Genomic DNA, 72089 nt, shown 5'->3' with positions numbered 1-72089 from the left:
AGGGAAACTACTCAAAATGGCCAGTAGAGTTTTGTGATGACCTGATGCTCCTCCATACCGCCTCCGAATGACGCCACATCCAGGTGATGACTCGGTGCCCTGTTGGCACTGCATCAGAGGCAGCATGCATAGCTGAAACTCGACTACATTACACTGTCCAGTCACATAAATGTGACCACCTGTCAAAAGCCTGAACAATCGCCTTCTGCAGGGTGGACCACTGTGAGGAGATGAGGAGGAGAGTCAGTGAGGTTCTGGAAGTTACTGACAGGAATGTGGAGCCACGGCCAACTGCGCTAGGTTTCTCGGATGAAGAGCCCGATCGAGATGGGTTTAAATCTGAGCATTTCGGTGGCCAGTGGAGTACGCTAAACTTATTCTTAGAACCACGCACTTACACTGTGAGCTGTGTGACACGTTCCATTGTCTTGGTGATAGATAACGCAGTGCTGAGGAAAAACAAACTGCATGTAGGGGTGGACATGGTCCCTAAGGATAGATGCATACATACGTTAGTCCATTTTGCCTTCCACAGTGACGATATCACCCATGGAATGCCACGAAAACATTCCCCATATCATAACGGTCCCTTCTTCGGCCTAGACGCCTCACTTTCAGATATATCACCCTCTACGCCAATAGCCATCTCCCTGATGGGGCATAATACGTGATTCGTCTGAAAAGGCCGCTTGTTGCCACTCAGCGGACCCCCAGTGCAGTAGCAGCGTGAAAATTTTTGCCTTCATCGCCGACGGATAACAGTCAACATGGGTGCATAAATCAGGCGACTCGTGCGGAGGCCCATAAACGGCTACGTTACTTAAACGGTTGCTGAGGGCCCCTTGGTTCATCCCAGTGATCGGCTGCTCAACACCTGCACGTCTGTTCGCCCGTTCATATCCCCGTACCCGTCGTTCACCACAGTTGCCTAGGCGGCGGTATATTTTAACTACGACGACACTCGAACAGTTTACGAAATTAGTCATTTACGAAATACTTATACTCTTAGCTCCAACGCCAATGATCGTGGCCTTCTGGAAGTCGGATAAATCTCTCCGTTTCTGCAATACGACAACGACTGCATTGCTTTCCGTGTCCCCCCCTTCCCCGAGACAGTTCATATACCCTCCCATGATAGTGCTCCCCTTGCCGTCTTTGAGAGATTATTGCGCTTTGACATGGAACAGCCGGCCTGTCTGGCCGAGCGGTTCTAGGCGCTTCAGTCTGGAACCGCACAACCACTGTAAGTAGGCTGTTTAGATTTTTATATTGGTAATGCCACGTAGCGCTCTGTATGAAAATCACTGGCTGTGCTGTGTGCAGTCTGTGGCTAGTTTGCATTGTTGTCTGCCATTGTAGAGGGGCAGCTGGACGTGAACAGCGCGTAGCGTTGCGCAGTGGGAGGTGAGCCGCCAGCAGTGGTGGATGTGGGGAGAGAGATGGCGGAGTTTTGAAATTTGTCATGAACTGCTATATATATTATGACTATTAAGGTAAATACATTGTTTGTTCTTTATTAAAATCTTTCATTTGCTAACTATGCCTATCAGTAGTTAGTGCCTTCCGTAGTTTGATTCTTTTATTTAGCTGGCAGTAGTGGCGCTCGCTGTATTGCAGTAGTTCGAGTAACGAAGATTTTTGTGAGGTAAGTGATTTGTGAAAGGTATAGGTTAATGTTAGTCAGGGCTATTCTGTTGCAGGGATTTTTGAAAGTCAGATTGCGTTGCGCTAAAAATATTGTGTGTCAGTTTAAGCACAGTCTTGTATAAATTTTTCTAAGGAGACGTTTCACCACTACGGTCGCAGGTTCGAATCCCGCCTTTGGCATGGATGTGTGTGATGTACTTATAAGTTATAGGGGACTGATGACCTCAGATGTTAAGTCCCATAGTGCTCAGAGCCATTTGAACCATTTTGACATGGAACATTGGTAGCGGTCATATTAATGTGACTGGACTGCCTATTTACAGCATACTGCAACATATTTTGAAACCTGATATTATTCCAGCAATCTTATTGTACTTTGTGAACTTAAAGGATTATATTTCACCGTCGTCATTATTACAATTTTTCCATAATGATATTTATTCCACTCACCCAAACAACGTTCCCTACGTTCAGATTCTGTGTCATTGTTGTATTTATTATTACAATTCCCATTTTCGGTTTGTACCGCATTTATCACAGTTCGTACTTTTGTCATTTTCTATTCAGAATAGGCTGCTGATTAGTTCATATCTTAGTATAATTAGTTTCTGTACGCTTCATTAAAATTTTTCAAATAAGGAATCGAAGATTAGAGTTTAATGTCCCGTCAAAGAAGATGCCATTACAGACGGAGCAAAAGGACGGAGTGTGGATAGAAGGGGAGAGAAGCTGTGTCTTTCCGAAGTTTGCCTTAAGTATAATGGAAAAACTAACCTTCCGAAGAAACCATTCCGGTATTTGCCTTAAGTATAATAGAAAACCTAAGTATATGTTGCCGGGCCTGAAGTTGAACACTGGTACTCCTAAGTACTACTTCTATGCCTTAATAACTGCTGCGGTTTTCTCGGTTTGAATTTTAAAGCGGCGCCTATTCGAAAAATGATTGCTGAAACTTTCGCTTTCTATCCATGCATCCAACATAAACCTATTATGAATTTGTATTCTGAAATAAATGTTACATTCCAGCGAGAACATCGATCTAGATGCTGCATACAAATAAGTAAACAATTATTTTGCTCGGATGCTCTATTCAGATAAAACCTCACAGGGACTTATAATGTGACCTGATTCACTCGAGTCTAATATAGTTGATAGGCTTTTCTTGATTTTCCATCGTTTTGGTGCAAAAAGCTGACACGTAGGTGTCACGGTGCATTTGTTTGCCATCGTTTCTCTGAGACGGTAAATTTTCGTTCTTGTACCAGTGATCCAATAATGACTGGAGAGAACAAAGAACTGCCGCGCTAAATACCACTTAGGCTACGGGATGATACCAAGTGTAAATAAATGGGAACGGGGAAGCGACACAAATTGCTTAACGCGCCTTGACTGTAATTAATTGCAGGGAGGCAAGCGGCTGCAACGAATGGAATCAATATTAGAAAGGATCGCGGTAGGCGCAGATGCTATCTGCTTAACAATGCTCCTGGCTCTGACCTTCATAAAACAGAACATCGGGGCCAGACGGAATTACGCCACAGTTCAGCTTCAGGCCGCATTATGGCAGTCCAACATTTTAATAATTGGGTCTGGAGATTAATGTTCTTTGTTTGTGAATTAAGATGTTGAATGGGTCAGTCCGAGACGCTTTATTGGGAGCGCCTGGTTCAAGGTTTCTCGTGTTTACATCATCTTCCGGCGGAATTGTTTCTGCTGGTGAAACAGTAGTGTGGCCGATATTGCACTTTCCATCAGCACACGATTCCAGGGGTGTTGAAACCCCGAATTTACAGGAACAGGATGAAATATATTTGATTGTAATTGGCTGGATATCTGTGTAACGAGGAGGGCGGGTGGTCTACTCATTTCGTCATACCTAAGATCATTTCACAAGCAGCTTCTTTAAACCGGTGACAAAGTCTCCGTTCAAAAAAGAAGTATTTTTATCAACACCACTGGGAGAAAGACGCTTGTCTTCTACGTTTCTAACTTTTAGTACTTTATGCTGCGTCTTTCTATAGTTATATTATTTAGAAAAGCGTGGTATCAATAATTGCAATAGTTATATTATTTAGAAAAGCGTGGTATCAATAATTGTACGAACACAAGGAGAGAAATAAATAGTGGTATTTTATCTGAACAATACCGTCAGATATTGAGTGTTATGTATCCAAAGTTGACAAATTAAAAGTAAATCATCAAGGCAGCTGACCCGAAATTCACACATTTCAAAGTTATAGTAATCATTCTGTTATGTTTTTCAGTATCGTTGATAAAATATAGTAAAACATAATTTGCAATGATTTAATGACATAAATTATCAGTGGATATTAAGCGCTATAATGGCAGTATCCATATGTTACAAAATTACTTATTTAGTCTGAAAAGGTATTTATCATAATTATCAAGCTTTAAAATTTATAGCCAGAAGCAGTTGAGGATACTGGAAAGGAAAACTGAGTAAGACTTGAAGGCTACATTTGGCAAGAAACAATACTTCCATTATGTTCCAACTTGTAGTAGAAATATGTAAAGAACTTCAGACGTAGACTTCATTAGAGAACATGAAACATCGCCTTTGTTTTTAAGGAATAAGGTGTTTACAGAATATAAACTAAAGGTGGTAAAACGTGTGCACAGGCAAAAATCAATTAATTACGCTAAGAGTTTGTTTTTCGGCCACCAGCAAAACTGAGGAATTTACTGCGCTACGTCAAAGACGACGTTGGCGTTAGGAGAGGCTTCGTCAGAAGAAGCTAATGAGAAATTTAAAAGGAGAGGAACACAAAAATCATAAATCCCTTCTACCTTACAGAATCTCTTAACAAATGATTTTCACCAAAGGACAAAGTTAATTCAGTTTCCTTCCTATATCATCCAACCGATATCAAACAAGTTTGCTGACTGATTCATAAAGTGCACTTCATTGGTTTCCATAGACAAACGAAAATTTCAAAAAATTACAGACATTTAAACATTTAAAATGATGAAACGAAAGTGCGAAAACGTGTCTCTGAATAAAATAAACGGAAAAACGCTTGTAATCTGACTTAGGACATGATGGAATTGTATAGGATGGGTGTTCTTTACTTTTTTTTTTTTTGTTCATCAAGACAACGACAACATAAAGTGTTACAATTCACAGTAAACAATAACGCGATACATGGCGCTCTCTACAGAACAATTCCTTTGCGACGCTGATACAGCTCGTAATAGACAGAAACAAATGTTAAGAATGCGACTTTTCAGGCTTTCACCACGAATCTGTGGCAAACGCACTTCTCGGATTTGCTGACAGGTGGTGCATAATTGAAAACCTGCGTCCCTATTGATAAAACTGTCCGCCGTACGGATGTGTATAGCCTCCGTAAGAACACAGCTGGGGACAAAATATCGGGTTTTTCGTACGACTTTGCGATTCGCTGTGTCCATGCAATGCTCCGCTACCGCCGATTTATCCGGTTGCCCCAGGCGTGTATGACGATGGTGTTCGACACGACATCAAGTTTGTTTTTCGGCCACCAGCAAAACTGAGGAATTTACTGCGCTACGTCAAAGACGACGTTGGCATTAAAAAACGTGGCGTGTGTAAGACCCCATGCCAAAGTGGAAAATCTTTTCTTGGGCAGACACACCGAACCGAGCAAGAACACTATCATCGTACACGCCTGGGGCAAACTGATAAATCAGCGGTAGCGGAGCATTGCCTGGACAAAGCAAATCGCAAAGTTGTGGGAAAGACTGCTATTTTTTCCTCAGCGTCATCTTTCTGGGACTGTTTTGCTAAGGAGGTCATACATATCCGTACGGTGGACAGTCTTATCAACAGGGATGCAGGTTGTCAATTAAGCACCACCTGCAATCCAACATTGGCTGCCATTAAATCAAAACCTGGAAAACAAGAGCTTCCAGTAAATGACTCGATGCAACGCACTGCTGAGATTTAATTCAGCTTTTAACCACAGGATCGTCCAGCAACGCAGTCGTTGCCCAGAGCGCAATCGTGGAAGGTCTCTCTCTGTGGCTCCCAGCCGGGGGCACTAGGAGTGCCTCTTTCCTCCAACTGCGAGCGTCTTCCCGCGCATTCGTATTGCCTGTTCCCGGTCTGATAAGTTTAGACGCTGCCACGCAATTATCATCAGTCGCATGTTGCAGAAGTGACAGCAGTAACTACCGCCACCTGAAGATGTCGAGCAGTTCCATCGAAGAAATATTGTGCGTTTTACGCAACACGATCCGGCTGGAAACCCGATAAGTGTGTTTGCAAATGCTAAGAATGTTTTAACGATGTAAGAAGTGGATGATTCTGTACATAGTGAGATGTACTGTTTAAATTTCCGTGAGCGAACTTGCTTCGGAGGGCCAATTACTGCTTCCTACTACTTTTATCTCGTGAATAGGCCGACTTTAAAATCAGCGACACGACCTCACACAGATTCTCACTAACAATCGTTCCTTCCGTGCACCATTCACGTCTTAAATAGATAAGAGAGGAAGCGACAGAGGCGCACATAGTGCTTTCCGCTACACACTTTAAGGAGTCTTGTGGAGTATAACCGTTGATCTAGTTTATGTGTTATTCTCCAACTTTCTCTCAAACGCTTTTCCCCTGAATTTGAAGGACCTAAGACGTCGAAGTTTCTAAAGAATAATGCACTTCAGCTTTATGATATAATTTGTGTAATGTGCCACTTCTAGCACGACAGAACAGGCGGGGAAGTCGGTATATCTTTCCAATTTGATCATAGTCTATATCTGCATCAGTAAGCTGTTCATGAAGTTCTTTTTTACCTGCAGGTATCGGAATTAATACTGTCACGTCTTCCAAAAATTCATTTTCGGTATGATTTATGTCTTTCATATATTTACAAACTCTTCATATACCTGAATTGCAGATTTAATTTTATAATACTCGTAATATTTTGTCACCTACAAAACATTAAGAAGAAGAAAAGCAATTGGCTTGTCCCTGTAGTGTCGTAATGGTAATTTTAATATCTTATTCATTAATGGTGTAATTAAGAACGTAAACTTTCTGAAGATCACATTCACAGGAATTTACTCTGTCCCCACTGAGCGGTCCAAATAACACTGAAAAGCATGAAGCCATTTCGGCAGATCAATTTTCTTAATTTTGGTGTACAGATTTTATTTAACATCATTAAGCTTATTCAGCGTGTGCAGAAACGTTCTTCATATTTGATAAAGCAATGCCGGCCGGAGTATCCGAGCGGTTCTAGGCGCTACAGTCTGGAACCGTGCGACCGCTACGGTCGCAGGTTCGAATCCTGCCTCGGGCATGGATGTGTGTGATGTCCTTAGTTTAGTTAGGTTTAAGTAGTTCTAAGTTGTAGGGGACTGATGACCTCAGATGTTAAGTCCCATAGTGCTCAGAGCCATTTGAACCATTTTATGCAACGGTGTCATTATTATTATTATTGTCATCATTATTATTATTCCCTATCATTATTTTGTTATTACCACAGTGATCTGAACATAACTCTTATCAAACCAATGCAGATGTTATTTCAGTTGAAGATAATGGAGATTTTATTCCGGATGAAGAATTCTACACATTGACGCATACGCACACACGCACGCGCGCACACACACACACACACACACACACACACACCAGAGTCACAAAAGCACATGCACTGTTTTCAGATTCTCCCGTAGTTAATAAATAATCCTATATTCCTAATATCAAACTACTAATTAAAATATTAATAGCGTAAAAGCTTATGAAGCTGCAGAAGGCTTACACCCTTGACTTCAAACTCGTGAAAGTAGTGAAATATCGTTGAAAATAAAAATTTGAATTATGTAAAAGAAAAATGCAAGTGTAATGTGACAAGAACTACTCCTAAAGCTCCCACAGGCTTTAACAGCATTTTTCCTTATAAGCTGCGAGCAGCAGCTATAATGTTGTTTTTGCACCTTCTCATGTGTGGGTCGTCGCCGTAATTCATCGACATGAACGTGTGTGCTCCGTTCATTTTAATTGTTGAGGCACATTATTTACAGAGTAATAGTTATAAAGGCTGTCCTTCGGCAGTCTTCTCTTTCCATTTTGGCGAACCATCACGTCTGCACCAGCAAACCGTTCACGAAAGTCTTACCTACTCGCAAGTATATCTACTTCAACAATAAACACGCCTTACAAAAATTCCTATTCCAAAACGCACAAGTCTTCACATCTAATCATAAACATATTAGATGTCAAAACTGTGGTTTAGATGTTACAACAAATTTCAAAAGGAGTAAATATTAACAGAATATTCTTAATACTGTAAAAACATGCAAATACGAGGAGCGTGCATTAAGTAACGCAACAATTTTTTCCGAAAGCAGTTTCGTTTTACACAGGATTCCAATACACCATGTAAGGTGTCAGGCAAATCCAACACCTTCCATGAAAACCCTGACATGATAGCAAATCCGGCAGTATGTCACATAGCTCCGAATAAATCCTGACATTAAATTAACCAAAGTAATACGATCAACTAGTGAGCACATGGAATACCACAGACGCAGACAGACAGGCAAGAACGCCTAAATGCATGTCATACATTCCCACCGTGAAACAGACGCAGTTACGAAGGGAGAAACGAGAACAGAAGCCGAGAGCAGAGTCGTGTAAGCGAGAAGGCCCTACGATAAGGGACGGACACCCAAGTTTCCAGCTGATCGCCAGGACCACCCCCAGCCCATGTTAAAAGATAGAGCCCTCCAGAAGAACAGTATATATCTTACGATAACACTAAAAGGGCCACACCAGTTGCAAGTTTTAGCGTGAGACTTTTTCGCATCTCTGTTACGTTGCAAACGTTAAAAACATTGCCCCACCACGAAAAGTATAACGTTTATCATTGGATAGACAGAATTTTTGTAGGCGGAGCTTAAGGTTAACATTGAGACCCTGCTTGGTCAGTTGAAAACACAGCCAGATAGCTTTTTTTTAAACCAACTGCAGTAAATTGTAGTAAGGAGAAGTTAGGGGAGTTGCTTCCGAGACGGCGAGATGTGTGGAGCTGCGCGCGCCCGCCGCCCCCTGACGCTGCCTAACCAACGACAAGGTAATGAACGCACACGATGCCACATAAGGCTTCACTCAGAACTGCAGAAGTCTCATCTGTTACGCCCCATTTTTGCATAATACTAATGTCGATCGTCAATTAAAGCTCATGGTATTCACATTTGCTACTACAAGTTAAAATCTGAAAGGCGATGATTTTTCTGTTATATAATTATTGAGAAGCCACATCAGCCACTGTAATTTACGACAAGTTAAATAAGTAATTAAAGATAATTGAGGGTCACTGTAGACCATTTTGATAGTTTTCTCTTTTATGAAACTTAACATAAACCTAGATTATAGATGTGATATGGCATAGGTCATCCTTCGATCCGTTGTAGAACTTGGAAACCCATTCAGGGAATATTCGTTCACATTTTTGTTGAATGCAGTTGGTTTTTATTATCCTGTAGTAAAATATTTCCTTTTATCAACAGTGTGATTTATAAACAATGTTTTGTGAGTAGAATAAAATTTCCAATGGTAAACTTAGCTGCTTTTTCGACGTTATTTTACCAGGTAATTAAAAATAGGAAAGCCTTGAACCCCTTCCACTAAATTTAGTCAGTATTAAGATTCCTTTACAGGGAGTGCAGTGGAGCTGACGCTGAAATCATTAAGTATTTGATTATATCATCGCTAGACTCACTGAACTCTTCTGAACTCTACATGTCATGTGTGGTCTGGCGTCTCCTTACCAGCAACAGGTCCCAGGTTCAAACTAGTCAATTCCCCAAAAAACACGCTCAGAGCGTCGTTGCGCGAAAGTGGTAGGGAGACACGACTTAGAACAAACAGACACCACGCAGAATGTTAGAACGATACTGTTATCCACTCTTTTGGCTACTAAGCACTATTTTCAACATAATCTTCGTTCAGCGCGACGACGTTTCGCCACATTACTGGAAGGACCTGTTTGCCAGCAAGGTACCACTGCATAGGTCGACGTCATCCTTGTATTGCTTCCCGTGGGGTTCATCCTTCATTGGCCAAACAGGTGGAAGGCGGAAGATGCGACATCTGGGCTGTAGGGTACAAACAATCATTCATTTTTCTTTGTACATGATTTTGTTTCTCACGCTCTGCTATGTAGAAGTTCTCTCAAGATGTGTGACTCGGAATATGACGGGCTACAAGTGTTTTGTATCATATATGTTTCGAAATAAGTGAAGTTTTGATATCAGTATTAAGGACTTTTTGTTGAAGTGAAATGGAACCAAGTAGGGAGGATTTTCTTACTTTTGACACGCACTAATGTCCTTGAAGTCTGCTGCCTTCATATACAATTTAAATGTAAGAAAGGAAGTCCGATTAGCCAAAAATCGTACAAGCACGACATTTCTGATAATGCAATTTATTCTTTCCATTTATATGTATTTATTCTCCTGCTTTTATTACAACACAAATTCTGGGCAGATGGTCCTTCGGTGCTCTTTATAGTCTTCCACTAGCTGGAGGGGATCTTAGCCGGCATACCCCAGCTGATGGACCAGAGTGTCAGCACTACCAACACACATGTCAAGTTGACTATCGCGGTGTCTGATAGTCATCTGTCATCATATCGAATGAGAGTGTGCGCACCTATCCAACATGGTAGGAGTCATAGCTGCGTGCGGCCGGCCGCATACGGGAGACCGGACACTTTGCGCGAAATTGTTGCAATGATGACAGACGCCTCGCTCAACGACTCGACGTACTTTTGCTCACCACCAGGTCACCGTAGACACTCTGCACTTTCCAATAAATATCGGCGATGCTCCGGTATCCCGCCAAAAGAAACTCAGTGACAGCCTTCTGCTTGGAACGCATCTCCGATACAGAAGCCATCTTGAAGGCTGCGTATAGTGCTGGCAGCTAACGGAACTTCATGAACTGTAGGGGCTGAAGCAAGCATATTCTACGATGTCCCACAACAAATTCCGTATTTTTTCGACTTTAATTGCCAGAGGAAATATGTATTGCATTATTTATTGAATGCCCCATGTAAATTTGTGTGTGCTTTCACTCTATCTGTTTACGGCCATAGCAGTGGGCAAATATTGCACCGTGTTTCTCCGCAAACTAGTATACACGCACAAAAATCCATGGTATTTTGCTGAAATGGATTAGGAAATCAATAGATTTTATTAACTGCTCAGTATTTGACATTCGAAACTCTATGGAAAGACTACAAAAATGATAACAAGGAATTTTCAAGCTAACATTAGATGCAGGCAGATTAGGTGTCAACCATAGACTACATTAGTTGATAGCTGTAACACCTAGTGTAAGAGTCCATGATTGCATTATTGTCACCTAGTGACTTTCAACAATGAAGTGAAAAGAAACCCCCACCTACAGGTATATAAAAGATAACGCTGCTCACAGCTGAGTGAACAAAACAAACTCTGAGTCGAAAAAAACGACGCACCATAGAGAAAACCGGTAAACGTCATTTACATCACAATTTACGTCACAATGAAAAAAAACTGGATAATATACTTGAGAGAAACAGCTTCACAAGTTTGGCAAGTGAATAGCACGTTGTTCCACCTCTGGCCCTTATGCAGGCAGTTACTGAGCTTTTGACTTGCTAACAGAATTGTTGGATCTCCTCCTAAGAGATATCGTGGCAAATTCTGAGCAGACGGCGCGTAAGATCTTCAAAACCCTGTCCTGATTCAATTTAGCTCGTTCGTATCTGGATCGAGACAATAGTATAGTAATGAATATTAAATAAAGATCAATTAAGTTTACGTATTGGTAAAATATGTTTCATACAAACTCACGGCGGTTTAGCATGACTTTTTCTGTTAAAGGCCCGTTCATGTATTTTTAACCGAGTTTCGTCTCTCTGTGTTTTCACTAAAAATCGGATTTCGTAATAAGACAGCAACCGAAGACGACGGTGGATCGGGCTGGACGACTTATTGCTTAGAAGTACGGATCCTTTTGCCATGACAAGTCACCCAACAATCTTACAATGTCTAAAGATACAAAATAAAACATACATAGGTTAGTAATAACAGTATACTCTGAAACAGAACACAATTAAGCTACGACACTTACAATGAGACCTGCATTATGCAATTACGAGTGCCGATTGGTTGCAAGTCGTGAATGTATTAATAAAATAATGTATCATTAATGGCGGTGTGTCAAAATACTTCCGATCTGGACAAGACCTAGAATACAAAAGGTGCCTCTTACTCCGTCAATAATCTGACGATCAAAAAACTTCAAATGTTTCCAGCGGCTGCATACAATGTTTATACAGCCGTGGACTATATATGAGCCGTGGTACGGCTCGCGTTGGTGCCGTTGCTAGGTTGGCATCGTTTAGTTGGTATAGTTACGGCTGTCGTCGTCTTCTTCTTCTTGTGTCCACTAGTGCCACTCCGTTTGCAAGCGTTGTCTGTCCGCTAGTGGCAGCAGTGGCGGTTATCGATATCTAGTAACGGTGGTATTATCTTTGGGGCGACGTTGTGTTATTTCTGGGTGGTGTGAGTCGGGAGTGCGGTTGGGGACGGACGAGCAGCCAGGACGCGCCGCGCGAGAACACGCCGGACAACTGGCACAGGCATGCACTGCCGGATGGAATAAGTAGTGCAACCTCCACTATGTGAGATCTCGCCATTTGCTTGCATGTTGCTTCTAATTTGTGCGCTGGGTGGTGTGTGTGCGTTTTTTTTTTTTTTTCCTTCTCGGGTAGTAGTGGTTCCTTTCTGCTTCCGGATACTCGAAACACCGGAGTCTGAAGACGTAGTGCGGACCGCCGGTGTGTTATTCCATCGTTGCATTGGTTATCGGATGTTAGGTAGATTCGGCAGATGATTATTGGTCAAGCATTTAAACTGCCACTAGCCTGCGTTACCATCTCGTGAAGTGAATGCAACTCTTGGCTGCCTGTCTGATCGCTTGCGAAGTTTTGAGGGACTTTCCCAGGTCGATTCTTGGAGCATCAAATTTCATGATTTTCATACTGTAATTACAAGTTGAAGTTAAATGGTTCTTAAAAGATTGATATTCAGGCCTTCAGCCGTGAAACAGTTTTTAAATTATTACTATTGGGGCCTTCAGCTGAGAAATAATTGAATGTGTTGTCATTAAGGACTTTAGCTGTGAGTGTTACTTATGTTAAAGTTTTAATTAGACAATTGTAGTCTAGCAATGGGACTTCGATGATGGTTCTTTTAAAAATATTTTAATAACTGTAACTGGAAGCTGAAGAATTTAACTGGTTCTCAAGATTGCTATTCAGGCCTCCAGACGTGAAACAGTTTTAAATAATCACTGTTGGAGCCTTCAGCCGAGAAATAGTATGAATTGGTGGTTATTAAGGCCTTCAGCCGTGGAACACTTCCTAATTTATTGTCACCTTTTATTTGTTGTTGTTTCCAAATAAAGTGTACGTGAATGAAAAATAACCTAACGAACAGCAATTAATAACGGTCCCGTCCAGAATCGTAAACCAATGCTACCTTCCTTTGTACCAGGTCTCATTATCTATGACTCAAATTATAGCTTCATTTCATTACTGATAATTACGTTTTCTGCTAATAAAGGCTCAGCACGCAAATGTGCCTTTAAACTTCCTCCTGGAGGGCCCTACCCACAATAGTCCAAAGGTTGTCAATTCGGGAGAGTTCCAGCAGGCTTGCTGGCCAATGTAGGATTTGACAAGGACAAAGACAAGCAGTAGAAACTCTCGCCGTGCGAGAAATGTAAGCTGAAATGTAAGCCTAGGATGGTTCGCCGTGGAAGAGAACAAAACTGGACGTGGAACATCATCGACGTAGCGCTGTGTCGCGGATTACAACCAAAGGGTTCCAGCTATGAAGAGAAATTGCATCCCAGACCATCACTCCTGGCCGTCGTGCTGTATGGCGGGCAATGGTCAGATTTGTATCCCATCGCTTACCGGTGCGTCTCCAGACACGTCTTGGCTGGTCATCGGGGCTAAGTTCGAAAAGCACTCATCAGTGAAGGCAGCTCTGCTCCAGTCACTGAGACTTTAAGCCAAAGACGTGTCTGATGACATCCCATGCATCGATCGAATACAACATGTTGTCGCCCACCGTACGGCCCGCCAGCCATGAATGTCGGTCTGAGGCGCCATTTCTTTTCATAGCAGTTCCCCTTTGGTTTTTATCCGCCGAATCCTTACATCACAGCTGTACTTCGATGATTTTCCACGCTCCGTATTTTTGCCCTTCATGCAAGCCGTACTGGGCCTATATTTCAGCAAAGATAACGTCCACCCGCACACGACGAGTGTTCCTACTTTTTGTCTTCGTCCTTTCCAAACTCCACCTTCGATAGGAAGGTCACCGGATCTCTCCCCAGTTGAGAAAGTTTGGAGCATTATGGATAGGGCCCTCCAACCATCTCGCGATTTTGACGATTTAACTCGCCAGTGGGGAAGAATTTGACACGATACCACTCACTCAGTCAGTGCCAATCCGAATACCTTCTTGCATAAGAGCCGGAGATAGGCCAATGCGTTATTGACTTGCTCAGTTTGTGTAGTTTTTCTCTAAAATAAATCATCCAGTTTTTATGAAACTGTAATCATTTGTTTGTTTGTACCTCTAAATCACATGAGTTACGCCCCATTTGCGTAATCCCTTCGTACTGCTTTGCTTTTATATTCCTTACAGTGTGTTAGTCATTCACAAAAGGGCACTACTGCCACTTTGGGGCGCTGTAGACGGTCTAGAAATGGTATCGGGTGATCATTTGCCGTCCAGTGCTGAAGTAATCATGACAGTGAAGCGGTGTGTTATGCGCCGTTCGGTTGTACGGAAAACATGGGGGTACGGTGGGTCGACGTGGAGACATGACGGAATGGCAGAAAAAGAGACAAGTGCCCGTGTTCTCTCCCTTAATGGAGCTGCCCGACTGGAAAGCGTATCAACGCGGACGGTGTCTACACGGAATGGTGTACCACTCGCCGCCGTGTAACAAGAAGTAAGAGCAAGAGTCGTAAAAACATTATAATCTACAGTGACCAGTAACGAGTAACACCTGGTCAACCACAGTTTCAAATCCTGCAGGAAATGTCTCTCAACTAGTTACCGAGTCAACACTGCGACATGAAGTCGGGTACCTGGCAAGAGGACACTGCTCACAGCGGCACTTAAAGCTGCGCAATCTCAGTTGTTAAACAACACAGAAATTAGTTTGGACCTGTCTGGAGGCATGTAGTTTCGTCCGACGTATGTAACTAACTCCTTGTTCTCTGCGGTTCGATAAACGCCTTGTGGAATCAGTCAATTACCTTAAGAGGAAATTTACCTATTATACATGAAATGTATTCCCAGATGCGAATACGGACAACCATCAGTTGTATAATGAAACGAAAACAAAATTTGTGTCGGACCGAGACTAAAACCCGGTTTTCCCGCTCATAGCGAGCGATCTTCTCCTGACCGAGGGGTTGGGGGGAGGTTGGGAGGGGGGGCAGAGTGAGCAGGGATTGCAACCCGATGCTTGGCCAAGTTGTCCTCGTCACCCCCTGGGGAAAAAGAGAGAAGTGAAGTACACACAAACCAAAAATAAACATAAGTATAGTAGTTTACAGCCACAGAGCAACAACTATGTTAATTTATTGATTATTATTTTTATGTATACATGAAAATCCGTGCTAAGGCGGGAGCGGGGTTCGGGGGGGGGGGGGGGGGGTGTAAGTAACGCTTCTACCGCGTGAGAAACATTGGGGAGGAAACCGAAAACCAAAATAGTGACAGACACGGCATAAGTGAAGCATCTTGGAAGCGACGCCGAATCATCCGACGCGTCTACTCCTTTTAGTCCGTGACATGCCACAATCGTTCGTTTAAGTATGTGATCAGTCATATCAGCTTCTCACGCCACGGGCTTTCCAGCTACTTTGTGGATGGTACAAGACCCCCCATAGGTAATTTAAAAATTGTTCATCGTATTGTGGGTGGCGAACAGTACGGGTATGCCTATCATGAAGATGACACTAGAAATCAAGAACGTCTTTGGGGTCGTCACGGTGTAGATATTTCACGGCCTGGACGTAGATCCACAAGACTGCATTCGTCCGAGTCTTGAGTAGGACGATTCATCCAGTAGAAGGACCATGTGTGCCCCGACACAGAGCACCGTTGCACGTAGGATATACGCTACAACCTGGTACACAAGGTACCACACATGCCCGCATCCCCACAGCTGAGACAGTATTCGTCGGTATCGACTTTGTGAGTGAATTCGCCAGGTGGATCTTACATCGGCGTTAGCGTGTCACACATTTCCTGTTGACAGCCATATACCATGCGGCTTGTGAGTCAGAGTCAAGTAAGGGATGGCGTACCGTTTCCCATACCACTCGCCACCGCGCATTAGGATATTTGGATTCAATCAGTATAGGCCGGCGGTACCGCTGCAGTTCACCGTAGAGTAGTTTTGCCGCGGCCTGAAGTGCGGACGAGGTCACTTGGCGTACAAAACTGTGATCCAAATAGAATGGCCCGAGATGACTGGAGGGAGCCGGGAGGTTTCCTAACACAACTGATGGGTCGAGAGGGGCGGTTCCATCGTATCAATAACGAACTCGTGAGGCTCAATGGGCATCTACGCTGTAGCTTTAGGTGGGCACTGATGTAGAGGGCCACCACCATGCCATAACGTTGACGAGCCCGAAACCCCCCTTGTCCTCAGGTGGGGTGAAGGAGTCATATCTAATTTTAAACAATATCCCTTTGCTCACAAAGGAGACGTAAGCAGTTATGATGCTACGAGCAAGTAGGTGCGTGATGGCCAGAGTTTGTGGGACGCGTAGAAGCCGCAAAGCTGCGTACGCTTTGGCGTAATATTGCTCGTTGTACGATATTTAGGGACCGCAAACGTTGATACACTACGCTGGCCCGCGTCTGTTGCAATAAGCGTCTATAGTTCAACGTTATCGTGCTCCAGGTGTCAGCTGTGAAGTCCACCCCTACGCACCGTAAAGTGTCGATAAACCGAAAGGGGGCAACGCATTCTCGTGACAAACGCGACCCTATAGGCAACGCGAGCGATTTGTCGATGTTGACTTTACTCTCCAATGTCACTCCGTATGCTGAAATCCAAGACACAGACTCTGTCATGTCATCGGCTCCAGGGGTAACGGGCATCGCATAGACGTTCGCCGTGCGCAGGTAAGCTCGACCGCCAAATTGGAGTTCAGTTAACCGTTGGCGCAAGCTACAAAGTAAAGGTTCCACGAGCAAAGCCAGGTAGCCCTGGCGCCCCGGGTGGTTTATGTAGAGGGCACTGTCAGGAGGCCATTAACGAGTACCCGTGACGGCGCCACATGCAGGAAATGCATGTCCGCGCCAATAAAGATATCCGGGTAATGCATATTGCGGAGCACTACATGAAATAGGTGTGGTCGACACGATGAAACGCCTGACTAAAATCCAGTGAGGCCAGCGAGCATGGGAGGCGCTAGGGAGATTGAGTCCCTGCTTTGGCACGGAGCAGCGGAGCAGACCTAATACGGTATCGACCTCCTAGGGAATTTTGGTCCGTGGAGATGACATGGGGGATTGAACGTCGTATACGATTTGCCAGCAGTCGTCTGAAAAAAATGTTCAAGTCACTATTAAGCATCGTCAAAGGTCGGTAGTCTCGTATTTGGTTCCCGCCTTTGGGTTTGTGTATCGGCACTATCAGACCTTTGTGGAAAGCATAACGTGGGCACTTGTTGGGGGACAGCACTTCTCTACAGACTTCAGCCCAACACGGTATCTCTGGAAAGTCCCGTAAAAATCCGACGGGAGCCCGGAGGGCCCTGGAGATTTGTAAGTAGCCCTTTTACAGATAGCGTCGTGAACTTCCTCTCGTCCTGCAGTAAGTCCGTTGTCACATCCGATGGAACTGTACCATGTAGTAATCCGGAAACGGTGAAGATCTGGGCGCTCTGATCTGCCATGTAGAGGCGCCCGTAACGCGCGTGGAAGGCTTCTGCAATGACCTGTTACACTTCTACAAGTTGGCAGTCGTCAGTAACCAAGTTATGCACCAGCGCTCTCGTTCGCTTTTTAAGCTTAACGTTAACGTGGTGCATTGAAGGTCGTTCCGATACCATTAAACTATCCGAGGACGACTCATGGTTAGACCCGAACTTCCATGACACTACAACTATAGTCATACATGCGTTAGGTGTATTTTTGTACAGATGAGACATTTTACTTGAAAATCATATGGCCATCATCGGCGGATAAATACGATATTCCAGTTCCTGTTTATACTGGATTAGGATGCAATGTACACTACGGGTACTACAGCCGATGGTTGTCCATGTTTACAACTAAAAATACATTTCATGCATTTCATAACGGTTGTAGTCGCCAGAGTGCCTGCATGAATTTATGCCTGAAGGAACATTGCATCGTAAATTGGAATAACAGATGCACTGCAATATTGGTTTAACTTTTTATAGGTATTGACATTCGGACTAAACGGGAAACCAGAATGAGCAATCCTGCATTACTGCGGGAGTGACAGGCATACCAGTAGAGGATATCGAGGATACGCTGACAATCAGGGGATTGGCGGCTGAGTGTACGATCGTCAGTACATCTCTGCAGAGCTGCGTGCGGCGACGCAGGTGGAGGGAACCTTCGCAGGCTCCTCGAGACCTCCTAGGAAGACCGAGGCCATAAGTTACCGGCGGGGCCTCACGCAGTATGTTTAAATACAGATGTCCGGAGCACAAAACGCCAGCTGACGTGTAATTTGGAGGAGTAGGAGGGAATCAATTTGTGCGGGGTCCGAGGGCGCAGCTCGGCTCTGGGTCTGCGTGCGACCCGCCCGCACCACCTCGGAGCCCTGCCGGGGCTGGCCTTGTCACGCCAGATTACACGCCGGCCAGATATATGGCGCAATAAAGCACCATTAAGCAGTTACGTCAAGCCCGCAAACTGCACCGTTTACCTATAATTCGCGATTGTTTTTTCGGAGCACACCTTGCATTAAAAGTTGCCCGTAATAAAAACCTGACACCGACTGTTCGTGACCTCTAGCTCTCGCTGCACGTGCTATTCAAAGGAATGAAATGTGAATACGCGAATTTCTGGATGTGCACTGTAGACATGTTGATCTACGTCAGCATACATAAATAATTATGTGAGTTCATACGGAGACGAATGTCCTCTCCCACGGATCCTTCAATCATTTCAAGCGCATGTGGTGAGTCGTGTGCTCTGGATGAGATGAAGAGATGGCAACGTGATTCCTCAGTGCACAATCATGACAGTATGGACGACAAATTTTGGTGTTCAAGTTTCATCCAAGAAGCGTCTCAAAATTTGCTAGCGAATGCGTAGAAACTGCTACAGCGTTAGACCAGCTAAATTGTAGTATATAAGTGGGCTGCGTTTTTGTTTTGGCCGTAGGGATGCATAATGATTGTCTGTAGAACATTCTGAGACACAACTTGAAGGAGCAGCAGTACCTGCTTGAATAAATGTACATGGGTTATCTCCAATTCTGCCTCATCTACCTTTGCGATTGTTATGAAAAGCACTATAGTTTAGTTCTATTCACGGAAACAAATGCTCCTTATATTCCCTATCGCACGTTTTTAAAATACTGTAGCAAGTATTGTTAATAAATGCTGCTGTAAACTCTTTGGCTACAACACATATTCGATCAGCTTCTACTGAAATTATTTTGTTTGTTTTTCACTGTCATATGGCTTTGTATTAGTTCTGCAGCCGTGGGGGAATGGTAGGATTGGGTTACTTACGTCACAACATTCATTAAAAATCACTGCTCAGTATAAAGTCAACGTAGCAGCCATTTAACTTATGGATAACATTAACTTCAAAGAAAAATCTTGTTACAGACAAAGCTCTAGAACAGCACAATTTTACATTATAAAATTATTACATAACATTTAAATACACGGTTAACAATGGAATCGAAACATTCATACAACTTCCATTCATCAAGAAGTGATCCCTCATCATCTTCCCAGTATAATAATGTGTGTAGCTACATGGCCGAGTGTAAGTCTTCCAATTGCACGCTGCTTCAGCGACCTAAGTGTACCTAATCTACCCTGGTTATCCAACCGGGACCTAGATTTAACGGGGAATCCGCACAGTGTGTCGCTCCAAGCGACTCCTCGCACCATTGAAAGCTGAAGATTGCATAAAAGGCAGACTGAAAATTTCTGTAGTCCCAACCGAGATCTGTTCCCGCGATCTTTCTGCTTCCAGGTGCCTGATCTACCACTAGACCACTAGCCCGACATCGTTTCTCGATATTATCCGTTGACATTGGGACACAATTCATATTACAACTAATAATATATCACTGTACCAAAAGACTAAATTAACTGCCTTAAGCCTTTCTCGTATGGAGCGATCCTAATGGGTATATTATCACTGGTAACGAAACCCAACACAAAATGAACATGAAAGTCATGGTGGAGCCCTACCAACTTTGTAAATACTTCCAGCTAGCCCCCAGGTAAAAATCGGCGGTTCTTTATACCCTTGACCTGCTTTCTAAATATGGACAACAAAGCGTCAGCTATTTTAAACAACAAGTACTAATTAGCAGTTTCATACGAATGGAAAAAAAGGAGAAAGAGACAGAAAAAAGTTGAAAGGAAGAGAACTAGAGGAAGAGTACGAGATATGAACAAGGTTCCTTGCCAGGCATGAAATGCGATCCAACACTTTTCAGTTGAATTCGGTAGAAAAAAATTTACGCGAAGGATAATGAGAGTAATATACAGATTACAAATATTTAAAGTCGTAGTAATTAGGCTCGTTAGGGACAAAATGTATTTTTGCACTCAAGGCGTCCCCCTTCACAGAATGGAACCTATTTAATGCTCACTCCATCTCGCTGAACTTTAATGATTGTAGACTGATACGAGTTAGACCAAAATTAAAATAATATGACATATGTCAGTACCTATTAAATACTTATCTAACTAGCGTGTCTCTTTCGTCACAGAACAACACATAAATCATTACGCAGTTAATAGGAATCAAAGCCTTTACGTCCTTGGTTATCACTCTGCTGTACGAATAGTGACCAAAATCTTGAGAGAAACTTAGCAGTGCATGAAACATTGTAAGTAGGCTGTTTATGTTTTCTTATTGGCAACGTTACGTAGCGCTCTGTATGAAAATCACTGGCTGTGCTGTGTGCAGTCTGTGGGTAGTTTGCATTGTTGTCTGCCATTTTAGTGTTGGGCAGCTGGATGTTAACAGCGCATAGCGTTGGGCAGTTGGAGGTGAGCCGCCAGCAGTGGTGGATGTGGGGAGAGAGATGGAGGAGTTTTGAAATTTGTAAGACTGGATGTCATGAACTGCTATATACATTATGACTTTTGAACAATATTAAGGTAAATACATTGTTTGTTCTTTATCAAAACCTTTCATTTGCTAACTATGCCTATCAGCAGTTAGTGCCTTCCGTAGTTTGAATCTTTTAATTAGCTGGCAGTAGTGGTGCTCGCTGTATTGCAGTAGTTCGAGTAATGAAGATTTTTGTGAGGTAAGTGATTTGTGAAAGGTATAGGTTAATGTTAGTCAGGGACATTCTTTTGTAGGGATTTTTGAAAGTCAGATTGCGTTGCGCTAAAAATATTGTGTGTCAGTTTAAGCACAGTCCTGTACAATTTTTCTAAGTGGAAGTTACATAATCCTGGCAGGGTCGCCATATGTAACTTCCCCTTAGAAAAATTGTACAGGACTGTGCTTAAACTGACACACAATATTTTTAGCGCAACGCAATCTGACTTTCAAAAATCCCTACAAAAGAATGGCCCTGACTAACATTAACCTATACCTTTCACAAATCACTTACCTCACAAAAATCTTCATTACTCGAACTACTTCAATACAGCGAGCGCCACTACTGCCAGCTAAATAAAAGATTCAAACTACGGAAGGCACTAACTGCTGATAGGCATAGTTAGCAAATGAAAGGTTTTGATAAAGAACAAACAATGTATTTACCTTAATATTGTTCAAAAGTCATAATGTATATAGCAGTTCATGACATCCAGTCTTACAAATTTCAAAACTCCTCCATCTCTCTCCCCACATCCACCACTGCTGGCAGCTCACCTCCAACTGCCCAACGCTATGCGCTGTTAACATCCAGCTGCCCAACACTACAATGGCAGACAACAATGCAAACTACCCACAGACTGCACACAGCACAGCCAGTGATTTTCATACAGAGCGCTACGTAACGTTGCCAATAAGAAAACATAAACAGCCTACTTACAACATATTTATGATGATGGTGTCTAGTATACGACTAACATTAGAATGTAATTAGTGCAACTACCGTTTGTAGCGCAATAGCTTTTTAAAATTACTTTACATGAGTGCATGCGTAAGTCAAGACAGGACACTTCTAAAGTGTTTTCTTTCATCATAAGTTACAGGTGGCACGATTTGCTGCCACTCACATAAGGATAAATCGGGATCAATGTATTTACATTGCCCACCACGGTAGGATTACTTAAGATAATTTAATTGCGCTAATACCCTCTATAACAAAAACAAAACGGCACCCTGAGGGAGTTATGCAATCTGTTCACAAATTGATGCACAGGTATGGACGAAAAATGAACAGCTGTACACTTTGGCGACAGATGAATGAATGTGTGACGTTGCAGCGTAATTTCGCCGCGCCACTGGCAAGGATAATAAACAGGGGACCTGTCAATACGAGGAAATAAAGTCTTGCCGAATTTCATTCGTGTACTCAGTCGGACAACAATTATGACGGGGCACTTGTGAACAATTTACGCACATGTTGGCATGTGAGTGAGAACGGGTAGTCGGGCTCAAAGAAGCCGGCTGGAATAAAAGGGGGATAATTCTACATTTCAATTGGAGCGATGCCACATTCGACGATACTGCCAGGAATTGGTGAACCGCGGCCGAACACAGCGTCCAGAAGGAAGTGGTTCACCTACAGAGAAGTCAGAAGGAGACAACGAAGCAGTCGTCAGAGGGGCACATGGAGCTTGGGATCCATCATTGTCATCGAGACGACGTGCGACTGGTGCTTCAGTGATCACAAGGACCATTAATAGGCGGCTCACAGAAACGGGGCTGAGCTCACTATGCTCCTTGCACCGTCTACCACCATCCTCTGTATACCAAGAAGCCCGTTTGCAGAGATGTCGGCCACATTTCGTCTGAAACCTCATTGACTGGAGTAGAACTACCTTCACTAATGAATTCTACTTCAAAACGAATCCCGATGGACAGTGAAGACGTGTCTGGAGTCGCCAAGGTCAGTGGTGGATATCAAGACTGTCGATGACCTTACGGCCCGACAGCCAAGAGTGATGATGTAGGGTCGCAAAAAAATGGGACTTAACATCTATGGTCATCAGTCCCTTAGAACTTAGAACTACGTAAACCTAACTAACCTAAGGACATCACACAACACCCAGTCAGCACGAGGTGTAGGGTGGCATTTCATTTCATAGCAGGCCACCTTTGGTTGTCATCCACGGCACCCTTATAGCACAGCTGCGTGTCGACGATACTGTATGCCCAGTTGCGTTGCCCTTCATTGCAAGCCATCGTGGGCCTACATTTCAGCACGATAATGCTCACCCACATACGGCGAGAGTTTCTACTGCTTGTCTTCATGCTTCCCAAACACTACCTTGGCCAACAAAGTCGCCAGATCTCTCCCAATTTTAGTACGTTAGGAGCATTATGGGCAGGGCCCTACAACCAACTCGGGATTTTGACGATCTAACGTGCGAATTCGTCGGAATTTGGCACGATATCGGTCAGAAGGGCACTCAAGAACTTTAGCAATCAATGCCAAACCAAATAACTACTCGCATAAAGGCCAGAGATTACCAACGTGCTATTGACTTACTCAATTTGTGAAGCACTTTCTCTTGAGTGTATCATCCACTTCTTCTGAAACTGCGAGCATTTTTTTGTCTGTACAGTTTTCCGTACTATTCGGATAATTCCTTCGTGATGCGTCGTTCTTTTTTCTTAGAGTGTAATTAGTTTGATCCACTGGTTAAATGACAATAAATGAAATGATTTTACACTGACGGAAAAGGAAAGTATTACAACATAAACAACTCCACCGAGAGCTACCAAACAGATACTCCAAAATTTCCAAGCCTATGGGAAATTTTGATTAAAATATCATCAGTATGCGAGTTTATATTCAATGTTTTTTGACACAGAAAAAGGCATTTCTATGGATATAGAATTGTTTGAGTATGTAGTGGTGTAACGTCACTGGAACGTTTTCGGTAGATATTGGCAAAACAGTCCACCATGAGGACGCGCACCGTCCGATCATTGCCATGCTTGAGCAAAGTTGTATAATTGGCATGCAGGTCATCGGAGCGTCCTATAATGTTAAGGAAAATTTAGGAATACAGAAATACAGTCACTTAGAAATGAAATATATAGGAATTCCGAGGAAGCTAATGCATAATCGCTGCATGAAAATTTTGAAGAAATCGGAAAGGAATGACTGACACAAGGACTGAGTCAGCGTGTAGAAAAGTCAAAATAACCTTCGGTGAAATTAAAACTGAAGGCGGTAACATTAAGAATACCACAGGAATTCCACTGTTAAATGCAGAGGACACAGCATACAGACGGAAAAGATAAGGCCTCTATAAGGGGGAAGACTTATCTCATTTCGTGACAGAAGAATGAACAGAAGTCGATATGGAAGCGATAGGGGATTCAGTATTAGAATTAGAATTTAAAAGTTCCTTTGAACACTTCAGATCAAATAAGACAGAGGGGATAGCTAACATTACGTCAGAGTTTCTAAAATCACCGTGGGAAGTCGCAAAACGAGTGTTCAGGTAGAATGTATTAGACTGGCGATGAATCCTCTGACCCTTCGGAAAACATCATCCGCTCAAGTCGGAAAATTGCAAGAGACAAGTGTGAGAATTATCGCACAATGAGCTTAACACCTCTTGCACACAAGCTGCTCGCAATAATCATGCACAGAAAAGGAAAAAGAAAACTGAGTATGTGTTAGACGACGATCAGTTTGTCTTCAGGAAAGGTAAGGGTACCAGAGAGGCACTTCTGTCGTTGCGGTTAATAATGAAATAGAGACTGAAGAAAAATCAAGACACGTTCATACGATCTGTCGACCTGAAAAAAGCCCTCGACAATGCAAAATGGTTGAAGATGTTCGAAATTCTGAGAAAAGTGGAGGTAAGGTATACGGGAAGACGGGCAACATACAATATGAACAAGAGACAAGAGGGAACAAAAAGAGAGAAAGGCCAAGAACTAAGTGCTCGGATTAAAATGGATCTAAGACAGGGACGACTTTTGCCTCTGTTTTTCAATCTGTACATCGAAGAAGCAATGAAGGAAATAAAAGAACGGTCCAAGAATTGAACTCAAATTCAGGGTGAAATGATATCAGTGATAAGTTTCGCTAATGACATTGCAATCTTCTGCTGAATGGAATGAATAGTGTACGGAATATGGACTGAGAGTAATGCGAAGAAAGACCCAAGTAATTAGCAGTAGCAAAAATTGAGAACAGCGTTAAACTTAACATCAGGATTGTTCATCACGAAGTGATGACGTTAAGGAATTCTGCTACCTAGGCAGCAAACTAACCCATGACGGGCAAAGAAGGAGGACATAAAACCAGACTAGCACTGGCAAAAAGGGAATTACAGGCCAAGAGAAGTCTGCTAACATCAAATATAGGCCTTTATTTGAGGAAAAAATTTCTGACAATGAACGGTTGGAACACAGCGCCGTCTGGTAGTGAAAATGAAGTGTGGGGAAACCGGAAAAAAAGAGAATCGAAGTATTTGAGATTTGATGCTTCGGAGGAATATTGGAAATTATCTGTACTGATAAGGTAAGCAATGAGAATGCTCTCTTCCGAATTAGTGACGAAAGGGATATATGGAAAGAAAAAGAGACGGGCTGGTAGGACCATCTGTTAAGGCATCACGGAATAACTCCATGGTACTAAAGGAAGCCGCAGAGTGTAACAACTGTAGAGGAAAACAGCGATTGTAATACATCTAGCAAGTAATTACGGATGTACGTTTCAAGCGCTACTCTGAGCTGGAGTGGTTTGCACAGGCGAGGAATTCTTTTCGGCCGCATCAAACCAGTCATTGCGTTATACATGTGAAGAGAAGATGCTACATAACTATAAGACGGAGCAAACACATTTCGTAAAAGGAGAAAAGATTGTTTTTGTATAACTTTCTCAATTAACTTTCAACCGTTAATTTCTTCTTTAAAAACCATTGTACAATTACAAATCTAATGTAATCAAATCTTCGCTCAAAAGAAGAAATATCGTACTAAATTTTGATAGAAACAGTACATTGCGTTATACATGTGAAGGGAAGATACTACATAACTATAAGACGGAGCAAACACATTTCTTAAAAGGAGAAAAGATTGTTTTTCTATAACTTTCTCAGTTATTATCTACGATCTAAATGCGTGAAGAGATGCACTATAATGTGAAAGACTCAGACACAATAGCTATTTAGTTTCAAAAGTCTGTTATACATCTCATCGACATACACAAAAAGTTGATGAATACAAAAATAACTAGCTACTTCCAAGGAATCTGTGCGCCTTCCTTCATTCATGTGTCATACCCTATTTAGTATACAAATAAATTTTAGTTTCTTTCTCATATTGTTTCTTTATCATATTGACCAGTGATGTACAAAAATATTTGAAACGACACAGCCCCGCCATCACAATATAATATTTGGCCCATATCTGTGGTTTGTGCAAGGCGAATAAAGCTGCCACTCTAGGCATTTTGGTCTGTGTTCGGGTCCGGCAACATCGTGCGATGAGCGGAGTCATAGTTTCCAGTGTGATAAGCAATGGGTAAAATATAACCGAGAGAGAGAAAGAAAGAAATAACCAAACTTCATGATAGCTTTAAATTTAGGTCTAAATCATGATAAATATTGATTGGCGACTCTATGGCTTTGGTGTGCACCACGACCAAATAGTGGATAGAATTGGAAGGAAAATCAGCATTGGCCGTATTTTGTCGTTTTATGTGATCGCTCTAAGCTTGTGGTTATAGTTTGATACCAGTGCCTACCAATTTTAATTGTATATTACAGCACTGAGGATGGTCACTAAGTGCCGGCCGCGGTGGTCTCGCGGTTAAGGCGCTCAGTCCGGAACCGCGCTACTGCTACGGTCGCAGGTTCGAATCCTGCCTCGGGCATGGATGTGTGTGATGTCCTTAGGTTAGTTAGGTTTAAGTAGTTCTAAGTTCTAGGGGACTTATGACCTAAGATGTTGAGTCCCATAGTGCTCAGAGCCATTTGAACCATTTGATGGTCACTAAGTGACCGAAAATCGATTTTGCTGACAATAAAACAACAAAATACGGCTAATTTTGATTTTCCTTCCAATTCTATTGATAAATAGTTAACTTTAACTTACTCCGTGGAAATTTTCGAAAATTAATATTGTGTGTACTTCGTCTTACTAACACAACACTTGGTCAGAAAACGGGGCTTGACTAGCTGTTTTGTAAATATTGTCGTCATTTGAACTAGCCTCTCTGCCTTTACTCCTTTTTTAATGATCCTGTTCCGATGAATCCCATTCAACTACTTACTCTTATTTTAAATTTTTGTTACGGCCCGTGGTCGCATGACACGTGCCTATGTACGATCTTCAAAAAGTGTTAACTTGCAGCCGACCGTTGTGGCCGAGCGGTTCTAGGCGCTTCAGTCCGGAACTTCTCTGCTGCTACGGTCGCAGGTTCGAATCCTGCCTCGCGCATGGATGTGTGTGATGTCCTTAGGTTAGTTAGATTTAAGTAGTTCTAAGGCTAGTGGACTGATGGTTTCAGATGTTAAGTCTCATAGTGGTTAGAGCCATTTGAACCATTTGTTAACTTATTTTCCACTCACTTAGCACACTCCCAGTTCATCGTTTCTTTTTTTATTTTATTCTCATGCTGTGCATATAAAGCAGATCAGCATACATCCCGTGAAGCAAGGAAGTATCACAAACTAGGTCGGCCAAAGTAAAATCACTCTGTAACGGCACACGCGAAAAAGAGTGCCGACACCCACAGTCAACCTACATGCCGACACAGCAGTCCTCTGCTGATGGGCCACTTCCATCCTCCCTCGTACCTTGCGGAAACAGCCGGGCCTAGGAGACTGGAACCTGTTCATGGAACTTCAGCATGACCTAGAAACGCGGCAGTGGTACATCTTCTGCGTGTTCAGCTGCAGACATATTTATCCAAGCCCTTGGTCAGCCAAGCATATTATCGACACGACACGGCCGTGTTTCGGGGACTGTCGTGCATCAGCCGCAACCTCGAGACCGACAAGGTTCTATAATCGGAACAGTGGGCTTCGCGGTGCCAGATGGTACTTATGATGCAGACATCACCACTGTCAACGTGCCACGAGTCGCCGATCACTGATTGACGGCCCAGGCCTTTGGCAGCCTGCAACCTGTTGCCGCCTCAAGGTCCGAAGCACGAGCTGACAACCATCTGGCTCCGTGCCGTCATGGTCCGCCGACTGCCCGCTTTTGCCTCCAGCCAGCAGTCCAGCATTTGACTCTGTGTGACACAGTCGCCTGCTTCAACGTTATGAGGTGCTGCTGGCTGCCTCTTTCCGGCAGCAGAGCCGTGTCCAATGTTCTCTTCGCCACCGCCACGTCAACACCCGCCCACCGCGTCCGCATTCTGGGAGCCAGCAACTTGCCTTACAACTGCGCGCTTACACCGCCGGGCCGTATACTTCACATGCCAATCTAATGGAGCGACAGTTTGGAACATTCGTATAATTGTTTAAGGCTATGAAAAAAAATAAAGGACGGATTTGTTGAAGCTATCCACAATGTGATTCACTCCTCCCAACCATCATTCAAACCCATGTGGACCCAGGTGGAAGTCCAACACCTCATGACAGACTCGAAAGCACTTCCAAGTACCCAGTAGAGGTCAGTGGATTCCCGATCCGACAAATCACTGGTCGTACATATCAGAGAACTACCGGTAACTCTGCGTATAAGTAACAGAGTACACCATGCTGACTTCACTGTCGGAAAAAAAAAAACTGGTATACCCTTTTAGATGTGTCCAATTCACTCAAGATTTATTATTGCAACAGTGCATGTGAAATATAAGAAATGACTACGTTTACAGATCAGTAGCACAAGCAGTTCTGCAGTACCAGGTACCGACCTATGCTGCAACACATTAGTACCTGGTGTAGCCTCCACGAGCGGCAGTGTAGGTTCTCTGGCATTCAGTCGATCGTAAAGATGGCGAGTACTGTCCTGGAATACCTTATGCCAGGACAATATTCGCAATCTGTACGATCGACTGAATGCCAGAGCGCCTGCATTGCCGCCCGTGGAATCTAAATCTTATGCCACACCGGCTCGAACTGTTCACTTAGTTCGGTAAGAGTCATTTCTCGTCCCATCATATCCCATAAGTGCTCGATTGGAGACTAGTCCTCAGATCATGCTAGTAAAGGTAGTTGCTGCACTTCTTTCAAAGCACACTGAGCTTCTCGGGCGGTGTGAGGACGAGCATTATCCTGTTGGGACAACACATTATCTTCTTGTGGCAAGGACGGCCAAATAAAGGATTTAACAACATTCTGCACGCAACGACGAAATAACAGGTCTAACAACATTCTTCACGTAACGAGCGCTGAATAGCGTTCTCTCCAAAAACCACAAAGCTCCACGAGATTTGTAGTTTATTGCACTCCACCCTTCAAGGCCTTGGATGGGGCCAGTGTGTCTTTGACGAACGCACTCTGCGATCACTCACCAGGTCTATGTCGCAAACGACCACCACTCGAGTGCAGGCAGAATCTGCTTTCATTCCTTAGTCCAAATACTGACGATACTAGTCGAGCCGTGCACGTCGTTGCTATGGCGTGAGTCGAAGACGAGCTAGAGGTGTACGTATCTGTAGTCCCGCTGCTAATAACAGGTCCGCATCAGTTCGTGTTGACACGTCTGCGTTCATAAGCCCTGTTATCTGTGTTGTGGTAGCTGTACGATCTGCCACTGCTGCCCTTAGAACACGAAGATCCTGGTGGACGCCTGTGCTACGTGGACGCCCAGAACCCATCTACTGGTGTGAGAATGTTCACGTGACCACTGTTACCAGCATCGTTGAACAGCTGACGCAGTACGTCCAACTTGCAGTTCTCCGAAAGGACCATCCCGCCAATCGGAAGGCCACAATTTGACCCCTTTCAAACTCGCTCGGTCGACTGTACAAAGCACGAGTGCGTCTCCGAGGTATGGTTGTCTGCTGGCTTCACACGCTTGCACCGCAATGGGTCTTCTGGTTGTAAGCATTCCCTGTTAATGGGTAGACACATATGTCACTAAGCTATCTGTTGGCAGACGACGTTGAAACCATTGTCAGTGCATCTACCGTCCCGCGAGTGGTGTAGTCATCGGATCAAAATCGACGTCGTCTTTCCAATTGAACTAATTTTCTGACAGCAGTGTATTTGTTTTCCCGTGGAGACACTGAGATTATTTTCATCGGCTATAGGGGACAGGCTCTAATTCACATAGAAAGGGCAAGAGGAAGGTACAGTCAAACACAACATTCACAGCAGATGGTTACTTGTTCTGTAACGAAATGGAAAAGTAATATTTCATCGAAACCTGAATATCTTATACCAGCAGATGCAGATCTAAATGCAAGGCCTAGATATTACAGTTTCATTGCGAGGAAAATAGGAACTACAAAATTTATTACGCTAGTTCATGCGACCTCATTTCTAGCTCATTTTTACAGAAGGTAATAGAAACATTTCATTACCTCATTTTCTAGTTCCAAGTGCGTCACCTGAGGCTGCAGTCCAATCAGTTGCATCACGTATTAGCATAGGAAATTGCAGGTGTACGTCGGTCTTTGTAATGAAACTCGTGCGCACCTGGCACACTCCTTCCAGCCATGCTTTATAGAAACACCGGTGTCCCTCGCTAGGCCTACAGCAAGTAACTTGATGGTGAACATACAGTAGCGCAATACAGTGCATCAAGATCGACCAGCCGCAGGTGGACACAAAAACAAAAACAGCCCGTCTACCAAACTAACATTTAACAAGACATTGTGTTGGTACGGATGAGAGAATGAATAACTATAAGTCTATGGTTTCATATTTCCTTCTATACGTGTGTATACCTGTAGAGACCCGGAATAAGTAAAGCAATGGAAGACTCAACTACGTGTGCACTGCAGATGGTTGTTTCGTGGGGTTAAACGGCAAAATCAGTTGTCACTCGTTGTCAGATAATGACATCCGAAGCGTGCACTTAACAGCATTCGTTTTTGTAGATAATGAATACAGGTAACAGAGTACATCAGGTCCATGATCGTTGACAGGTACTAAAAGCTCAACTAGTCCATAAATATAGACCTTCATTCATGCTCAAGTGTGCTGGTGATGATTTCAGGGAGATTAATTTTTACTATGACGTACGGGGATGTGTGTTTTTAAAAAATACCTAATGGTCAGGCTGACAGCATAAGCAGTCCCGTCGAAAATAAGGTACGTCCTGCGTGATATTTTATATATAAGGCGAACGAGAAGTATTTCACCATAAGCGTTCATGACGAAGAATTGTGCCTTTTACAACAGAAATTTCTAATTGAAATCAAGGAGGATTTCAGTATAACTTGATGACGACAACGAGGTAATTACAGACGGTGCATAACCTCGGATTTGGGAACGATCTGGTAGGGTCGTGGGTATTAACAAACCGCTTCGGCTGTATTTGGTTCCTTATTTTTAGATCACTACCGGGCCTCATCTTCAGGCGAAAGTATAACTCAAACTTTTAATGCCATGAAACCCATAGTGATCTGAAAATAAAGAACTCAATACAGCTGAAGCGGTTTTTTAATATCCAAGATAAGTACTCGTAGCCGTTGTTGTCTGCAGATATGGTAGGAATCGGCCGTGCCCTTTCAAAGAAACCATCCAAGAATTTTCCTTAAGCTATTGGACATATCACGGAAATTCTAAATCAGGATGTCCGGACATGTGTTTCGGCGGCCGTCCTCTCGTATAAGTCTAGTGTCTTACCACTTAGCCATCTTCAAAATTTAACAAAAAGTGACATGCGTTCAAAGTGAGCAGTCATGAGTCTGATGAGATGGTTGTTGCCACATGCAGCCTACGCCTGGCACCCATCGATTCTGTCTCTCTGCTACAGTGTTCTCGAAGTAACTATCACATGGGCAGTTGGCTGCCGTCACATGAGTACAACCAACAGATTTATGTAAGTCAGCCAACTAATGGTCTGTGTCTGGCTCTAAACCGTGAAGATTGAACACCTAAGAAATTCAGATCACGAATAAAACGGATTATAAGTTTTTTTTAAGTATTGGTTTATTGTGGAGAAGTTACAACTTCTTAAATATTGCAAAGGTAATGTATCTAAAATATTTTCGTTTTAAGATGGGCAAACATGATGAAATTTAGCTGTGACCTAAAGCCAATCGTTTAAGGAACCTAAAAGTAATGGGTGCACTCGAATGTAATGTGGCATTCCTTCTTAAAATACTTAGCTGCTGTAGCGTAATTTGAACATTTCGTGTCTGCCGATTACTATACCATTGACATGTTAACAAGAGATTCTATTATCTAACTTGAATGACCATTGCAGCACCATATTATCATAAGCGTACAAAAGTATGCAGTTAATGTACAGAACTTTCACTATCGAAGGAAGTTTTCTGTATTCTGCAAGAATATTTGCAGACGATAAACTGAAAAGTGTACGTTTGAATCAGGTATAAGTAATTAAAAAATACAAGACTAGCAGGACATAGTACACTATGTGATCGAAAGTATCCGGACAATCCCAAAAATAATAGGTTTGCATTTTAGGTACTCCATATCAGCGATCTTAGTAGTCATTAGACATCGTGAGAGAGCAGGATGGGGCGCTCCGCGGAACTCACGGACTTCGAACTTCGTCAGGTGATTGGATGTCACTTGTGTCATACGTCTGTACGCGAGATTTACACACTCCTAAACATCCCTAGGTCCACAGTTTTCCGATGTGATAGTGAAATGGAAACGTGAAGTGACACGTACAGCACAAAAGCGTACAGGCCGACCTCGTCTGTGGACTGACAGAGACCACAGACAGTTGAAGAGGGTCGTAATATGTAGTAGTCAGACATCTATAGAGACCATCACAAAGGAATTTCAAACTGCCCCACGGTCCACTGCAAGTACTATAACAGTTAGGCGAGAGGTGATAAAACTTGGATTTCATGGTCGAGCGGCGGCTCATAAGCTACACGTCACGCTGGCAAATACCAAATAACGCCTCGCTTGGTGTAACGAGCGTAAACATTGGACGATTGAATAGTGGAAAAAACGTGTGGAGTGACGGATCACAGTACACAATGTAGTGATCCGATGGCAGGGTGTGGGTATGGCGAATGCCCAGTGAACGTCATCTGCCAGCGTGTGTAGTGCCAACAGTAAAATTCGGAGGCGGTGTAATTATGGTGTGGTCGTGTTTTTCATGGAGGGAGCTTGCACCCCTTGTTGTTTAGCGTGGCACTATCACAGCACAGGCCTACATTGATGTTTTAAGCACCTTCTTGATTCCCACTGTTGAAGATCAATTCGGGGATGGCGATTGCATCTTTCAACAATCATGGACCACCTCTAGCGTTACGGATCGAATCAAATTTAAGTTCGTCAATTCTTCGCTTTACTGGTCATGAAAGTCAAGCATCCAGATGAAAGGGAACGGAGGATGACTTCAGGAACCTGTAAGAAAAAGGTTAACAGGTAAGCCTGAAGTAAGTAACACGCAGACCTCTTCTCGCAGTAGTGACTGGCTGAGACCTGATGTATAGGTCGGAATATTCTATGGAAGGAATGAGGAGAAGCTGGTTAGAAAGATTAAAACCAATCAATATTTTCTGTAACTTCCTATTCCTGATTTTACAAGTAAGACGTCTCAGTGAGCCGGCCGCTGTGGCCAGGTGGTTCTAGGCGCTTCAGTCTGGAACCGCGCGACCGCTACGGTCGCAGGTTCGAATCCTGTCTCGGGCATGGATGTGTATGATGTCCTTAGGTTAGTTAGGTTTAAGTAGTTCTAAGTTCTAGGGGACTGATGACCTCAGACGTCAAGTCCCATAGTGCTCAGAGCCAATTGAACGGCTCAGTGGTAGCAACAAATGACTTCTGCCTCTAAGAACATTTACAGGCTGCGCTTACTCAACTAATTGACATATTTCAGTAGAAGAACTTATAGATTGACAATGGAGTACGGTCGTGTGGAATAAGGGAGAATAATTTCGCTACGGTAGTTCGCTTGATAGGAATAGGTACTGTACTATATTATGTAACACATTATCGTGAGAAGCCAAGTAACTTTTATTGAATTCAGCACTAGAAAGTGACAGAGATGCTATACGCTAGTTTCCAACATAGTCAGCAAGTCTGTAGACAACTATCGGAATGTTTTTTAAGTCGTTTACGTCCTCGACGATATAAATCAGATCTTTGGTCACGGAGCTACTGGAGAACCGCTGTGCGAACGTTCTCACAGTTGAAAAATTTCTTAATTTCTCATCCCCCGCCCCTCCTCCCAACACCTTCCTACCAGCTTAGCTTCGATGTTCTTTCATCTGGGCGAAAAGATGAAAATCGCAACATCTGGACTGTGTGATGGATCAGCGTCACCCACGTCTGTGCGGCCTTGGTCAAACTGTTGACACCGTTTCACTACGGCAGGACGCGAAATCGCATTTCGTCCACACTCCGCATGAATTTCGCGGATGGGTAGTCACGGGTGTTGGCACTCCGCTTCCGGGATCCGGGAAGGCGCATACGCCCGAATCTAATCTGCCCGGTGGACTAACTGCGACAGCCGGTGTGCCGGCCACCCTGAATGTAGTTTTTAGGCGGTTTCCCACATCGGACTAAATAAATATCAGACTGGTACCAAGACCCCGTGTCAGTTACACGAATCGCAACCTTTCAGAAAACATTCGCCGTCTTTCACATGAATAACGCTTGACACAGAGTGGCGACAAGAAAGGCATCTGGCCACCGTCTAACATTAAGAGGGCAAAATCCTACAACTGATACCCCGACCACGTTTATATAAGGAACAAAGGCAATACAAAAAGAAAAAAAAGAAGAAGAAGAGAGCGAGGATTTGACTGTGAATCGATGTGAAATTTAGAAGTTGAGAGGAGTATACTGGAGACACTTGTATGTGGCACCAGAATAAGATAAGAATATTACTAAATTAAAATGAAACTAGTATACTATGAAGGATGAATGTCTCTGATGGGTTCGATAATGCGGATCGCTGACTGTGGGCGACCACAGAGCCAAAGGTACTGTACTGCTTTGTTGGAGTGCGAGAGCACTGGGCGCACAGTTGTAGGTAGCTATGAGGGAAAGACGATGGAGTAGGTAGTTTCTGTGGTGTGCTGTGTGGAGCTAAAATGGTTCAAATGGCTCTGAACACTATGGGACTTAACATCTGAGGTCATCAGTCCCCTAGAACTTAGAACTACTTAAACCTAACTAACCTAAGGACATCACACACATCCATGCCCGAAGCAGGATTCGAACCTGCGACCGTAGCGAAGCAGACGTCTTCAGGCAAATAAGGTAAAGTTTTAAATACTTATGATTTCTGTTTTGGCCAGCGCGTTAGTATAGATGGGTTGGCTGATAATTTGTAATTGTTGAATAAACCCAGAATGCTCGTAACCTCTTTTGAGAAAAATACTAGTTATATATTTCATTTTTGTAATGATTTTAAGATTTCTTTAACAGAGGTGTATGTAATTTGATGATTTACATTTATGTTGGATTAATGAAGTTAGATTATACTTGCTGTTAAAATCTCTGTTTGTGAATCAATTGTGAGTGATGTAGCTTCAATTGTCAGATATTTTTGAAAAGCCATACTTAACTTGCAATATAATTTTGCCAAAAAAAAACGAGTGTTAGTAATTCACCATAATCAGCACCGCCTCCCAGTCCAGGTCATACATTTTTTAAAGAAGTTGGATTTTCTTAAATGTTCTCGTTTATCAGCCAAATGTATTTTAAGTGCATTTCAAATCTTATGGCCAACATTGTACACTGCTGAATAGTTAGCATATTCATATTTTTTATGAGAGACCAGAATATATGGCGTTACTCCGTTGCTGCTTCAGAGGTAAGACCATTTTATTTACTTATTATGTGAACAGGACCTCAGGATTGAGTGCTTAAGGGGCTGAATATATTTTGCAGTGACTGTATTTCTTTATTGGTATCGGGTGTTGCATTGCCCAATCGATTCGTGTAAAGTCTTGCTAACAATAAGACACGGTAAGCACACCTCTTGCACTTACAACACGCAACACGACAATTCGAGTTCTGTGTCCATTCCACAGTTCAGACATTGATTCAACGTAATCGTCATCATTCTCATCCTTAAAAGGACGTTACAAAGCTTAGTCCTGAATAAATGTACTGCTCCTCTTCCTTCTATTTGCTAGTACGTTTTCAGTTGCTTCACCATTTCGATCTCTCACCGCGATGCACCTGTCACCCATACCGCGGCGGACACCCAGAACATCTGCTCTCATCTGGCAATGCGCCACCCTTGTTCCATAATTGCCTTAGCGTGGGACGACCTGTGCGTCTTAACTTCTGAAGTCCAACATATATCTGCATATTTACTACGGATATATCGTGTTGAACATAGTGGAAAACGATCCGCTTGTAGGAGGATAAAATGAAAATAGGTACTCGTGTATAATTGGGATTTAACATCTTCCTATTCAGCCGTATTTTTTTGTAGAACAGTATTACTCTGAGGTGACAAAAACATGGGATAGCGATGTGCACATACACAGATGACGGTATTATTGCGTACACAAGGCATAAAAGGGCAGAGTATTGGTGGAGCTGTCATTTGTACTTAGGTGATTCATGCGAGAAGGTTTCCGACGTGATTATGGCCACACCCACGGAAATTAACAGACTTTCAACGCGGAAAATCAGGTGGAAGTAGATGCAAGGGACATTCAGTTTCGTAAATCGTTCGTTAATTCAATATTAAGAGATCCACAGCATCAAGATTGTGTCGCGGAGTTACCTCTCACCACGGACAACACGGGGGACAACGGACGTCACTTATTGACCGAGAACAGCGGCGTTTTCGTGGAGTTGCCAGTGCTAAGATACAAGCTACTCTGCGTGTAATACCGTCAAATTCAATGTGGGACGTTCGAGGAACTTATCCGTTAGGACAGGGAGGTGAAATTTGGCGTTAATGGGCTATGGCAGCAGACGACCGACGTGAGGGATTTAGCTAACGGCAGGATATCGCCTGCAGTACCGCTCCTGGGCTCATGACCATAGCGTTTGGACCCAACACCCCTGGATAACCGTGACTTCGTCACATGTGTACCAATATCAGTTGGTAACAGCTGATAGTAGGGTTCGAGTGTGGCGCAGACCCCACGAAACCATGGACTCTGGTTGTCCACAAGGCACTGTGCAAGCTGATTGTGGCTCCATAATGGTGTGGGAAGTGTTTATATGGAATGGACTGGGTTCTATGGTCCAAATGAACCAATCGTTGACTGGAAATGGTTATGTTCGGCTACTTGGAGATCAATTGCAGCCATTCATAGTCTTCATGTTCCTTGGTTTGAAGAACTAGAAGACTCGAGTGAATGGTTTGGCCACCCATCGAAATTTATGTCACGTAACTAAGAAGGTAAGTCCATGTACAAAACCCTGCACCGGCAACACTTCCGGAAATATGGACGGCTGTAGAGACAAGATGGCTCAATATATCCGCAGAGAACATCCAACGACTTGTTGAGTCCATGCCACGCCGAGTTGCTGCTCTATGCAGAGCAAAAGCAGGTCCGACACAACATCTACATCTACATCTACATTTATACTCCTCAAGCACCTAACAGTATGTGGTGGAGGGCACTTTACGTGCCGCTGTCATTACCTCCCTTTCCAGTTCCAGTCGCGTATGGTTCGAGGGTAGAACGACTGCCGGAAAGCCTCCGTGTGCGCTCGAATCTCTCTAATTTTACATTCGTGATCTCCTCGGGAGCTATGAGTAGGGAGAAGCAATATATTCGATACCTCATCCAGAAACGCATCCTCTCGAAACGTGGACAACAAGCTACACCGCGATGCAGAGCGCCTCTCTTCCAGAGTCTACCACTTGAGCATGCTAAACATCTCCGTAACGCTACCACGCTTACCAAATAATCCTGTGACGAACGCGCCGCTTTTCTTTAGATCTTCTCTATCTCCTCTGTCAACCCGACCTGGTACGGATCCCACACTGATGAGCAATACTCAAGCATAGGTCGAACGAGTGTTTTGTAAGCCACCTCCTTTGTTGATGGGCTACATTTTCGAAGGACTCTCCCAATGAATCTCAACCTGGCGCCCGCCTTACCAACAATTAATTTTATATGATCATTCCTCTTCAAATCGTTCCGTATGCATACTCCCAGATATTTCACTGAAGTAACTGCTACCAGTGTTTGTTCCGCTATCATATAGTCATACAATAAAGGATCCTTCTTTCTTTGTATTCGCAATACATTACATTTGTCTATGTTAAGAGTCATTTCCCACTCCCTGCACCAAGTGCCTATCCACTGCAGATCTTCCTGCATTTCGCTGCAATCTTCTAATGCTGCAACTTCTCTGTATACTACAGCATCATCCACGAAAAGCCGCATGGGACTTCCGGCACTATCCACTAGATCATTGATAAATATTGTGAAAAGCAATGGTCCCAAAGCACTCCCCTGTGGCACACCAGAGGTTACTTTAACGTCTTTAGACGTCTCTCTATTGAGAACAACATGCTGTGTTCTGTTTGCTAAAAACTCTTCAATCCAGCCACACAGGTAGTCTGATATTCCGTAGGCTCTTACTTTGTTTATCAGGTAACAGTGCGGAACTGTATCAAACGCCTTCCGGAACTAAAGGAAAATGCCATCTACCTGGGAGCCTGTATCTAATATTTTCTGGGTCTCATGAACAAATAAAGCGAGTTGGGTCTCACACGATCGCTGTTTCCGGAATCCATGTTGATTCCTTCAGAGTAGATTCTGGGTTTCCAGAAATGACATGATACGTGAGCAAAAACCATGTTCTAAAGTTCTACAACAGATCGACGTCAGAGATATAGCCCTATAGTTTTGCGCATCTGCTCGACGACCCTTCTTGAAGACTGAGACTATCTGTGCTCTTTTTCAATCATTTGGAACCTTCCGTTCCTCTAGAGACTTGCGGTACACGGCTGTTAGAAGGGGGCAAGCTCTTTCGCGTAAGGAAGTATCCCGTAACATTTCTCATCTCACTGCTATATGAACAATTTAAACTTCTTTTTATCAGAACTATAATGAGTTCTAAATTTACTGCAAGTCAGTCAGTCTTAAGTACCCAACGAAAGAAGGGAGACAGCTATACGCTTCAACTCAAAGAATCACTCGGAATATTTCCAACACTACAGTTTTTTAACGTTTCTCAGTTCGTTGCTATCTTATTTCTATCTATTTTCTATCTGCTCTGACAGCAACTTTGTTATATTCTGTGTCACTGATTATGGCTGTCATGGATCGATAATCCCGAACACTAATCGCGATGCCTTTTCGGGACAATTGTTTAAGAAACCAGATCTTTCTTCGAGGTCACCGTACCGAAGCAACCCGTATGGTCCTACAGGCTAAGTGTCAAGATCTAGTTTAAAATTCGCTAGATAGCTTACCGCGGTGACCCTCGTGACAGAGGACACTTTCACAGACCTTCCGCATACTATGGGAGCAAAACCGTAGCAGCTCCTGCAGGGGTGTGCAATTTCCGCGAAGCGTTGCATGCACCTGGTGGAGCAGAGAATGGGTCGTTATAGCTAACGTAGCGTGCGGTGTTTTTACGGCGTGAAGGCTGTTGAGGGTCCGCGTAGCAGGCGACGTGCAGGATCATCACGCCGTGACCAACGGCTTAACGACATGTGACAAGCCAGCCGAGGCTGCGCTGTTCGCCACGGCGGCAGTTCGCCACGCCACACACAGGCTCGCAAGTAGCTGCTGAGTACTTAGTTATTCAATCTTTACTCAAGTGGATATCTGTATCAGTCTCACATTGTCACTGTATGTTGCACAACAGCCGCAGATAATAAAAAGCTGAAAAAATAAAAAGAGGAACTTAGAAAATAAAAATGGAGCAGGACCGAAGGACATAAATATAATAATTAGATTTATAGATTTATGTTAATTAAAAGCCACCAAGACCTGAATTATAGACCGCTAGGTAGCATCTTTTGCGCGTGGTGACCGCAAAGAGGCATCTTACAATAGAAACTGCAGCTGTCAGGGAGCCACGTATAATACACTACTGGCCATTGATGTTACAGCAGATTACGCGTGGTATCACCATCTGCATCCCATGTATCAGGAAACATTACCTAGCGGCTTAATCAGTCAGAAATCGCAATTTGAGCGTTGTTTGTTTGTCAGAAGATCATCTTACGTGTCGTGTATGAAGAAGGAACGTGTGCCAGCAAAAACGTGTCAGTTTTGGGAAGCAGCAGGAGCGTGGCTTATCGAGCCTGATGTTCACCGTTTCGCGGTACTGCTATTCGCATTAGTCGGGATATTATGACCATCACGCGGAAATGGAATCGACGGGCTCAGGAGGGTCATAAGACACCATGCAGTAACTAACAGACCCATGTGACTACCGCCGGGGAGAAGAAACTTTCAGCCAAGAAGGTTTGTACTACTACGTCATGTATTTTTAATCAGGAAACAGGCTTTTTTGGAACAGATATCTACTCAGACATTGCGAGTAGGTCTGAAGCATCGAAGACTTTCAGCACGGTGTCCAGTGTTGTGCGCTATAAGCTGTTGTCGTTACATTCTATTCTATATGAAGATAGTAACTGAACGGTCTAAGGGGCGCTGCAGTCATGGACTGTGCGGCTGGTTCCAGTGGAGGTTCGAGTCCTCCCTCGATCATGGATGTGTGTGTTTGTCCTTACGATAATTTAGGTTACGTGGTGAGTAAACTTAAGGACTGATGACCTTATCAGTTAAGTCCCATAACATTTCACACACATTTGAACAACTTTTGAAGATAGTAACTGTTCTCGGAAGAACAGATATCATTGATGGCCGTACAGCTTCTCTAGAATAAATGATAATTAATTGAAACCCTCATCTTTCGACAGGTGTTGTTGAGACACCTCGATGGGGATAGCTGAAAATCTGTGCCCCGACCGGGACTCGAACCCGGGATCTCCTGCTTACATGGCAGACGCTCTATCCATCTGAGCCACCGAGGACACAGGTGAATAGCGCGACTGTAGGGACTTATCCTTTGCATGCTTCAGGTGTCGTGCTATTCACCTGGCTCAGATGGATAGTGCGTCTGCCATGTAAGCAGGAGATCCCGGGTTCGAGTCCCGGTCGGGGCACACATTTTCAGCTGTTCCCATCGAGGTGTATCAACAACACCTGTCAGCAGCTTAGAGTTTCAATTAATTATCATTTATTCTAGAGGAGCTGCACGGTCATCAATGTTATCTGTTCTTTCGAGAACAGTTACTATCTTCATATATATAGATAAAGGCTACCCAACATTGACCTTCGTCCGTGCGAATGCGCACAAGTTGCCCGAACGCTTACGGGAATCGTCACCTTAGTGTGCGCGAGTAATGAGTGCGCGAGATACTTCACGTATGGAGATTGTGTACAGTTGGGAACGTCGGTCTCACGGGAAGCGTGCAAAGGTAAGTCCCTACAGTCGCGCTATTCATCTGTGTCCTCGTTGGCTCAGATGGATAGAGCGCCTGCAGTGTAAGCAGGGGATCCTGGGTTGGAGTCCCGCTCGGGGCACACATTTTCAGCTGTCTCCATCGAGGTGTATCAACAATATCTGTCGGCGGCTGAGGGTTTCAACTAATTATCACATTCTATTCTTCCTTGTGTTGCAGTTTAATGGCTATCAACCGGCATCTAGATCTACATCAGGGTTGTCCAGCCTCTTAGATTACATGGACCACATTGGAAGAAAACGAGTATCTTTGCGCTGCACGTAAATAGACTAAACGATAAAAATAACCGCTGAGCTAGGAAAAAAAGGGTATGATCGGAGTTAATACATTTAAATAATTCATAATTTATTAATTTATTATCGTTCATTCTAAAAGGCAAGAGGAAATTAATGTGACATGTTACATATGAGAAGTTATTAACAATTTTATAAGTAATTAATTATGCATCATAGGTTTAATATAACATTTGGCTTTGGAGCAAGGAAAATAACGTATGAGTGTCTGGTTCGATCAAACTGCTTGCAATTCTTAGGGTATCTTTAGGTGCTTATCTAGTTTTACTTTTTGTGTGTTTTACTTCTGAAAATAACTCTTCAGAAACGTACAGGCTGCCAAACAAAGTTGACATTTATAACAAACGTCTGTGCAGCAAAGGATATGTGTCTCTGAACAGGTATGATTTGTAATGTTTTAAAAAGGTCCATGATCAAATTTTTCTTTTAGTTGGATATCAGACTGCAACTCTATGCATTCCTTTCGAAAATATCCTGGCAACGAATCGGCATTGTTTGTAAAAGGCGTCGCGTTAATAAAATATCTTGATTATTTTTCCGATAATCCTAACATCGATTTTCAAATTCTTACATCCGGCCGAAAGGTATGATTACGTATTTCATCCCGCCTTAATGATTATATTTGACGGATGTGCTGAAATTAGAAAAAATATTTACCTTTGCCTGTGCTTGCATAATTTCAGTTTCATTTAGTATGCGTTTACTGTTCGAAACATTGCACCGATACGTTGGTTTCTACCATGAAGACGCCAATTTAAGTCACCTAAATGAGCAGTCTACCAAAATGCTAAATCTACACCCAGTTGACATCCTCAATTTCTGGCACAGATTTTGCTTTTGGTATCATGAATGATTTGACTCAGTTCATTTTATAAACTCTTTTTAACAGCTGTCCACGACTGAGCATTCTTACTTGTGTAAAATATGCGACATCACTATACTCAGGATCCGAACTGAAACGCCCGCTAAATCATGCAGGGCCAGCAAGTAATTAGGGTTCTGGAAAGAGCCATTTCACAATTGTAATTTAATATCATTTAGTTCACAAATACACTTTTGAAAGAATTAAATTTGCTTTGCGGCTGAATACCTCCAAACAGATGTTTAGGATAAGTTCAATTTTGAAAAATATGACACACATCTAAATTTACGGATAAGATAAATCGTGTACATATATGAAATCAGAATGCGGAGCAGCTTAAGGCCGCCGGATCAAATCTTAAAAATTCCAAATATACCATGATGATTACTGAAGTCAGAAGGCCACAATGTTTTAAGATGCTAAAAGGGCTCATGGCCCGCAAGGTGCACAGAAAGAGATAAACAAACGCAATAAAATGTCTGAAGACCGCAAAGTTAAAATCTGAAAATTATGGAAATATATATATTGCAACAATCAGTAAAACAATACATTAAGTTTACAAATATCCTTCTGCAATACCAACGGCGGAAGGCCCACAATAACATGTAAAATCTTTCATAGGAAATTACAATATCCTTCCAAGAGCAGAAGGCAATAATGTTTAGACTTGAAGGAAACTCTGAGAACATGTTTCCAGGGCTGAAGGCCCTAAATTAACTTTGCCCAGTTGAAAATATAAAATACAGTAAAGCCCCAAAAAGTCTTTTAAAATGAATTACAACAACATTAACACTCCCTAAGAATAAGTAAGGGAACAGAACTCAAGAGCCCCCAGGGGATCGGTCTGCCCTCCTTCACTTAGGCGAGACAGGCGGTGAGCCCAACTACACTCGATTCGTCCAGACCCAACCAATGGACCTTCACGGACCGACCGACCAAGCACTTGCTTGCCACGACGAAGTGCACGAGATTTCAAGGCCCCCCAAAAAGTTACAAGTATCACTATCCCCAACAAACGCGTATGTGAACTGATCTGACAAAACTACACACCATGTTGGGCAGCAACAACAGGTAAGGAAAAAACACTGCCTAAAAACTACGTTAGTGGCCAGGGCAGGTAACACGAACACTAACGGCCACAAGGCAGAAAATCCCGCTGGTGCACTTGACTATGGGTAAATTAATTCCATCTGACGGCGGCTATCTCGAACACTTCACTCGTTGTTGCTCACAGGAAAACTTCCACAACAGCAACGCCGGAACCAACAACGTAATGCTCAAAGCCACTCAACCTTCACGCCCTGGGTCGGCGGGTGACGATGCTCATACCGATCGGACAGCTCCTGACAGACTCCAACACTGCGCAGAGACCGCTGCTGGTGCAAGCCGGCGGCTGGCTGGCCCGGGCTGCGCTCCAGACGCGTTGCAACTGACTGCCAGGGCCCAGCTCACGACCCGAACTGCCGATGTGAGCTCTCCTCCCACGTTCCGACTGACTCCGCGACAGATTTACAACCGGGAAGTCATAGCATCCAAACAAAGATCCTCTCAGAGGGGATATATCGATACGCGCTACTAGCGCCGATGACTGTCAGGCAAAGAGCAGGTCAGTAAAACCAGTAATTTTAATCAACGTGGTGAGATGGAAATACAGGGTGTTTCAAAAATGACCGGTATATTTGAAACGGCAATAAAAACTAAACGAGCAGCGATAGAAATACACCGTTTGTTGCAATATGCTTGGGACAACAGTACATTTTCAGGCAGACAAACTTTCTAAATTACAGTAGTTACAATTTTCAACAACAGATGGCGCTGCGGTCTGGGAAACTCTATAGTACGATATTTTCCACATATCCACCATGCGTAGCAATAATATGGCGTAGTCTATGAATGAAATTACCCGAAACCTTTGACAACGTGTCTGGCGGAATGGCTTCACATGCAGATGAGATGTACTGCTTCAGCTGTTCAATTGTTTCTGGATTCTGGCGGTACACCTGGTCTTTCAAGTGCCCCCACAGAAAGAAGTCACAGGGGTTCATGTCTGGCGAATAGGGAGGCCAATCCACGCCGCCTCCTGTATGTTTCGGATAGCCCAAAGCAATCACACGATCATCAAAATATTCATTCAGGAAATTAAAGACGTCGGCCGTGCGATGTGGCCGGGCACCATCTTGCATAAACCACGAGGTGTTCGCAGTGTCGTCTAAGGCAGTTTGTACCGCCACAAATTCACGAAGAATGTCCAGATAGCGTGATGCAGTAATCGTTTCGGATCTGAAAAATGGGCCAATGATTCCTTTGGAAGAAATGGCGGCCAAGACCAGTACTTTTTGAGGATGCAGGGACGATGGGACTGCAACATGGGGCTTTTCAGTTCCCCATATGCGCCAGTTCTGTTTATTGAGGAAGCCATCCAGGTAAAAATAAGCTTCGTCAGTAAACCAAATGCTACCCACATGCATATCGCCGTCATCAATCCTGTGCACTATATCGTTAGCGAATGTCTCTCGTGCAGCAATGGTAGCGGCGCTGGGGTTGCCGCGTTTGAATTTTGTATGGATAGAGGTGTAAACTCTGGCGCATGAGACGATACGTGGATGTTGGCGTCATTTGGACCGCAGCTGCAACACGGCGAACGGAAACCCGAGGCCGCTGTTGGATCACCTGCTGCACTAGCTGCGCGTTGCCGTTTGTGGTTGCCGTACGCGGTCGCCCTACCTTTCCAGCACGTTCATCCGTCACGTTCCCAGTCCGTTGAAATTGTTCAAACAGATCCTTTATTGTATCGCTTTTCGGTCCTTTGGTTACATTAAACCTCCGTTGAAAACTTCATCTTCTAGCAACAACACTGTGTCCTAGGCGGTGGAATTCCAACACCAGAAAAATCTGCTACAGAATGGCGCACCCACAGACTGCGTTGTCTTCTATATCTTTCACATCACTTGCAGCGCCATCTGTTCTTGAAAATTGTAACTACTGTAATTTCGAAAGTTTGTCCGCCTGAAAATGTACTGTTGTCCCAAGCATATTGCAACAAACGGTGTATTTCTATCGCTGCTCGTTTAGTTTTTATTGCCGTTTCAAATATACCGGTCATTTTTGAAACACCCTGTATGTTAAAACAGGGTGTAAAATACCAAATGGTGGGACGGCGAGCCATGCACGGCTCACAAAACTTCTGCGAAATTCCAGGAAATTGCGATAATTCAGTCCCCTGGCTGTTATCAAATTTACTGTCTTCACGACGACTTGCATAGCGTGACTCATGTTTAAAGCTTTTCCGCATAAATTGTCTTGGTCTGTCATACAAAGATAGAGAGACATATGGAAGGCTTATAATAAATATGTTCCGCTTTCCACGACATTCTTCGAAGAAAAGGAAAAACGGTATATGCGTGATTACAATTATGACAACAGTGGCCCGACAACACTCCTTAATTGAATTAGAGTCTGCAACCAGCTTGCTTTGACAGTAATGCCCACAAAATCAATAATACGTAATTGAAACCGGATAGCAAGCTAGTCCGTGGGCTCTCGAATGAACAAATTTGATTTAATTAAAGGTCATATCTTCTTGCCTAGCCTGCTAGAAGATTATTATGGCCAAACTACCGATCAATTTTTATCGTTCTGCTGCTACATTCATTGTACGCTTCCGTACGCTGTACCAACGAGTGAATACTCTACTTAATTTCTTTTCTTGATCGCAGCATTTAGCCGCATTCTATATTATTTTACGGGCCTTACTGTGAATAACAGAGAAATTTTGGACGGCGACTGACCTTCACATGAGGTCTCTCATCGTCAGTCAGATTTTAATGAAATATGCTTGTAACAATGTATTGCTGTCTACCGTCAGTTGTCATCGGTGGGCCGTGGTTCCAACACTATGACTTCCAACGTCTGCCGACAAGTATCGACCAAAGAGGGCTGCCAAATTGTTTCGGGCAGACAGTATAATACAACAACGTTATAAAGAACTTTCTCCGTTGTGGATGCAATGTGAGAGGAATCGAGCACGATGACCGCTACTGGGTAACAAAGAGTACGGGAAGCAGCTTTCGTCTTCACGTGCAATACGAACACATTTCAATTTGTACCGATCATCTCGTATGGTACTAATTACAAACTAAAGTAAAAATATTTAGTGAAAACCGATTATAGTCAAGGTCATGGTCGAACGTGGTTCTTATTTGTAGCAATGGATATCATATCAAATTAAATCTGCTATAACAGAATTACGATACTGTTAGACAGCAAACATTGCCAGTAACTGCAATCTATACGAAGCTTAATAACTCCTAACGACTTGTAGTGATCCGAACTACGGTGAATAAGATCCTTTATCACAATTGTGCAGAAATAACACAGAATTTCCTTGCATTTTCTTAGATTAATTTCGATTTACGTATCTAAATCTGTAGCTTCGTATTTGCAACTGAAGTAGCCGTAAGATAACAGACCAGCGCGTGTGACGTGTGGGACGGTTTTAAGAACGAGACCGTGAGCTTCAAGTACAGCTCGGGCGGCAAAGCTAAGGATTGTATGGACCCATGAGAGAATACTATCGAATGAAGGGAATTTCAAATTGAAAATATTTAAAATTTCATAACTTCACTACATAAGCTGATTTTTTTTTTTTTTTTTTTTTTTTTTTTGCCGCTATTATGATAGATGATCACTTCTTAGACCGCATTGATAATTGCGGGTTGGACACCTCTGATATACATACATACTCCGCAAGCTACCTTACGCTGCATCGTGGAGGGCACGCTGTACCACTATCAGTCACTCCCTTTCCTCTTTCATTCAATAACAGAGCGAGAGAAAAACTACTTTTTGAAAGCCTCCTTACGGGCCCTAATTCTCGCATCTAATCTTCGTGTTCCTTACGCGGAATCCACTTTGGCGGCAGTAGAACCGTCCTGCAGTTGGACTCAAATGCCGGTTCTCTTAACTTCTGCAATATTGTCTCGAGAAAAGAGCGTCATCTCCCTCAACGGATTCCCATTTTTCACGAGACATGTCCGTAATATATGCATGCTGATCGAACCTACCGGTAACAAATCTAACAACACGCCTCTGAATTGCTTCGATGTCTTTCTTTAGTTCGACCGAGTGCGACCGAGTGGTATCCCAGACACTCCAACTGTTCTCAAGAATGGGTTGCAATAGTGTTCAATACGTCGCCTATATTAAGGACGAGCTACACTTCCCCAAAATTCTCCCAAGTAAAAAAAATCAAGCATTCGCCTTTCTACTACCAACCTGACGTGCTGGTTCCATTTCATGTCGCTTTGCAACGCTACGCCTCTTCGACGCCCTACTGCCGAGTTGCAATGTACTGCCGCTCTAGCACCAGCTTGTGGGCATGCCAGATGTCTAACTTACGCTGTCCAAGTCGCCCCAATAATTGATCAAGTGTTGTTTTTGTACAGTTACATTTTTAAAGTGCTCAACAAAGTTACAAGTGTTGCACCGAGGGAATCGCCGACTTGAGTGGTCTTAGAGGGATCCTCTGTGATTTATTGATGCACGTGTCAATGTCGTCTTCCCCCCACCCCCTGCCCACTCCTCCCACGAGAGCAAATTGAAGTCATGCTACATTCCAAGGGCATCAGATTACGTCCAGTGGTTTTTTAATACCACGATGTCGGAGACGGTGAATAGCCGGAGGTGACAGCAGTGTCAAAGACTGTCAACGATGTCATTCTGTTACTCATTGCACACTGAGAACTGTCATTTTCGATCGCGTGACGTGTGTAGTTGAACGCCCCAATGGAAGGAGTGGTTTCAGTGAGCCATGTATGCGATCTCCTGAAGCCTTTTCGTGTCGACTCCGAGCGGAGGTGTGTCTGAAATGTTTTCACCAGCCGGCCATAAGAAACTAGTGTGACTTCCACGCCAGGCGTCGCGGTGCAGACCTGCATCATAGAGGCGTCAAGAGAAGGACTACGATGTGGTTAGGGGAACATTTGACGACCTTCTCATCGTGTGACACGCCCACGGTGCGAGTGACAGAATTAAGGTGAATTTTGGTGCAATGTGATCTCATCAACCCACCTTACACATCAATATGAACACAACTTTGGCCTTTTTTCCTATGATTGTTGCGTCGCCGGACCCCATGGTGCCGTTGCAGGGTGCCATGCTGTTGCATCATTGCAGAAATGAGTTGTAGATACATTTGAGCCAAATTTCACACGTCTGCGGAGCAGTGACGGGGATTCAAAGAAGTGATATTTCAATTCTTTTGGGCAGTGTGGATGGAATTACTCCTATCTTTTTAGAGGCTGGCCTGGAATTCTAATTATTTGCATTCCCAACTTCACGCATTTTTACGTTGCACTTTGAATAGAACAGTGTATTTTGGTGCCCTTTGTGTAGATGATTTGTACATTGATCAACCAAATGTCTTGCGTGGGATTCTGCGCAAGGATGTAATGAAGATAGAGCTTATTCACTGTACTAGAAATATGCCTAAGTTGCCTCTCCACATAATGTTGTTGTTATTGTGGTCTTCAGTCCTGAGACTGGTTTGATGCAGCTCTCCATGCTACTCTATCCTGTGCAAGCTTCTTCATCTCCCAGTACCTACTGCAACCTACATCCTTCTGAATCTGCTTAGTGTATTCATCTCTTGGTCTCCCTCTACGATTTTTACCCTCCACGCTGCCCTCCAATGCTAAATTTGTGATCCCTCGATGCCTCAGAACATGTCCTACCAACCGATCCCTTCTTCTGGTCAAGTTGTGCCACAAACTTCTCTTCTCCCCAATCCTATTCAATACCTCCTCATTAGTTACGTGATCTACCCACCTTATCTTCAGCATTCTTCTGTAGCACCACATTTCGAAAGCTTCTATTCTCTTCTTGTCCAAACTAGTTATCGTCCATGTCTCACTTCCATACATGGCTACACTCCATACAAATACTTTCAGAAACGACTTCCTGACACCTAAATCTATATTCGATGTTAACAAATTTCTCTTCTTGAGAAACGCTTTCCTTGCCATTGCCAGTCTACATTTTATATCCTCTCTACTTCGACCATCATCGGTTATTTTACTACCTAAATAGCAAAACTCCTTTACTACTTTAAGTGTCTCATTTCCTAATCTAATTCCCTCAGCATCACCCGACTTAATTTGACTACATTCCATTATCCTCGTTTTGCTTTTGTTGATGTTCATCTTATATCCTCCTTTCAAGACACTGTCCATTCCGTTCAACTGCTCTTCCAAGTCCTTTGCTGTCTCTGACAGAATTACAATGTCATCGGCGAACCTCAAAGTTTTTACTTCTTCTCCATGGATTTTAATACCTACTCCGAATTTTTCTTTTGTTTCCTTTACTGCTTGCTCAATATACAGATTGAATAACATCGGGGAGAGGCTACAACCCTGTCTCACTCCTTTCCCAACCACTGCCTCCCTTTCATGTCCCTCGACTCTTATAACTGCCATCTGGTTTCTGTACAAATTGTAAATAGCCTTTCGCTCCCTGTATTTTACCCCTGCCACCTTCAGAATTTGAAAGAGAGTATTCCAGTCAACATTGTCAAAAGCTTTCTCTAAGTCTACAAATGCTAGAAACGTAGATTTGCCTTTTCTTAATCTTTCTTCCAAGATAAGTCGTAAGGTCAGTATTGCCTCACGTGTTCCAACATTTCTACGGAATCCAAACTGATCTTCCCCGTGGTCAGCTTCTACCAGTTTTTCCATTCGTCTGTAAAGCATTCGCGTTAGTATTTTGCAGCTGTGACTTATTAAACTGATAGTTCGGTAACTTTCACATCTGTCAACACTTGCTTTCTTTGGGATTGGAATTATTATATTCTTCTTAAAGTCTGAGGGTATTTCGCCTGTCTCATACATCGTGCTCACCAGATGGTAGAGTTTTGTCATGACTGGCTCTCCTGAGGCCATCAGTAGTTCTAATGGAATGTTGTCTACTCCCGGGGCCTTGTTTTGACTCAGGTCTTTCAGTGCTCTGTCAAACTCTTCACGCAGTATCTTATCTCCCATTTCATCTTCATCTACATCCTCTTCCATTTCCATAATATTGTCCTCAAGTACATCGCCCTTGTATAAACCCTCTATATACTCCTTCCACCTTTCTGCTTTCCCTTCTTTGCTTAGAACTGGGTTGCCATCTGAGCTCTTGATATTCATACAAGTGGTTCTCTTCTCTCCAAAGGTCTCTTTAATTTTCCTGTAGGCAGTATCTATCTTACCCCTAGTGAGACAAGCCTCTACATCCTTACATTTGTCCTCTGGCCATCCCTGCTTAGCCATTTTGCACTTCCTGTCGATTTCCTTTTTGAGACGTTTGTATTCCTTTTTGCCTGCTTCATTTACTGCATTTTTATATTTTCTCCTTTCATCAATTAAATTCAATATTTCTTCTGTTATCCAAGGATTTCTATTAGCCCGCGTCTTTTTACCTACTTGATCGTCTGCTGCCTTCACCACTTCATCCCTCAGAGCTACCCATTCTTCTTCTACTGTATTTCTTTCCCCCATTCCTGTCAATTGTTCCCTAATGCTCTCCCTGAAACTCTCTACAACCTCTGGTTTTTTCAGTTTATCCAGGTCCCATCTCCTTAAATTCCCACCTTTTTGCAGTTTCTTCAGTTTCAATCTGCAGTTCATAACCAATAGATTGTGGTCAGAATCTACATCTGCCCCAGGAAATGTCTTACAATTTAAAACCTGGTTCCTAAATCTCTGTCTTACCATTATATAATCTATCTGAAACCTGTCAGTATCTCCAGGCTTCCTCCATGTATACAGCCTCCTTTCATGATTCTTGTACCAAGTGTTAGCTATGATTAAGTTATGCTCTGTGCAAAATTCTACAAGGCGGCTTCCTCTTTCATTCCTTCCCCCCAATCCATATTCACCTATTATGTTTCCTTCTCTCCCTTTTCCTACTGACGAATTCCAGTCACCCATCACTATTAAATTTTCGTCTCCCTTCACTACCTGAATAATTTCTTTTATCTCGTCATACATTTCATTTATTTCTTCATCATCTGCAGAGCTAGTTGGCATATAAACCTGTACTACTGTAGTAGGCATGGGCTTTGTGTCTATCTTGGCCACAATAATGCGTTCACTATGCTGTTTGTAGTAGCTAACCCGCACTCCTATTTTTTTATTCATTATTAAACCTACTCCTGCATTACCCCTATTTGATTTTGTATTTATAACCCTGTAATCACCTGACCAAAAGTCTTGTTCCTCCTGCCACCGAACTTCACTAATTCCCACTATATCTAACTTTAACCTATCCATCTCCCTTTTTAAATTTTCTAACCTACCTGCCCGATTAAGTGATCTGACATTCCACGCTCCGATCCGTAGAACGCCAGTTTTCTTTCTCCTGATAACGACGTCCTCTTGAGTAGTCCCCGCCCGGAGATCCGAATGGGGGACTATTTTACCTCCGGAATATTTTACCCAAGAGGACGCCATCATCATTTAATCATACAGTAGAGCTGCTTGTCCTCGGGAAAAATTACGGCTGTAGTTTCCCCTTGCTTTCAGCCGTTCGCAGTACCAGCACAGCAAGGCCGTTTTGGTTAATGTTACAAGGCCAGATCAGTCAATCATCCAGACTGTTGCCCCTGCAACTACTGAAAAGGCTGCTGCCCCTCTTCAGGAACCACATGTTTGTCTGGCCTCTCAACAGATACCCCTCCGTTGTGGTTGCACCTACGGTACCTGTATCGCTGAGGCACGCAAGCCTTCCCACCAACGGCAAGGTCCATGGTTCATGGGGGGCTCCACATAATAAAGAGATTAATTTTGTTTCTTCGTTCCGTACAAAAATTAATCAATCGCACATAGACAGCGAGTTTGTAGCTTGACCACTCAGAGCGACTACACTTTCGAGCTTGAGGCACTGTCTTGAGAGCCTGGAAGCGGCACCCTCTGAAGCCAACACGTCTGTTTGGTCGCCACTGGTTTTTCCCGCTGCGAACAAAACGGTCGGTGCAGCCAGGCGTCCGCCCAATCGTGTCCTTTGCGCAGCGGACCTTCTCCGCTGCCTCGCAGCAACGATTTAATTTAGATATCCGCTTCCTTCTTTCTAACGCGTGCCGCTGTTCCAAACGTAGCTCACGCTCACAATTTTAAAATAACTGCTATTCGCTGAATTTATTGTATCATTATGCCGATTGCTCTTTACAGAAGACGATGGGATTTCATTGTTCACGGCCGTTTGGCCATTCAGTCGCGCAGTTTCTAAATTACCGCTCTCTCTTTTAAGTTTAGTATCAGGAATCCTTTCCGCTGCTAGTCCTTCTATCAACCAACTCGCAGATCTGAAATCCCGTCCTGCTGGCGTAACACGGAACATGTCTATACTGCGAAACGTCTGCGCAATTGCCCTACTGTTACGTATTTTCGTCGTATCACGTTGCAAACTAAGAGTCACCATAATGTCAGCTCAGTAGTTCATCAGCGTGTCAAACTCTAACAGCGAATTCTGTGTAAAATTTTTCGTAGAAGAAGGTGTTACAAAGTTCCTCAAACTAAAGGTCCTGGTTAGAATTACCCCAAAACACCAAGGGGGGTTCAATAAGTAATGCAATACTTTTCTTCTGAAAGAAAGTGGCTTTTATTCAAAGTGGTATACGAGCGCATTGTACCACTCTACTGGTTGACATCCGGGCCAACGTCTTGCTGCATCAATAACCTCCAGATCATGCACATACCACTTCCCGCAGAGTTCAGCGTTGATTGGGCCAAACAGATGCAAGTTGGAAAATGCGAGATCCGCGCTGTAGGATGGATGAGGAAGAACAGACCAGTGCAGTTTTGTGAGCTCCTCTCCGGTGTACAGACTCCATTGTTATGGGGAAGTTCGTATGCGTTTTAATGGCGACGAACACTTAGCGGGAGTCACAGCTGTGTGAGTACGGCCGGCACATGGGAGATCAGACAGGTTAGCGCTGATGACAGACGCCTCGCCCAACGACTGTACGTGCTTTTTTTCACTGCCAGGTCTCTATAGACATTCTGCAAGCGTCTAAGAATATCTGTGATGCTTTGGTTTTCCGCCAAAAGAAAATGACATCTCTCTGCTTGGAATGACACCATTTTGAAGGCTACGTATAGCACCATCACCTATCGGAACTTCATGAAACTACAGCGGCTGAAGCTAGAACATTCCACGATGTCCCACAAGAAATTCCGCATTTTTTCAAACGAAACTAACCGAGAAAATAACATTGCATTGTTTACTGAACACCTCTCGTAAATAAAACTTCCTGCTGGATTGCCGCAATTAGTAAATATTGGGAGTTTGTCGATGTTACTGTGTTTTACTCTTTCAAATTTGGCTAATCTATGATTGTTCCATGGAGTACAATATGTACAAATATATTCTATTGCAATATAGTGCTTGACTGCAAACGGCGAATGCAGAGTTGCTCGGTGCTGTGTTCTTCCACGGTCTGCTTGGTCTGGCTTTTATAAGACGTACCACACTGTCAACGTATTTTGTAAATTTCAGCCTCCTGCAATAACAAATCATGCTTCCACGATCTCAGCAGTCTTAAAACCCTAGATGTCAGGCGGTAAACCATTTTCACCAGATAAATACTGTTTATTCTCGCTATTTTAAACGCAATGTTGCCAACAAAAGGAAGAAAAGCTAGAGATTTAGCCGGCGTGCTCCACCTGGTTATTGGTTTCTAGTTACTGGTTTCAACTGATTAGTTCCCCGTTGATCTACCAGGTAGGATATCCATTTTCACTGAACGCTGACTTTAGAAAGGAGAGCTTGTCAGACAAATTATCTATGACACTGTGTGCGTGCTCTGTGTACCAGTGTTTTAAGGTCGATCGCAGTTTGTGACGGCTGAGAACTCCATCATTACAAATACAAATCGGTATGATTGACCCTATGGTAAAGTGAATTCCAGATACCATGATTCCTTCATCCAGCGAAAACGGCCCTGAGGCCACAAGACGGAAGTATCGTCCACATACCTCCAAAAGACAGTCGGTTGAATAGCCATGTCGATGCTGTCAGTCTACTCGAAATGTACTGATCTTTGAATATAAAGTGGACTTACGGAAGAGTGTGTCGAAACATAAATGTGATGACTACCTGAAACGTTTAAGAAATTAGTGCTAAAGGAACTGCGAGACAGATCTTTTTACGAGGGTTGGAACTTTAATGGTGGAAACTATTTATTTACAGCTCGTACAAGATAGATAAGTGTTTCAAAGTTTTACTGACCTTTAAAATAGTCACCAGCATTGTGTGTAACCGACTGCCGGCGATGTGGAAGTAGTAGGATACACTTAGCAGTGCCAGTTGTGCTGACAGTTCGAGTTGCGCGGTCTATTGCCCTTCGAATTTGTAGCAGTTCTGAAGCGAATGCCGTGAAGCGTTTCGTTCAGTTTAGAAATCGAGTTAAACTCACGAGAGCTTAAGTCATGGGAGTGCAGTAGGTGGTATAGCACTTAGTAGCCCCATCAGTCAAACAAATCAGTAACAGCTAGCACTGTACATGCTTGAGCATGTCCTGCAAAATGACAGTCAGGTCCTGCAGAAAGTGTCATCACTTCTGTCTCTAAGCTGGTCGTAGGTTGTGTTCCAAAAATGAACAGCATAGAGACAGAAGTGATGACACTTTCTGCAGGACCTGACTGTCATTTAGCAGGACAGTGCTCAAGCACGTACAGTGCTAGCTGTTACTGATTTGTTTGACTGATGTGGCTGCTAAGTGCTGTACCACCTACTGCACTCCCCTGAGTTAAGCCTTCGTAAGTTCAACTGGATTCCTAAACTGAAGGAAACACTTCACGGCATTCGCTTCAGAACTGCTACAAATTCGTCGGGCAATAGACCGCGCCGCTCCAACTGTCAACACAACTGGCACTGCTGAGAGTATCCTTCGACGTCCACATCGCTGGCAACGGGTTATACACAATGCTGGTGACTACTTTGAAGGTCAGTAAGACTTTCAAACATGTATCTCTTTTCGTGATGACTGGGTGTTGTGTGATGTCCTTAGATTAGTTAGGTTTAAGTAGTTCTAAGTTCTAGGGGACTGTTGACCGTAGATGTTAAGTCCCATAGTGCTCAGAGCCATTTGAACTATGTATCTATTTGGTAGGAGCTGTAAATAAACAGATTCCACTATTAGAGTTCCACCCTTCGTAAATATAGACACTCAATCAATGCTTACTGACTAGTGCGAACCCCCAGTCTGTTGATAAAATTGGACGACTTTCTTATATGATGTGATGATCGCCCGCCAACGGTCTCAACTAAGATGTAAGATGTTTGGCTAAATCGTTTGTGGGGTTGCGAATACTGCTTAATATTAGCCATAATGGTAGACGTTCTTTATGAATTATAGAACGCCGAACAGTCTTAGTAAAAGTGGTCTTCTTCACACCACCTAAGATTATCGACCAGCTGGGCCCAGTGAAGGACAATTTGTAGAAGGCTGGAATTTACAAAACTCCTTGCCAATGTCGTATAGCTTATATAGGCCGGAACATGTACTTCATGGAAGAACGCTACACCGAACAGTAATGATGCACTCCTTTCATGCAACCAAACGCAATTGCCAAATATTGAATCTCCACTGGACATTCAGTGGAGTTTGATAAAACAATAATTTTAACCACAGCATTTCTTTCTGGGACACCATTATTCAAGAATCCATACTAATCCTCAGGGTGAAGAATCTGATTAACCGTAACAGCGGCTACGAGCTGGACAATATGTGGAACCGTATCATCTACAAGATTTGTTTTAATCGAAGACGACAAAGTACGTCGAAGACTGTAGCTAGCGGCAACGCTGATGGCGTATGAGTTCCACAGTTCCACCAGATTGGCACTGCTGTCGTGTACTGTAATTCATCTGTCACAATAATTTTGACGCATGCGCGCAGTATTAACAGTGCTCTATACATCTCCAGAACCTTCACTTCCTCACTTGCGTATGACTGCCAGGCGCCAAGGCGAAATATCGTGGAGTGTAGTCGACGATGACCGGCTGCAAACTCAAAATTTCCTCTAACATTCGTAGGGCAAATTTTGAAATTAACGTCAGTTAGAACCATAACACACAAAACGTTGTGCGGAAGCCGAAGCAAATATTGAGTGTTATTGGCAGAACTCTTACTAAAAGGACTGTCTACACTACTCTTGTCGATCGTTCTCTGGAGCAATGCTGCGCTGTATGGAATCCCTACCAGACAGGATTGACGGTGTATATCGTAAAAGTCCCAACAAGGTAGCTCGTTTTTTGTTATCGGGAAGTAACAGACACAGTGTCATTGATGTGATAAGCGCTTACCGGTGTGGCGAAACATTTTCGCTAAATTTTAGTCACCAATTTTCTCTTCTGCAAGCAAAAATATTTTTTCGACTCAGACCCACACAGGGAGAAACGATGATCGTAATAAAGTAAAACAGTGCTCGAACAGGAGGATTTAGTTGTACTTTTATTCCACGTGCTACAAGAGAGTGGAACATTCGACAGATGGTGTAGATGTGGTTCTATGAACCTTTCGCCATCCACGTAGGTGAGAATTACGAAGTAATCATGTAGATGTAGATATAAAAGACTGGGCGACTATCTGTAACTGCTTAGTTTACATACCATACATCAGATAAACACTGATGTTAAAATACTATTCTGCCTGGATGGTTATATTATTTTATGATTGCGTGGTGTCTGTGCTTTAGGATATGCCCGAACGAACTGACACTACGCCTTCACATAATTGATTCGTATCAATGGGCTACGAATCTACCACCTACATTGTGAGTGTACAGTAACGTTCGACCTCATGCAGGAATCTCAAAGTAACGAGCAAGGTGGACATGGACGGCTAATGCGGATAGAAGGCGCTAGGTTGGAGCATGGGTCGGCCGAGAGGCGTATCGAGATACCCCACACAATGGGGATAAACACTGTGTCCGAGTAGCGTAGTGATTAGGGCAACTGCCAAGTTAGCAGAAGACCTCGGGTTCGAGTCTCGAGCGGGCACACATTTTCACTCGTCGCTGCTGACTCCGTATGAAGTCCTGATGCAGCTGACATCATGAATTCCGTCCCTTACCTTACATTCCATTAGAACTACTGACAGCCTTGGGAGAGCCAGTCCTGATAAAACTCTACCATCTGGCGAGCAAGATATATGAGAAAGGCGAAATACCCTCAGACTTCAAGAAGAATATAATAATTCCAATCCCAAAGAAAGCAGGTGTTGACAGATGTGAAAATTACCGAACTATCACTTTAATAAGTCACAGCTGCAAAATACTAACGCGAATTCTTTACAGACGAATGGAAAAACTGATAGAAGCTGACCTCGAGGAAGATCAGTTCGAATTCCGTAGAAATGTTGGAACACGTGGGGCAATACTGACCCTACGACTTATCTTAGAAGAAAGATTAAGGAAAGGTAAACCTACGTTTCTAGCATCTGTAGACTTAGAGATAGCTTTTGAAAATGTTTATTGGAATACTCTCTTTCAGATTCTGAAGGTGGCAGGGGTAAAATACAGGGAGCGAAAGGCTATTTACAATTTGTACAGAAAGCAGATATGGCAGTTATAAGAGTCGAGGGGTATGAAAGGGAAGCAGTGGTTGGGAAGGGAGTGAGACACGGTTGTATCCTATCCCCGATGTTATTCAATCTGTATATAGAGCAAGCAATAAAGGAAACAAAAGAAAAGTTCGGAGTAGGTATTAAAATCCATGGAGAAGAAATAAAAACTTTGAGGTTCGCCGATGGCATTGTAATTCTGTCAGAGACGGCAAAGGTCTTGGAAGAGCAGCTGAGCGGAATGGACAGTGTCTTGAAAGGAGGGTATAAGATGAACATCAACAAAAGCAAAACGAGGATAATGGAATGTAGTCGAATTAAATCGGGTGATGCTGAGGGAATTAGATTAGTAAATGAGACACTTAAAGTAGTAAAGGAGTTTTGCTATTTGGGGAGCAAAATAACTGATGATGATCGAAGTAGAGAGGATATAAAATGTAGAATGGCAAAGGCAAGATAGCATTTCTGAAGAAGAACAATTTGTTAACATCGAGTATAGATTTAAATGTCAGGAAGTCGTTTCTGAAAGTATTTGTATGGAGTGTAGCCATGTATGGAAGTGAAACATGGACGATAAATAGTTTAGACAAGAAGAGAGTAGAAGCTTTCGAAATGTGGTGCTACAGAAGAATGCTGAAGATTAGATGGGTAGATAACTAATGAGGAGGTATTGAATAGAATTGGGGAGAAGAGGAGCTTCTGGCACAACTTGACTAGAAGAAGGGATCAGTTGGTAGGACACGTTCTGAGACATCGAGGGATCACCAATTTAGTATTGGAGGGCAGCGTGGAGGGTAAAAATCGTAGAGGGAGACCAAGAGATGAATACACTAAGCATATTCAGAAGGATGTAGGCTGCAGTAGGCACTGGGAGATGAAGAAGCTTGCACAGGATAGAGTAACATGGAGAGCTGCATCAAACCAGTCTCAGGACTGAAGACCACAACAACAACAACCTTTCCTTTCTCGCCCCTCCCTCTCCTCCACATTCAGTTTACCTAAGATTATGTAATTGAAAACACGGTGATTATTTTTGGAGCATAAATATTTTTGAAAAGTATTGTAACCATTTTACATTTTTCGTGAGAAAACGATTGGTGCTATGTTACACCAGTATTACTGCTCACACTACTAACGTGGTTTCAGAAGTGGTAGAGAATTAGTACAATTTCTTTTCTTACAAATGGGCTAGCCGAGTCCGTGTCGCTTGCCCGTGGCGCAAGCGTCAATGGCGCCGGCGGTCCATCGTAAGCGCCGTCCGTAACGAGCAACCCAGCAGCCGCCGAGCTGAGTTCAGTGCCGCCGCTCCGGGCCGGGCCGGCTGCCGGCTCCTCTCCTTGGCTTCGTTAGCCAGCGGACCGTGAAATTCCTCCGCCGGGCTGCTGCTACCGGCCGGTCAGCGCCTTAAATACTCGACTATCGGCGATCGCGGCGTAATCTGCGCAGCGCGTGACCCGGCGATTATACAGAGCCAGAAACAAAGTAAATCTGGCGCACTCACTGAAACTGAAAGTCAATTCGTGACCGGCGGCAACAGGCGGCGAAATGCGTGCGTCCGCGTTTCCTTTCCAGACCACCTCGTGTCGTTGTTCTACTGCACTATGCAGTCTGGCGAGGAAAGTAGATCGTGAAGGTACAGCATGTGCTATGCAATCTCTTCTTCAGCTACTTTCACGGGTATGAGCTATGTAACTACGCTACTGTCTATTAAATTTGCAACGCCCTGGAACAGCCAGGCACAAACGTCGATGTGGCATGTCGTGTGCTATGTGCTTAGAAATGCAAATGATAAGCATTTCAGCGAAAGTACATGAACGAGGTAGGAATAATGCCATCTATATTGTTCACGTAATCTCTACAGCAGCGGATGTATTGTTCATACAGAGATGAGCCAAAACACTATGACCACCAGCTTAATGCTTGATCGTCCGTCTTTACAACGAAATACATCAATGATCCCGTCTTGAGAAAGAAACATATCACTGATTCTGCGCATCGGGGATCCGAGTGCCTGAAACGCTCACTCCTGACGTCAAACAGAAGAAATTGGACATCTGTCAACTACTTCTTTTGCGTTTTAAGTGTGAGGGTGGTGGGTTCATTAGCAAAATTGTGACAAGTGATTAAATTTTTGTTTCACCATTTTGAACCCGAAAACAAACAGAGCGTCAATGGAGTTCCACCACACAACATCACCGGCACCAAAAAAACGTGAAGACCGTGCCATCAGCAGACAAAGTTAGACCACAATCTACCTGAATGTTCTAGGTGTAATGCATATGAAATTCATACCTAAAGGTATCAATATAAACTCTGCAACCAACTGCGAGACACTCAGAAAACTGAAGCTGTAATACGAAGAGCTCGTCCACGTATGGAGCACCCTGTCGTTGAGTAAGACAATTCCAGACACACATGAGCGCTCCCACTTATGCAAAAATTCGACGCCTTGGGTTCACTATCATCGATCATCGTCTGTACAGTCCCGACATGGCTCCATCCGATTTTCATCTCTTTCCAAAACTTAAAGAACACCTTCGAGGACTTTACTGTGGCAGCGATGAAGCGGTGCAAGCAAAGGAAAGGTTCCAGCTCCGTCCAAATGGTTAAACATTCTACACTGACTAGTCTCTCATTGGGAGAAATGTGTTCGTTACCAGGGTGACGTCGCTGAGGAATACATTTGTAGACGTGACTTAAAAAAAGATGTAGAACGTTAAAGTTCGTTTTACTTAAAATGTGTTCAGAGTTTTCACATAAAAAGTTCCGACGCATTGATTTCCAGCACTTAATCGTAGTTTGTCAGAAGTTGGTACTATGCCCCGCGCGACAAGGACAAACGCTTACAAGATATGTCAGAGTAAGTGAGCGGTAGTATTGTCGCCTATAGAAACTATGGTTTATCGTTTCGCCATATTGGTCGAGATCTTACGTCTCTCATATAAATATGGAATCTTTAGGATTATCATACCCAAAGCAGTGTCGGATCTTATGGGCCACATTCGACTAGCATTCGAGAGGATAAACATATTGTTCGCTCAGTTGTGCAGTATCGTAGAGCCGCGTCATCAACCTTGAATCAGGAACCGAGCTCTATTACAGCAAGATAAGTTTTCCCGCTTTTGAAGCACCACGATCAGTCAGCATGGCTGCAAATGTTGAGTCATCCACTGACGCGGTAGCAGAGAGAGGCGTGCCAACAGTGATGCGACCAACAACACCGCACCAGTGTTACACCCAACGACCCCTGGCGCTATATACGTCGTCACGATGGACGTATTCGTGTGTAGATGCTAGAGCGTTGCCAGACTGTATTCGGCATTGACAAATGGACTCAGCACCCTGGCCTATTGGGTACAAACAGCGGATAATTTGAAGACTGTACGCCACAGTTCAGATGTGTTAAGGCGGATGGTTGCGCCGTCTCAGTATCATCAGTCATCTGATCGTTTGATGCGGCCCGCCACGAATTCCTCACGCCTTCATCTCGGAGTAGCAACCTACTCCTCATTATTTGCTGTATGTATTCTAATCTCTGTTTGCCTCTACAATTTTTACCCTTTACAGTTCTCTCTGGTACTGTGGAAGTTATTCCGTGATGTATTCATAGGTGTCCTAGCATTCCTGTCCCTTCTTCTTGTCAGTGCTTTCCATATATTCCTCTCCTCTCCGATTCTCCGGAAAACCTGTTCACTCCCTATGTTATCAGTCCACAATATCTTCAACATTCTTCCATAGCACCACATCTCAAATGCTTCGATTCTGTTCTTTTCCTGTTTTACCACATTTCATGTTTCTCTACCACACAATACTGTGTTCCAAACGTATGTCCTCAGAAACTTCTTCCTCAAGTTAAGGCCTACGTTCGATACTAGTAGACTTCTCTTGCCAGTGCTAATCTGATTTTTATGCTTGCCCCGCCCGTCATGGGCTATTTTCCTGCGTAGTTAGCAAAATTTCTCTACTTCATCTACATCGTGGTCAACAGTCTTGATACTACATTTCCCGATTTTCTCATTCTGCTGTTCCTCTTTACTTGCCTCTTTCTTCGATAAATGTCAATTCGTATTCAGTGATCATTAGACTGTTCATTCCATTCAGCGGCTCTTGTACTTCTCCTTAACTTTTACTGAGGATAGCAACGTAATCAACGATCTTCTCATTGATATCCTTTCACCCTGAATTTTAATCTCACTCTTGAAACTTTCTTTTATTTTCCTCATTGTGTTTTCGATGTACATACTGAACGATAGGGCCGAGAGATTACATCCCAGCCTTAAACCGTGTTTTATACGGACACGTCGCTGGCATTCCATTCTTCTTGTTCCCTTCTTGGCTCTTGTACATATTGATATTCCCCATCTTTCAGTCCTATGAATGTGTCTTTATGTTTCTATAGCCTTGCTTCCGCTGTCAACCGCAACGTCAGAATTGCCTCTCTGATGCCTCTACCTTCCCTAAAGCCAACTAATCATCATCTAAACTCTCCTCGATTTTCTTTTCCATTCTTCCATATATTATTCTTGTCATAAAATTCGACGCATAAACTGTTAAGCTCATTGTACGATAATTCTCGTAGTTTTCGGCTCTTGCAATATTCCTAACTGTGTGGATGACGTTTTTCCGAAAGTCAGATTGTATATCACGAGACGCAGACAGTCTACATATGAACGTGAATAATCGTTTTGCTGCCTCTTCCGTCAATGATTTCAGCAGTTCTGATGGAACGTTAACTAGCACTTCCTCCATATTCGATCTTTTGTCTTCCAAAGCTCTTTTAAGTTCTGTTTTAATACTGCATCCCCTATCTATTCTATATCGACTCCTGTCTCTTCTTCTGTCATGTCATCAGATAAGAAGCCTTCAATATAATATTCCCACCTATTCACTCCCTGGACTGCTATTAACAGTGCAACGCAAACTGCACTCTTAACGTTACCATCCTTGCATTTAACTTCACCGAAGGTTGTTTTGACTTTTCTATATGTTGAGTCAGTCCTACGAACAGTTATTTTTCTTTCTATTTCTTTACATTTTTCATGCAGCCATTTTGCCTTCGCTTTCTTGCACTTCCCTATTATCTCATTTCTAAGTGACTTGTATTTCTGTATTACTGAATTTACGTGAACTTTTTTGTACTTCCTTCTTTCAACGATCAGCTGAAGTACTTCTTCTGTTACTCATGGTTCCTTCGCAGCTACCTTTTTTGTACATATGTTTTACTTTCCTGCTTCTGTGATTACCCTTTTAGAGATGTCCATTCCTCTTCAACTGAAGTACCTTCTGAGCTATTCATTATTGCAGTATCTACAGCAACAGAGAACTTCAAGAGTATTTCTTCATTCCTTAGTACTTCCGTAACCCATTTTTTTCCCCCATTCGTTGTTCCTGATCGATGTCTTAAACATAAGCCTACTTTTCATCAATATTACATCGTGATGTGGGTCTATATCTGCTCATTCGTAAGCATTAAAATCCATTATCTCATTTCTAAATCTCTGTCTGACCATGTTGTATTTTAACTGAAATCTTGCCGTATCCCTTGGCCTTTCCAAGTATACCTCCACCTCTTGTGATTCTTGAACAGAGTATTCGCTGTTACTAGCTGAAGTTTATTGCAGAACTTAATTAGTCTTTCTCCTCTGTTAATCTTAGTACCAAGTCCATATCCTCACGTAACGCTTTCTTCAACAACCGTAACTCAGTCGCCAATGACAATCAGATTTTCATCCCCTTTACGTACTGAACTACCCTTTCAGGATCTTCATTGACTTTTCTCTGCCTCTTCATCATCTCTCTGCGACGTCCGCATATATACCTGAACTATAGTTGTCGGTGCTGTCGATTCTGATGAGAATAATCCTGTCAGTCGACTGGTCACAGGAACTCATTCTCTGCCCTACCTTCCTGTTCATAACGAACCCTACTCCCGTTATATCATTTTCTGCTGCTGTTGATACTATTTTGCACTCATCTGCCCAGAAATGCTTGTCTTCTTTCCATTTCACTTCATTGACGACCACTACATCTAAGCTCAGCCTTAGTCTTTCCGTTTTCAGATTTCCTAGCTTCCCTACCACATTCAGACTTCTGACATGCCACACATGACTCGTAGAACGTTACCCTTAGAACGATACCCTTTCTTTGGTTATTCAGTCTTTTTCTCCTGGTGACCTTCCCCTTGGCAGCCTTCTCAGAAATCCGAATTGGAGACTAGTTCGCTGAGCAGTGGCGGCGTTGTGTTATCTTTCGATTCTCTGTTTGATTGGCGTCCCGGTAGGAGGCGCGAAAGCCGCATTGATTCGCTCGGTTTATCGCCGTTTACGAGTGAGGAAATGTCCGCCCCCGGTAGCTGAATGGTCAGCGTGACGGATTGTCAATCCTCTGGGCCCGGATTAAATTCCCGGATGGGTCGGAAAACTTTTCTTCGCCCAGGGACTGGGTGTTGTGCTGTCCTCATCATCGTCCTATCATCCTCATCGACTGCAGGTCGCTGAAGTGGCGTCAAATTGAAAGACCGGCATCCGGCGAACGGCCTGCCCGGGAGGGGGGGCACTAGCCATACGATTAAATAATAAAGTGAGGAAATGGCGGGACCTGTGCCGCGGTTTGCGAGCAGGTGTTGATACGAGAATGTAGCAGGTACGGACTGAGAGGATTTTGGAGAGGGACTGGACCAGCAGTTTGCCTTCTTGAATGTTCTCACCATGTGCAGTTTGGATGTTGGCGGCCGGAATAGTGTTTTGAATGATGGCATATGTAGTACTAAAGAAGTTGTGGTGTATATTGTGTTTATTCGCTCAACAAAACTCGCCTGTGGAGTTTGAAAGATGAGGTTTTCTTGCAACTACTGCAACCTATGTGAAGCCGCGAGTGTAAAGTTGCTGATTTGCCTAGTGATTTCTGTTTATGTGTGTGCAAGAAATTTGCACGGGCAGCTGGTCTGTTAGCACCCCTGAGTTGGCCTTGGGCTACATGAACGTTTACTCAGATGGGCCACTGACTTGAAGCGGTAAATTTGTCCTTGAACAGTTCTGCCCCGATTCTGCCGGTGGTACTTAGTGTGCATTGCTATTTCTATTTTATGATCCTTAGATTTAAGTTTTGAGCAATGTTGAATCAGTTTTTGATATTTTAAACTAATGTTCTTTCAAATTTGTTTGAGATGTGTTTAAATCTTGAGGGTTTGCAACCTCAATCTTATCTATAAATGTTAAGCGTAATGTCCGTGCCAGGCGGATATTATGTAGTTTCAAAAGAGCATGGGTTTCTTGGTGAATCTGATATTGGTTATCAAAAATTTCTTATCTTCTTATAGGAGGACTTTTGGTATGGTAATTGAAATTTCTGCTTATAATTAAAAGTTGTAATCCTTATTAGAGTTAAGTAATTGCTTAGAGAACATTACGTTACTTTAAGGGATTTATTAAGTCTTGCAAAACCCGAACACCTTATCGGCGGAGCACTTTGACTTAATGTCGTAATGTGTATGCTGTTTGTTGACAGTCTTGGCTTCTGAGTCGTGACACTGTAATTGACGCGGCGCTTGCCCGCGGTACGTACCTTTGTATTTCGGCCTGCGCGTGCACTCGGACGGCGTCTTCGGTGGTCATTTGGCTCTCACTGGAGTTTTGGTTCCAGCTGCAGCTGCTAAACGAGTAAAGTTTTCTGATATTGTATTTGATGGGTGGTTTTAAGTAAGTGTCTTTTCGAGCTTGCCCTCTTTTGTGCTGTTATGTAACGAAGGTAATAATCTATATTCTCTACGTGAGTTTACGAACATTTACTGTACGTAAGTTTTTGGACGTTTAAATTATATCTATAATTCACTGCTGTAGATAGCTTGGCGTAACTTGGTTGCAAACTTCTTGTAGTTCATTGGAACATTACCAGATTTGAAGTTGTAAATCTGCCCTCTTTCTGGGAGCATTGATTCTTGTTCTTGTTTGTTGTGTAATTTAATTTGGGAATCTTTCCTTTATTCCTCTGTTATACTCGTCGTGTTTTATTTAAGCGGCTTACGCACGTTTACAAATTTTGGGTGACTTTAACTTGTCTACCGTGTTTTTTAAGTGGCCCCTGCGTGGGGAAAGGGTGCCTTCGTCCTACTTATTGTGATACACGTAGTTACATCAATTATTTATTGTTTCTCAGTTTTAAAATTTGCTTGTGTAACGTAGCTTGTTGATTAAACTGATTTTTCTCTTGTCTTAAAGACTGCTTGTGTAAGACAAACTTGCTGTTCATTATTATATATCAGATGCAAGAGAAGATTGTGGTTTTAATTATCGTTCTGATTGCTGGCATATTTCTAAATAAGATTTTTAATTTTTTAAGGAAAAATGACGTGCTCAGCCTGGGTTCACGCTTCCACGTCTCCTATCCTTTGCCCATTCTGTGTTCGGACATTTCATTCGGAATCGTTTGTCAATGGAGAAATCACCACGACACTTTTTCAGTTAGAGGCAACATATCCTGTGGATAAACATTACGTGTCTTTAATGCAGTGGTTTCCATTACCTTCTGTATCTTCATTCCGTTGATCACTGCTGATTCATCCGTCTTTAGGGAGAGTTTCCCACCTCAAGGGCTAGAGAGTGACATGAATCTCTGTCCGCTCCTCCGCCTCTTTGACAAGGCCGTCGACTGTATTAGGGTGATTTGTTATGCCGGAATTCTTCGGCCACCATTACTGACGATTTTTATCCGAAATTTAAGCGGTGGTGAGATTCGAGCCCGTGTCCCAGGACGTTTCGATTATTAATACCACGATAGGGAGGATGTCCCATTGTTGCCTTGGCCGTCACGTTCTCCAGATGTCTCATCCAATGGAAACATCTGGTCATGAATTGCCGATAGAATGACACGCCACAAAACCGCCAGCGACTTCGAATAACGGACTCTAGCGTAGAACTGAAGAAGGCTGGGACCTCCATACCTGTCATTCACTCTCACTTCGGTTCGACGTCCAGGCGATTTAGAGCCATTGTAGCCGACAGAGAGGGCAGCCCTGAGTACAAATTCTTCACCGTTGTACTCAAAATCATATTTAAATTTAACCATGTATTCTACCTATTATACTGCAAAACTACATCAAGTGATGTAGCTTCGTGATGTTGTGGTTTGTACGGCCATCATTGGCTAGTATACTAAATCTCCTTCTGGCGCTATTACAGTATTTAATCTTTGGAAGGAAGGAGTGTTAGGATAATATTTACCGTCAGTGAAGGTCACTTCGACGCACTGGACAAGGATAGTGAAGGCCTTGTTTAAGTAACCATCCTAAGGAAGAAAGGAACGTTTAGAACAACGTCCCATCGACGAGGGCATCATTACTGTTATATCGCAAGCTCAATTTGTTTGTAGATTGAAACGTCCCCATTGAACAATTTTACATGTGAAACGTCCACTTAGAACAATTATACAAGCCTGTGCTTAACCTGACACACAATATTATTTAGCGCAACGCAATCTGACTTTCAATAACCCCTACAAAACAATGGCCCTGACTAACTTTAACCTATACCTTTTACAAATCACTTACCTCACAAAAATCTTCGCTACTCAAGCTACTGCAAAACAGCGAGCGCCACTACTGCCAGCTAAATAAAAGATTCAAACCACTGAAGGTACTAACTACTGATAGGGATAGTTAGCAAATGAAAGATATTAATAGAGAACAAACAATGTATTTACCTTAATATTCATAATTGACATTCAGTCTTACAGATTATCAAAACTCCGCCATCTCTCTCCCCACGTCCACCACTGCTGGCGGCTCACCTCCAACTGCCCAACGCAATCTGCTGTTCACATCCAGCTATAGCAGTTCATGACAACAATGGCAGGCAACAATGCAAACTAGCCACATACTGCACACAGCACAGCCAGTGATTTTCATACAGAGAGCGCTACATAACGTTGCCAATAAGAAAACATAAACATCAAACTTACATAAAGAAAACATAAACAGCCTACTTACATAGCCCCCATGCTCCCCACAAAAAATTTTACAAAATGTTTTTGGCCGGTGGCCAATAATGATTTGATAAAATTTTTCATAATTACACTAACAAAGATATCCAATGCACACACTTATTGATACAATGTTGGTCAAAAGCTAAAATTTTCTCACAGTCCATAAAGACAGTCCAGATTGTTCATCATAATAGTAATTACAGGTGTTTGTTCACAAAGTCTCATTAGTAAAAAAAAATTGCACACAGAAGTAGTGGATTTCCATGCAGTCTTGAAGAAGTAGTGTTGTCCTTACAACGGAAAGACAGTGCTGACTCTTGACATGCTGACAGGTAATGGGCCACAACAGAGCAAACCCACAGCAGAGTCATTCGAAGTTTTGAAGAAGATTGGTAGGTAGGTCATCACAGAGCAGACCCACTGTAGTCCTGGTAGAGAGTATGGTATTGGTGGGCCACCAGAGGAGCAGACCCACTGTTGTCCTTGTAGAGATGGCCAGCAGCCATCTGTTGCGACTGTGCAGGTGCACAATCACCATTGAAAAGTCTTGCGGATAATAGAGCAAGTCCATAACCACCACTTGTGCACTCACAAAGTTTTTGGAATTGTCCTTAGAACCAGCAATGCTGTTATCCAGTCCCTTGCTGAATTATTAACACACGTGCAAACACTAACAGTCCCTACTTCTCACATATTGTCCATATACTATGACCAACAGAAATGTGTGCAGTGAAATGAATGCTTACAAGTTACTTAATTTGAGTAACTGGTGTCAATTACAATTATATAACATAAGAAAACAATTACAAAGGTACAAAATACATCATTAAAAACATAACAATACAGATAATATTTGTAGTAATAGGGGCTTTACAAAAGAATAGAAATAAACATATACATCAGTGTTACAGGAATAATGACATGAGTACATACATAAAAGATCAGAATCACTTTTGAAACGTCAACTTCACACATGAGCATTAAAACAAAACAGAATAAATAATGTCTAAGCATCTTTACAAAGAAAATAACAGAATATTAGAAAAATTCTACAACATAGCTCTCATCAGCTAAACACATAAAGACAGGAAAAAAACACAAATACACAAGGGTACACAAACATATAGTGGGATAACACCAAAAGGAAAGGACAACACACAATTACATATTTGGAAAAGGCAGCAAAGAGGAAAGGACAGGGTTTGGTTTACTGCAGTATTTTGCTTGGAGATCTCCCTTCATTCCATAGATCATTCGTCTTATTTCAACCTTTGCTTCCACCAAAAAAATCCTATCCAAGCATGCTTTCTGTATTTATGTGTTCACATATTTCTTACCTCATTATTTATTTCCAAGATAATCCTACCTATACTTCCTTCCTGTATTCTATTCATATTTCTTTCAAAATAATTATTTCTGATTGTACAATACTCATTGGGGCCCAAATCTTTCTTCGCAATGCATTCTTTACCTATTCTCCATAGTCAGTTTCTTATATAGTCTACCCCCTCTTAAGCTAACTTAAATCTACTGAGCTCAGATATATATACCAAGGCACGAGGCAATGCAGCAAAAAAAAAAAATAATTAACACAAACATCAATGACAAAATATAGAAATGGCAAAGCAAGCAGCATAAATTAGCAAAGCAAGTGCAATATTACAACTAATATAAGGCAATGCAGGAAACAAGAAAAACTAGCTTAGAAGAGTAACACAAAGTCAAATTCAGCAACACTATGACTGACAAACAGCAGCAACTTATACCTAAACATGACATAGCTCAAGCAGAAAAAATATTACAGTAAAAACAACAATGCAGACAAGGGAAATGCATATTCACATCTTAATGTCTATGTAATTAAAGTGGTCATCTTAATGTCTATGTAATTAAAGTGGTGCACCATAACAACTTATTGTAAAAAAAATATTACCATGTACCTGAAAAGAAAATTAAGTGTTACTGTTACTAGTTACTTCTTATTGTTCTTTCCTTTCCAAGTGCTCCTTTTTTAAAGAATGTGGATTACAAAATTATCATTTAATAGATCTGTTGACAGAAAGAGTTCACATTAGCAAATGCATCTCATTTTATAAAAGCAATGCTGCAACACAGCTGGAAACCAGATATCAAATGAAATAAGCAACTACGAAAAGCAAAGCATAAAAATATCATTCAGTAGTCATGTGACATTTCATTTCATAAGTTAATTGCTCTCAACTCTCGTACGAAGACTCTTGTCATAACCAGGTGTGCAGATGTAAAAATATTTCTTGTCAATTCATAAGCATTTCAATAATTAGCACAAAGTGCGAGTAATCATATGTTTTTAAGTAACGAGGGTGTCGCATTAGCGATGAAAGGCACGCCCTAATGGCTTGTTCTCCAGGTGTTTGACACAGCTGTGTGCCCACAACGCATTACAAAAATCATATGTTTTCAAGTAGCGAGCGTGTCGCATTAGCGATGCCCTCTACAAAGGAATGTCATTAACACGGGTGTAGGCCTCTCTTTGTCCTTCTCTTCCACCTGTGCCTCTGGCACACCCTAATGGCTTTCTTTTCTACCTGAGCGTCTGAAAAGGCTTGTTCTCCAGGTGTCTGACACACCTGGGTGCCCAAGTCACATTATGTGCAGGTGGTCACTTAACTTTCTTACGGAAATACTTACGACAGTAGTTTCCGCTACAGTGACAGTTTCATATAAAAACATTTCACAGGTCAAGAATTTTATTGACATAAACATACCTCAACAGCATAATACACATCGTCGTCGTAAAAATATCATAACACCTCAGTCAAATCTCAAAATCGTCGTAGCTTCCTCCAATAATTTCAAAACCTAACAAAATTCTCTGCTCATGTCAGTAGTGTCATCTACCTCAAACATACTTTAAAAATCATGATCTCATACCAAATACATCATTCAAAGCTCTCATAGTATCACAATGGTTCCAAAAAAATATGAACAGTGCACAAAGTACAGACAAAGTACAATTTCTTAAGTGTGAAGTAATCCAACTCTGTAATTGCGTAAACATGTGTCACTGACGTAGTAAAAGGATGTTTGTTTCTCTGTTAAATGATCAGATAGGTGTGTAATTTATGTGTTAGAGAAATATGGTACCGATGTGTAAAGTTGTATAAGCAAATACCATATTAGCTAGGGCTCCTTGTGCTTGCCAAACACATGGTACACAAAGTAGGCGTGTACCCCCCTGAGGTTTATTGTAATTGTATCCTCAGGTATTACAGCTTACAGCAATGAAATGAAATGTGTCACGAAAAACTTTCTTTGTAATTCAAAAATCTCTAAAAATAAATGTCTTAAGTACAAAATTAATCACTCAAATACGTGTCCAGTAGCGCTAAATGTGCGTCTTGCTCTAAGATAATCTCTGGGGAGTGTCGTAGTTATTGTCCTCCGAAAGCTAAGTTCTGCAGAAGTCAATGTACTTACCTCATGATACACAAAAGTGAAATGCTTTGCGTATAGATATCATACTTATTACGCTTATTGCCGTGATGAGGAAAGTACTGTGCTGTAACGTATTGTTGTCCTACGGAAAAGGCTGTCTCCTTGTAGCAATAGCACAAAAGTCACCACTAAAACATGTTTTACTTTACAGAAGAATTCAGAAAAACTGTGCAGATATCAAACAGATACACCGCAAAAGCAACATTGTAAATTGTCACTCATTAGTAACGTCGTGATATAATCGTGTAGCTGTCACACAAACCAACCACTGTGTCATCTG

The 72089-nt window shown here is 42.9% G+C and overlaps 1 non-coding gene across 1 annotated transcript; it reads right to left on the bottom strand.

Annotated features, from left to right (window-relative positions):
• Positions 1-41035: 41035 nt before the first annotated feature.
• On the bottom strand, positions 41036-41109 carry Trnat-ugu (transfer RNA threonine (anticodon UGU)). The gene has a single exon. It is a non-coding gene; the product is annotated as a tRNA-Thr (tRNA).
• Positions 41110-72089: the final 30980 nt, after the last annotated feature.

Source organism: Schistocerca cancellata, chromosome 2, assembly GCF_023864275.1.
Source record: "Schistocerca cancellata isolate TAMUIC-IGC-003103 chromosome 2, iqSchCanc2.1, whole genome shotgun sequence".
Lineage (NCBI taxonomy): Eukaryota > Metazoa > Arthropoda > Insecta > Orthoptera > Acrididae > Schistocerca > Schistocerca cancellata.
The sequence above is the reverse complement of the archived record's forward strand: the minus strand, read 5'-3'. Positions and strand labels throughout refer to the sequence as shown.